Genomic DNA, 72089 nt, shown 5'->3' on the forward strand with positions numbered 1-72089 from the left:
CATGACCCTTGGGCAACAACTTCTGGGTTTTTTGAGCATATAAAGCATAATCACGTAGGTTGGCCAGCTTTCTTGCAAAGGAAAGTACCTTGGGAAACATGCTGTTAATTGCTTTCAGTAAAATCCTTGTTTTTGGAAGTGAATTTTAGGGTTATCTGAGTTACTTTAACACAGTGTTCTCTTCATTTAAAAATGACATCTTTGAGATTTAGTCACAGAAGTGACTTTTTGTGCAAAACAAAATGACATGATTCCTTTACCATGGCATTAGCAGAGAATGTCATCAGTGGGCCAGGTTCACATGTCCCTGTGTGTGAAATGCTGTATCTCACAAGGGATTGCACTGATTCCTAATCTGTTGTTTTTTTGTCAGTGTAGGATGACTTAGTCCCTTTCCCTCTGAGCCATGCAATTTTATATAATTATAAACACTGCCTAAACCTCGATTACTATGACATGAAATCTCAAGCTTGAAGACAAGATGCATTTATATCGGCATGTTCACATTATTATTGAAAGCAAAAGCAGTTCCAATGTTACTCCTCTTAGAGACAAGGAAAGAACTCCTTCTCCTTTCATTCGACTTCATGCTCTGAGCGAGCAGTTTTCAACCTCTTTCTTGCTTCCCAGAAATTCTGCACCATTCCCTAAGATGGGTCAGCCATTTTGAGAGAAATAAATGTGAAAAACATGGTGAAACCCATCTCCCCCTTTGAAGGTTTGTTTTCCACACTCTCTGCTGAGTTGATTGCTTAAAAAGGCACATCTTTTCCTGGCTCCACGTCTCTCAGGAACTAGAGTTTCTATGTAGAACTCCATGGGGAGAGACAAGAAGAGTTTCTTATGCACAAGTCACTCTTTGCTGTTACTGGTAAGTCCTGTGGCGCCAGGCTTTTGTGGGTGTGGAGAGACACTGTCCGCAGCCTCATTGGCCAGGGGGGCCTACTTCATGTCCCAAAGAGGAAGGGGCTTCTACGTGTCTGTCCTTGAGACTCTGTGACCCAAAGAATCTCCCTCCAAGGTGACACAGAGAGGCCAGGAGCCTTTGGGACTTAGAATGCGAAATCAGGACACGAAGTTGTGGGTCCTGGGCCAGGCACTTTAAAAAGCACATACTCTTCAACTCTTTTTTTTTTTTTTTTTAATTTTTTTTTAACGTGTATTTATTTTTGAGACAGAGAGAGACAGAGCATGAATGAGGGAGGGTCAGAGAGAGAGGGAGACACAGAATCAGAAACAGGCTCCAGGCTCTGAGCAGTCAGCACAGCGACCGACGTGGGGCTCGAACTAACGGACCGCGAGATCGTGAGCTGAAGTCAGTCGCCTAACCGACTGAACCACCCAGGCGCCCCATCTTCAACTCTTATACAGATGTGCTATATATGGGTGGATAAAAGTTAAAAGGTGTTTGAATCAATAGATTGTAGGTCCTGGTGCATTTAAATTGTTAGATGTCTTAGCACGACCTTCTAAAAGAAAATACCACAGACAGTGTGGCTTGAACGATACACATTTGTTTCTTGTGGTTCTGGGCAGGGAAGTCCAAGACCGAAGTGCCTGTACATTCTGTTCCTGGCAAGGACCCTCTTCCTGGCTTGCAAACAGCCTGCATTCTTGCCGTGTCCTCATAGGGTGCAGAGAGAGTTGTACTCTCTGGATTCTCTTCTTCTTCTAGGAACACTAATCCCATTATGGGGGCTCCATCCTCATGACTCATGACCTCATCTAACCCAACGACCTTCCAAAGACCCCGCCTCCAAATACCATCACATTACAGGTTAGGTGAGGGCTTCAAATTATGACTTTTGTTTTGGAGAGAGGACATAAACATTCAGTCCATGACATTAGATTTGGGTTAGTAGAGAGTGTGGGCTAAAAGTTAAGAAGTAGTGATTGGTGTTTGGGGATGACTGAAATTAAGTAACTATAAGGGATGACTACTGAATAAGTGGCAAAGGTGGGGTTAAAGGGAAGGCTTCAGAGAAGAGGAATTCAAGGAATTGAGAGTTTAGGCTATTGGAAGGATGGCCAGTGTGGGTTTTAATAGGAAAGTATTGGGAAAGAATGACAGTCGCCAGAAACTAACCTCTTCTAGAAATAAAGAGGTAGACTCCTGAGGGTGTGGAAGGTGACTGCAACAGGCAGTGGAAGTGTCTGATGAGATCACTGAATGGTGGAGTGCAATGGGGTAGGAGAGAGAATATTCTGGAAATAATCATGAGGCATGAGAGGGGCACTCAATCCAGCTCCAGACTCCACAGCACACAGGGAGTGGGAGACAGCCCCTGCTGGGGAGGGCTGGAATAAAATCAGTGTCCTTAGGGGGAACGAGCTGCAGACAAATTAAGAGTGTAGTAAGGACTTTCAGAGAAGATGCTGAACTTAAGGTAGAGGGTTTGTGATTGACCTAGAATTTCAGGGGCACAGTGAACAAAAAAGGCTTCAGGAAATGGAAGGTGGTAGATGAGGTCAGAAAAGGCAGCCTATGGAACCAGATGAGGATTTGCCTTCAAGAAATGAAGGATGACCTTGGTGTCATGGGTATTTTGTGGCAGTTAATATGAGCAGGAGTAAAGCACAAAATTAGATTAGTCCAGTTGGTCCAAGGTACAGAGTGATGCAGGTGCTGCAGGGGTTGAACAGAGGGAGGGGCTTGCAGAGGCAACTTGACAGAAGCAGGAAGAGTTCTATCTTCCCATTGGAGTCCTACATAAATGTGTGCTTTGTGCTCTTGGATTTAGCTCAATGGTGGTCTGTAGGATTGGCCTTCCTCTTAGTGCATGGAACTTCCTTGAGTTCCTTCATAGTGCCTTACACATCCTAAGTGCTTAACCAGCTTTGTTGAGTGAGTTAAAAGGACCAGGAGTGAGAATGATATGGGTAAAAGTCAAGCCAATTACAGGAATTAATGATAAAGCATATGTAGTTCAGTTCCATTGGGATCTGAATCAATAGTCTGATTTTCACAAAGGCAATGGGGAAAGGGTAGTCAAAAAATTTACATTTCAAAGCATAAAAGGAGAAAACAAAAGTAAATTTTGTGCAAAAGATGGACAAAGCAGAGACTTAAGGTTTTTTTGTAACCAAGTTATAGTTTTTAAATTTTTTTTTTCAACGTTTATTTATTTTTGGGACAGAGAGAGACAGAGCATGAACGGGGGAGGGGCAGAGAGAGAGGGAGACACAGAATCGGAAACAGGCTCCAGGCTCTGAGCCATCAGCCCAGAGCCCGACGCGGGGCTCGAACTCACGGACCGCGAGATCGTGACCGGGCTGAAGTCGGACGCTTAACCGACTGCGCCACCCAGGCGCCCCTGTAACCAAGTTATAGTTTTGTGAGATGCACTGATTTAAAAAATACATTTATTTTTGTTTTCATTTTTTTGACCAAAGCTAGATGAAGAACAACTGACCTAAGTGAAACAAACAAACAAACCAAAAACACCTCCTGTATCCAGCAGTACAAGTTCTGGAAGAAGGGAGAGACATGGAAGAAGGGCAAATTTTGGCAATGCTCAGATCTCTATACCTCTTAACACCTCATTAAAATGAATGTCTCTTGGCGTTTGGAATTTTTCCAGACAAATAAGAGTTTCTTTTGGCTTCATATGTCTTCTTAGAAGCTGGTAGTTTTCCTGTGATTTTTTTCAGGGTTTTAGCTGTCTTTGCAATGAATTTCTAACAGCAGAGCATCTGTTAACGGAAAGCGTTTCTTGATGTTCCCCTGAATCAGAGAGCAAATGGTTATATACAGACATCAGCTCTGTCCTTAGCTGAGAACAGTGGAATTTGAAGACTTTGAAGGTCTGGGGAGCAAGTAACCTGGTCTGCACTTGGCTTCCCTCCCCCAGCTCCTCTGGAACTTTGTGCAAAGTGGTCCAGAGAAGTTAGTTAGCTTCTCTTGGCCACAGTCAAATTGTACTCTACCACCCATCTCAAGAATGCACTAAGCTAGAAGGCTTGGTGATTATGTACATACATGAACTTGAGGCCCTTAAAGATGTGGTTGTGTGGGCAGGTGATAGTCACTGAGCTGCAGAGGAGAGACATGTGTCAACCTAACACTTTTACAAAGTGTGAGATTCCAGCCTTGGGTTCTTTACCTCCATCCTCAAAGCTCCCTACCTTTTAAACCTGCAGTGGGGAACCATATCCGCTCACATTTGTGTTTGCCTTCCTGTGGGCAGAAAGGCTCTTGACACACTAAGGGAAATTATCATGTATACTCGATTTATGAGTCAGATATTTTATGACTTTTTTCTATGTAAAGAAGCAAGAAAGGAGCGCCTGGGTGGCTCAGTAGGTTAAGCGTCCAGCTTCCGCTCAGGTCATTATCTTACAGTTTGTGGGTTCAAACCCATATCTGGCTCTGTGCTAACAGCTCAGAGCCTGGAGCATGCCTTGCATTCGGTCTCTCCCTCTCTCTCTGCCCCTCTCCACTCCCACTCTGTCTCTCTCTCTTTCTCAAAAGTAAGTACTAAACATTAAAAAGTGTAAAGAAACAAGAAGTATGGTTGAAAAGTGATTTTAAATCTATCGTGCCACAATCACCCATATATAAAGGGAAGTTTGTTGTAGTCATAGGTTTGCTGAGGGTAGTTTGCTGTAAACTGGACTGATTCTGAAATAAAATGAAAGCTTTCTGAAAAACAGCTAACAAACTTAAAACTCTTTTTGTGTTTTAATATGACAAAGAGTTTTGTAATTTACTTGATAATCTTTTAAAACCTTTTTGAAACACATATGAAAAATTAAATTAGTGAAGTATATTTGCTATGAAACAGCTCATGGGAATTAGAGCATTTCCTTATACACTAATGAATACCGATACTGCATGAGTTAGAGTAGCTATTATTCTCCTATATCTGATTATTATTACATTGACCATAGAAAGAGAATTGATTCCCTCCACATCATAGATAGCTATCTTTCTATCTATCTAACTATTCAAATCTTTAAGGATATTTTTAAATCTTACAATTGTTTTTCTAGTGCTAATGTTATCCAAAGTAATAGCTTCTACCTAAACTGATGAAGAGAAATTTGGCCAAGAGAGCTGACACCATTGGGGTTCTGGTCTTGACTTTTCAGTGACCTTGACAAAGGAAAGCAACATCAGTGTACTTCAGATTCTTCATTTCTTTAAAAATAGTGCTACTAATGCTCACTGTCTTTTGGAATGTGATTAATATTGCCAGCTTTTAGTAGAATAACTGAGGAATTTGATTAATAAGAACAAAAGAGATTTCTGAGGGAAGAGACTCACTCTGAGCTCCCAGAAGCCTCTTGTGTGAGGGCTGAGGTTACCCTGGGCACACGGATATGATACCGAAGACTCATCTGGGCCTGCCCTTCCACGACTGACCCTTCGCCAGGTCTTGGATACTCTTAAACACCTGATTTCTTTTGATTTTTCCTTCAAGAACTGACAGTGTTAGCCTGGCCATTTGAACACTGCAACTCTCTGAATTTCCCTTCTCCAAGTCTCCCTTATAAGAATTTCCCATATAAATGCCACTGTAACTTTTTTGAGTCACTTCTCAGAGTCCATGAAAGGGATGTAGGAGAAGGAACGTGACATATGTGAGTGATTAGGAGACTGAATTGTTCCGCCATCTTTTGTTTGGATTTGCCAATTACTGATAGTTGATTTGTGCCCATTTTACATTTAGCAGCATTCTAGGCGTCCCATGAGATCTAAAGAGTTTTAAAACATGGCTTGTTCTCCACCAACTTTCCATCTATTTGGAACAGTAAGGTTAGCCACTTAGATATTATATTAACTGTTAAGCTATATACCTATGTATATAAAGAGTGTGGCAGCCCCATACCTCAGTTAATGCTCACCAATCCTGTGAGGGAGGCATCGTTTTGCAGATGCTAAAACTGAAGCCTAGACATTGAGGGCTTTCCTGTACTCTCAGTCAGGTAGTAAATTGAAAAGTGGAGGTAGCACACCTGTCTCTATGACCAAACTTATTCTCTTTCCGTTAGTAATAACGTTACTGGTGATTTTTCAGGAGTAAAACACTATTTCCCTTTCAGTGGAGATGTAAATGAATTCCTGAAGATACCACTGACAACTCAGGAATCTCACCAAATGGCAAAGTGTTTCTTTCCGAGGTAACTTAATTTTCAGAACGGTGGAGACATTAGTATGTTCTTAGGAATCTCCAGCATCAGTAACTAGTTCCTCAGGTTTTCAAGTGACCACAGCAGAGTCGTAAATCTCCACTTGAGTTCCAAAACATTTACATGCTGTAAAATGGAAAGTTGTAGGAACCACCACAGATGGCCCAGACACTTCCACAGACTCAGAATTATACCCCCCAATGAGCAATAGCGTTTCCTTTCTAGAGAAGCTGAATGAGCAGCCAGAACTAGAAGCCTCAAGACTCTACAGGGGTAGTCTTCCTGGTGAATACATGGATGAAGAGATCAGGAGAATGTAAAGTCTGGACGGATTAAAGGAGGGAGAACACAGATTACCCTGATTTATACTTCACAGCGCCATCATAGGACACAGCTTCTGGCAAGGAGTTGCTTGATGTGGGACCTGAAGGGATTGACCAGACGTCACCTTGTGTGGCCCCTGGGGAACAGTGACCAAATGGATCTCTGTCTCTGGGACCACAGCTGCGTCTCTAGTTACAGGAAAACCCAGGGAGATTTTCTACATCTGTAAACTAAGGATAATTGTATTTTGATTGTTGTTACTACTAATCGTAATTTGTGTTTAAAGCACTTCATGGTTCACAATAAATAGTAACTCATTATGAGAAAGCATTTCCTACAAGTAATTTAAAGTTTATTGGAGATGTACCAGGTGTTAATAGCTGTAGAAATACATCTCTTATAATTTGACCTTGAGGATCTTTAACTGTGACAGATTACTCCAGGTGCAGCAATATGATGTCTTCTGAGGCCAAGAACGCCTTGTAGTTCGGCTGCATTTAGGTATTACACACTGATTTTTCCACACCATACACATTTTCAGCTATAGAATGGAACTTGATCTGTGTAATGTTTGTTGTTCTTTATAGTCTTGGATTTGAATCATTTGTACCCCTGAGGCAGTTCATGCCACTCTGATTGTTCCATAATTAGGGTTTGCCATCAAGGGTTAGACAGCACATTTTGTGCCATAACATCCTGGTACAACAACTGTACTTCCAGAGTAACTCCACCTGAAATATAATAATTAACTGCTTAATTATTGTTTGCAAAACATATCATAATTCTTTAAGAAATGAACGTTCCATTAAAATACTGCAGTTATTAAAAAAATGAAACATTTACAGAAAATTATACAGAAAGGCGAACATGCTGAAATGAACTACTAATGCCAGTTACACTGTAATGAATTGTTGTTTCATGCAGTTTACTTTTCTCTAGTTTACTCCCCGGTTTGAGAGCATCAGTTCACCTTGACTTTTCAGATTTCTTGTCAGATTCTTCTGCATGCCCAAATAATATTTCAGTGTTCTAGATCCTTCCATTCCTGGAGGAGAACATGAAAATTTCCTGATTATAGATTATTCAGAGAAAGATTTCAATTTTTTCCTTTACATTATTTCTTTACAACTCCTTCTATCCTTGCCAAGTCACACAGCAAAAAGGGAAAAATAATTTCACTGCAGAAGACCAATTTTTTCGCTGTATGCATGACCTGTGGCTGGCTTTCTTGTCTATTTCTTTCCTCTCTTTTATCACTCTCTTTCCTTATTTCTGTTCTTTTGTATTCCCTCAGATAGAAATGATTTGGCCCTGATGCACAAGAGCTTTGAGCCCATTTGACCGAAACTTAGGTCATTCAAACAGGCGCAAATACCTCTGTCCTAAACGGATCATTATTCTTTCCCCCCAAGTCATTAATTGTAAAAGCTCACTTGCATAGAGTGTAACAAAAAAAAAAAATAGTAATGATCTTTAAACCATACAAAGTTCCTTTTCTTCATAAGAAAACCCAAATTGTCAATGTAAATAATGTTAATCTCAGGTGAAGAATTCAAATGCAGCCCATCTTTCACCTGGAGAACAACATTGTATGGATGAAGGATGCATCACACTGAGAATGAAGGGTCTAAAGGCCAATGGGGAGAGAGCACGGGGAAGTGAATTATTTAGTGCTTGAAAATTTCGACAGCAGGTGTAGATAATGTGAAACTCAGCTTGTGATCTCTCTCTTTTTTTGGTGATCTCTTTTAGTAAGAATTCTGAAGCATAAAAATATTCACATGGTGGTAAGTGTCAGCTACATGGTTACATAATGATGGTAAGGATTAGTTACGGGATGGCTAGACACACTGGATAGGATACACAAAGGGAATCAAGGGGAAGAGAATAGCAACACACAAAGGCCGGGTTTAGTCTTGAATGGAGAGACTGGATCTGTGATCCAACCATCATGAGACCCTTAGTCAGAAAGCTAACTTGCAGGTCATAGTTGAGTCAGCAAATATTTCGATGGTATTGTGTGCCTTTTCTTGTTTTTCTTTTTCAGGGTAAGTCATTCTTCATACTCTCCAAGTCATACATCTAGTTGGAAAAAAAAAAAAAAAACATCTAATGTACACAAATTGATTAGAGGGGCCCTTGGTTCAGTTACTTAATTCCTCTGACCATCTCCTTTCTTGCCTGGAAAGTAGGAATGACAATACTTTACCCTAACCCTAACCCTGATTCTGACCCTAACCCCGACCCTAACCCTGACCCTGACTCATTTAGGAGGTGTTGCTCATAATGACTTTATATGCCCCTGAATTCTTCTATGTTGTACTTCATTTGATATCGACTAGTGTATGTAAGAAGATCCCTGCAAATCCAGGATTGACCATGAGTATCATACTTACTTCTGGGCCTACACAGAACAGGTACTCAGAAATGTTTGTCCACTGAAAACATAAAATTTACCAATTTGCAGGGTAAAAGTAACATCTACGAATGCTTTGATATTTTCAGCTATGCCCGGTAGTATTATCTATGTTTATGAACAACAGTGAGATCATTTAACCAATGTGCTGACTGAATATGAATGCCCATAGTCTGTCAGTAGAACTTTGTACCGTTCATTTAATACATATATGCAAATCTATTATAATTTCAACTCTTATTTTTCATGAATGTCGCAAGGCCAGTCTCAGTTTACCACGGAGAAAGCCGTTTGGACAGGCGGACAAAGGATCTGGTTTCCACAGCAACTGGAGATTCTGCCATCACAACACTCCTTCAGTGTAGCTTACACATCTACGTGCTTTTCTTCTCTTATTTTTTAAGTAGGAAGGAAGTTTTAGAATAATGGCTGCCAAAAATGGATAATAGTGCAAATGAGAAGGCCATTTATATAGGTAATTGGAAAGTTCTTACATTCTCTATTCCACGTTCTCAGATTTGAATACTTAATGGTTAAATAGCACTTATCTCTAATTAGTTTTAGTAACTTTGTGAATTAAAAAAAATAAAACCCATGTATTTCTGGAATTTGGTTAACTAGAAAGATAAGCATTACTTCTCTGATCAATTGTCACTGTTTAGAAATACACAATTGTCTGTGCGCATACAGATAGGTATAAAATCTTCATATCACATCTGAAATAGTCTTTAACATTGTTGGCATTTTAAAATGTCCTGTGTTTGGACCAAAAAAATGAGACACTACCCTAGGTGATGGTGGGATTTACTGCTAACTTAAAAAATATTTGAAATGCCTCTGTTACAGGCTGCATCAAGGCTTATATCCTCAGTTAAAAAAAAAAAAGAAACAGTCTGTACTTACTGAATAAAATATACTAAGCCTCAGTGCTTGGATTGATCCTTCACTTTGGGCCAGAAAACACTAAAGTTCTAATATAATCCTGGTGACATGTTGTATGAGGCACAAAGAAAATGATGGAGATCTTTTTTTTTTTTTGAAAAAAATTTTTTTACTATTTATTTTTGATGGAGAGAAAGAGAGAGACAGAGAGACAGAGCATGAGTGGGGGAGGGGCAGAGAGAGAGGGAGACACAGAATCCGAAGCAGGCTCCAGGCTCTGAGCTGTCAGCACAGAGCCTGATGCAGGTCTCGAACTCACAGACCGTGAGATCATGACCTGAGCCAAAGTCCGACACTCAACCGATTGAGCCACTCTGGCGCCCCTAAAATGATGGTGATCTTAAAGATGGTTTTCAGCAACTGTCATCCTTTGCCCCTGCATTGCTGCAATTGCTTCTTACACTTTGCTTATCTCACCCTGTTAGCAGGGCTAGGAGACCCACATCCAACACGCAGGGTAAGAGAAAGAACACCACGGTGTCGTGGCATCACGTATCTTGATTTGCTGAGTTCATTAAATGGAAGTAAGTTATCCTGAAGAACTCAGCTTATAAACATGCAGTACTTAAAAGTCTGTACTTTAAGCAGGCATTTTCAAATAGAAGGCTTAAGTAAGTGGCCCTCAGTCAGGAAGCTTGCATTCCACTTAGATCATATGAGATCAGGAAAACCGGATGCCCAGGCCTCAATATATATGTGTATATTTTTTTAAGAGAACCTGAGACGAATATCAGAACTGACTATATATGCTTAGTGGTTTGTGTGCTTAGATCTTTGTGAACATAGCAGTTTCAGTTCTTCTCGACCTATTTATTGTCACTTCACAGAGTCCCGATGGGAAGATCTTCCAGTTATTCCTGTCTCTAGGTTGAATGGCCACAAGAAGAGGCAAATAATTAGGAACCGCAGGCCTCAGACAAGTAATTGGTTAGGTAGCTCCTTATCGGGAATCACCAACCAGGCTTTTTTCTTTTTCTGGGTGTTTTGACACAAGTTATGTTACAAATAAATATTGTGGTTTTTGAGAGATTGAGCTAGAATGTGAAAATTAATACGCACAATTAAGGCGGGAATCGGATATAAATTACTTATCAACATGATGCCCTGTTTGTTTCTACTTCTCTGAAATCCATTTGAGTTCCATGAATAGGATTCCAAGGGCTGTATGACTGATCTTGGCCAAAGAAACAAACTGAATGGAAATAGATTAACCTAAAAATCTGAGTATGTTTTTACTTGATGATTGTATACCGTCACACAACACGGCCATGTTCAACCATCTTTACTAAAAAAATTATCTTTCTGTTTAATGAAGCAGCCAAATCTTGAGTTTTCTCTTCTAAGATGATTGAGAGCAAAAATGTCATAAACCTTCCCAAGTCTCATCTGAATGTGATGAGAGTCCCTGACAGATAAGTACAGTGTGCGCATAAAGCCACTTTCACATATGTACATGACCGCTTTAGCCTGATCCTGATTCTGACCGAATTCTTTGTTCCAGATTCCAGGAGAAGTAGAAATTCCTCGTGTCTCATTTTAAATACTGTTCCTAGACTCCAAGGTTGGGGCAAAGTTTGACAGACCCAACCTTAAAGTTAGTTTTACACATATCGTAGGCTTTCTCTTAATTGTCTTGAATATATATGACAGCTCTTAGAGGGGGCATTTGAACAACTTCTGTGCTTTATTCGCTTGTGTTTTGGTGGTTCCTTGGGGATGTTGTAGGCCTTGACTATGTCTCTGGAACATCTGTGCCTTTCCCAGATTGTCACGGTTCCTCCCTGACATAGTCTTCATAACTCTTCTCTGTCTAGTGAGTTTCTGCTCAGTTTTCAAGTCACAGCACAGCTGTCACGTGTTCTGTGTGTCTTCCTTGACTTCATCAACCTGGTTATTCAATCATTTGCATTTCTTTGGCATCGACTAGAACTCTGTGAAGGATGTTTTAGGTGCTTCTAATAGGGATCCATAGACACCGCGCGTCACACTCATTTGTAAGCTCCTTACAGACAACGAACAGAGACTACCTCCATGTACCCCTCATGTGTAGCTCCATTCTGGACACAGGAGTTCAGTGTTAGGTTATGGGCTAAATTGTGTCCTTCCAAAATTTGATATGTCGAAGCCCTAACCCTTGGTGCCTCAGAATGTGACTGTATTTGGAGATGAGGTCATCAAAGTGATAATTAAGGGTAAATAGCATCCTTGGGATGGGCCCTAATTCAGTGTGATTAGTGTTCTTGTAAGAAGAGATTAAGACACAGAGACAGCACGGGAGGTTGATCATGTGAAGACATGGTGAGAAGATAGCTATGTCCAAGGCAAGGAGAGAGACCACAAAATGAAGCCAACTCTGCTGACACCTCGATTTCGGACTTCTGAACTCCAGGACTCTGAGGTAACAGATTTCCATTGTTAATCCACCCACTCTGTGGTACTGTGTTAAAGCAGTCCTACCAAGTGAAGACAGTGCCCATTTATACCATTTCTACGGTTTTAGAATACCATCAGTTCTCTCTTGAAAACATTCAAAGGATCTGCGTTCCATAGCCACCTCCCGTTATTCAAATATTTTCTGTCACCTGTGCATCTAATACATTTCTGAATGAAACCCGCAGGCATCCTTAATCCAGCCCTGTATCTCACCTTTCTGTCCATCACGTCAGTGTTTCCCCAGCTAAAAATGGCCAGGCTGGCCGTGCTTCCCTGTAGAGACACACTGTGTTTCAATATGGCTCCTTTTCATCTCCCACTTTCCACTACAGACGATATAGACCAATGTATACACTGGTTATACAGTACTTACCTTCAGTTGGATTCTTATCATAGCTTTGAGTGTCAGTATCAGTTGAGCTAGGAAGAAAGTATGGGGATGTGTGCATATGTGTGCATGTGTGTGTGTGCGTGTGTTTGTGTGTCGATGTTTAGGAGGATGAAGACCTAACTTAGGCAGTTTTACTTCCAACTGGTTTTAGGGAAAATTTTGCTGCTAGTTGTTTGTTGTTTATTTTGGTAATTTTTTTCATGGACTTTATTATAACTTTTAATGCTTATTCAACTGCATCTTTGAGTTGTTGTTAAATTCTTCCCTGCCCTGAGCATTTTATCACTATGGTATATAGATTTTTTAAATATAGAATTATTTGTGGGACACCAGGGTGGCTCAGTCGGTTAAGCATCTGACTCTTGATTTCGGTTCAGGTCCTGATCTCACAGTTTGTGAGTTTGAGCCCTGCATTGAGTTCCGCACTGATGGTGCAGATCCTGCTTTGGATTCTCTCTCTCGACTTCTCTCTGCCCCTCCCCTGCTTGCGCTCTCTCTCTCTCAAAAATAAATTAAAAAATAAATAAAATATAGCATTATTCTTAAGTTTCTACTCATTGTAATCATTTGGTGACCATGGAGGCCATGTCCACATAAAGTGATTGTTTTAAAATTACTATTGGATCATCTGTTTTCAACTACTGTTAGCAGACTTATAAATGCAACCTTTTTTGTTTCATTATGTGAACCCTTTCCAGATTTTTCTCTCTGCTCATTTTTGAATGCTCAATGACAATGGCATTTTCAGGAACGGTGTTATAATCCTTTTCCAACTGTCTTCCTGCTATTAAATGTACAGTACACAAAATACATTCCTCCAATGTGTTCTCCAGAAAGTAGCTTTGAGCATGACACATCAAAGCAAAATGAGTTTGGCAATCTTAAAGCAACATCTGTTCAGGGATTTTTTCCCCCCTGCACCATGAGGGGAAAAGAAAGAGAGAAATAAATGTATACTACATGGCACATTTAAAAAAATCAAAGAAAGGTGTTGTGTGAAAAAGGAATAAAAGGCAACCTAATACAGAAAAAAATACATGAAGGTATATGTGAGTTTGCCCCAAAGACAAATTCACGTTCTATTTCTATTCTGCCTGTGGAGTAGTTATACTGGTGGCAACAGAAATAAGGGCCACATCACAATGCTTTTCTTGTGTTTCCCTATCCTCAGTAAGCATCAATTACCATTGGGCAAATGATTTTCTCCCAATACATCTGAACAGTCATATATTTTCATTATTCTGCACTTTGTTTCGATGGCAAACTGTAGAGGAAATGCCACGCGTGCCCGCTGTGATGTTCATCGCAGCAACTGCACCTGTTACGAGAACATTTCTGTTTGTTACTAACATTTGGCCAACTTCGAGGCCATGTCCACATAAGGTGATTGTTTTTAAATTAATATTGGATCATCTGTCTTCAAATACTGTTCTCTTTAGTTTTTCTCAAATCTCACATACACACAAAGTTAGAAAAAAGTGATAGGGGAATGTGTTTTTCAAGCAACACAACCCAGGAGGATGGATTTGAAAGTGGAATTGTTTTGCTAATGTTCTGGGGCCCCTGTATACCCCCTTCTAATACTCAGAGCTACTTCAGGTTACTCAGCGCTAACTTTTATTCTTGAATCTTCCTGAGACAATGCAGTTGGGCTTGTCCCAGTGTTTTGTAATCACCCTCTGCCATTCCTTTCCCTCTTCACCTTGCTCCCTCTCAACCCCTTCCTCTAAAGCTGAGGGAGGTGAAAACGAAAGGGAGAGTGAACCGGTGCCAACTTTTCCTTTTTAGAGCCATTGGTAGCAGAATAGAAGTAAATTGATATGAGGGCGCCTGGCTGGCTCAGTTGGTAGAGTGTGGAACTCTTGATCTTGGGGTGGTAGGTTCGAGTCCCAGGTTGGGTGTAAAGATTACTTAAAAACAAAATGTTAAAAAGAGAATAAACTGACATGGAAGAAAGAGAACAATTAGGTAGATGTGGGGTCTATCACCTCAATATCTACTTAACATACTTACAGATACCTAGTTTCTATCCCTCCATGATTACACATTTACCAATAACTAGCCAAACGCAACTTCCTCAAAGCTCAGTTCTACCTCTTGTCTGTGTTGCTCTGATTTGTCCACACTTCTGGAAAAGTATATTTCAGAAATAGAGATCTCCTCACATACCTTCTTTGAATAAAGGTGTTTGATGGCTCCCCACTGCTATGGATGAATGTGAGCTTTGAGTCAGACTTGATCCTGAATTCAAATTCTGTTGTTTACTGGTTTTAGCTAACCTAAAGAAAGCTGCTTTGCATTTCTGAGCATTGGTCTTCTCAAGTGTAAAATGGGAAAATCATCCCTTCCTCTTAATTTGTGAAATTTGAAATAATATACAGTAGCAGCAAGGGTTCAGTAACAACAACTTACGCCATCAAGGTCTTCTAATTCCTTCCGACTTTGAACTCTATTTTTTTAAGTTTATTTATTTTGAAAGAGAATGAGAGAGCACTAGGAGGGGAGGGGCAGAGAGAGAGAGAGGGGAGACAGAATCCCCAGCAGGCTCTCTGCTGTCAGCAAGAGCTGGACCCAGGGCTCAATCTCATGAACCACGAGATCATGACCCAAGCCAAAACCAAGTGTCAGAGCTTAACTGACTGAGCCACCCAGGTGCCCCTGACTTTGAACTCTAATCCTGATATGCCTTCTAGTCAAAACTTCTGAGAATTAGTCATGCTCATTCTTTAGAAATGAACAAAGTTATAACTTCCAAAAATAACGATTCTTGCTAGTATGTTATTTTTTCTATATTTCTCTTCTCTTCCCCATCCTCCCACCTGTCCCTCGCCCATGCATTCAACTCCTGGTCTCCATTTTTCACTGGGAAAATATGACCCTTGATAAGAAAAAAATATGAGGAACATACTTCATTGAGGAAATGGAGTTTTATTATAGTAGAGCTCTTTATTTTTCCTGCCAAAGATACAAATATAATTTCCCTTATGCACAGATTTTAGGAGTATAGTTAGTTAGTTCAGGTATAGTTACCCTCCTATTTTGTGAAATGACTGCCTCTGAGCCTTTGGAATACAAATTTCTCCACCTATCCTCTTTGCCTTTCCAAAGACTGGCCTCCACACTGAGCCCCAGCATCCTGGTGTTTTCTGGATCTTTCCCAATAATATGAAAATACACTCTACCACCTCCCACTAAAGAAGTTCTTTGGCCTCGTATACTTATAGAGTCCTATTTCTCTGCCTCGTGTCCGAGAAGATCTGCAGAAAGGGCTGTCTGTGCTTACCATTCTTCAGCCTTCACCTACTTATTTATTGTTTTCGCCTCAACCCACCCTTTTCTTTGTTTCATTTAAAATCTTTATTAAATGTTTATTACGTATCAGCATTTGGATACCAAGGTGAAAGGTACTACTTCTGTCTTCTAAGATATCTTAGTTTAGTGATAAAATAGATGGGACCATATTATAATAAATATTCTACCATGTATTGAATGGAAGTGTCCACTGAATGTCAATTTATAAACTCTGCCCTGCTTCTCACTTTGTTTTGGAGATATAACTGATATGTACCATAGAGTAGACATTGAGACATGTTAAGGTGTACAGTATATTGATGTGATACATTTATGTTGCACTATGATTGCCATTGTAGCATTAGCTGACACCTCTATCTCATCACATGATTATCATTTCTTCTAGTGGTGGGAACAGTGAAATCTGCTCTTAATTTGGCTTTGGCCCTCAGTGAAATGGAGCTTGCCCAGGTCATCAAAAAACTTTGTTGCGAAATCTAGTGGGCACTTCTCTATCTTTGTGTTACCTGACTTCTCACAAGCTTGAGACACAGCTCTTTGAAATATCTCTACTCTGTTTCCATGGCACCAAACTATCTTGAATTTTGAGTGTCTTGAATACCTAATTACTGGCTCTTTTTCCCTCTCCTTGTCATGCCTATTTCCTATGCAATCCTAGCTGATCATGTTGTGTGCCTTTGCTTCAAGGTTCCCTTCTCTATTCTTTTTTTTAAATTTCTTTAATTTTTTTTTTTTTTGAGAGAGAGACAGAGCATGAGTTGGGGAGGGACAGAGAGAGAGAAGGAGACACAGAATACAAAGCAGGCTCCAGGCTCTGAGCTGTCAGCACAGAGCCGAATGCAGGGCTCCAACCCACACTGTGAGATTATGACCTGAGTCAATGTTGGACACTTAACTGACTGAGCCACCCAGGTGCCCCAGTTCTTTTCTCTCTGTAACATCCTCATCTGTTCATGTGTCTTTACATATCATACTACCTATGACTTCCAAATAGATTTCTTCTTTCCCAATCTAGCTCCTGACCTATCTTATATATCCAACTTATATATCCTTGTCTTATTCCATGCTCTCTTTCTCCTTAACCTGCTCTAAATATAGGTCTCCTGGCCTCCTTTCAGTTCCTTGTACTTGTTAGTCTGATTCCTCTCCCAAAGATTTGGTTTTGTCATGTTGCTCCAATGGGGAATATACTGCTCTGAGAGACAATTGTCCCTGTGTTCCTCACGTTTCTGCACACCTCATAATAAGAAGCACTGCCTATCATCTCAAGGATGTTTGTATAGCTTGGAAAATAGAGGTACTGTCTCTCTGTGCAGCACAGAGCAAATTTGTTTGCTGTCCAGCATAATGAAGACAATATACTCCTCACTGGCCAAGGGAACTTTGCAGTACTGTATAAAAAAAATTGGGTTCTGTGACACCAGCCTGTTGTGTGTATAGTATCCTCCTGTGCCCTTCTGCATTGCCTCCATGGGATTTGTCAGGAGTAATAATATCCTTTGTTTCTGATCTAGGAGTCTCCGATCTTCTGCCAGCATCCATCAAAACCATGGTTACCTTGCAACCTGTTAGCTTGCAAGTAGGGTAATTTCAGACTCTTCACACAGCTCTTGATAGGCTTTGACAATTAAAAAAAAATTACAGAAACATTATTTGTTTCTGTAAAAATATTCACTTCAGGGTCCTTTCCAAGGGCACATTTAAGTTAGGTGTGACATTATATGATTTGCAATAGTTCCCAAATATTCTCCTTCCCCTTTTTTCCAAACACCACATGCGCTCTTTTCAGGAATACATGTCATCATATATACTCATATGTCTAGGAAAATATGTCAAGGAAGACAATAACCTACTTTGCAAAAATTGCTGCAGTCTGTAAATTAGTGTCAACAGAGCGAGAGGTTTTCCATATACTTTTCCATTGGTTCTGCACCAGTATCTGCAGAAGGCTCTGCATAGCTTATTATGCATTTAGTATGATACCAAAATAATTCACTCTATATTTAATGGAATCAAGTAGGTCATTTTCACATACACATGAAAATATATACATTTATATATTTTTGCTCTCGAAATTAATTATTTTGAAAGTATAATTGGCTCTTATGTATATTTTTATGGTGTGCTTTTAAAATTACAATGGTAATTTTATCTTTCACAGGCAAATAAATTATGGCTTTCATTTGTGGGGTTCAAAGAAAACTTTTAAATATATCCATTTGCTAAATAGGAAGCCTGGAACAACTGAACCTCAATAAATATAGCTCTTATTACTAAGTATTCCTTTGGAATTGGTCTGACACAAAATTTTGACAAACATCTCTATTTTTTTTTTTTCAGGCTAATGGTAAAAGTTGAGTTCAGAATTTAAGAAATACAAATTTTTCTCATCCTTTCAGGTCTAACTCAAAAGATACCTCTTCCCTAAAACTCCCAGTCCTCCTACATGAACAAATGACTGCTTTTCACTGCTCTGGTATCCACTAGATTTTGTCTGCCTTTATTTAATAGAGTATGCAAACAAATATAAACAAGTTGAAGTGGCATAAGCAAGACAGACACTTCTTTGCATGAGTAGTGTGGTTGTTCTGTAATCACCAGGGTGATTCACCAGTCACTGTTTTCAGCATGTGGATTTCTTCCTTTATGTTACTTCAGGTGCAAGATGGCTTCTGTAACTCTGGCCATTATATTCCCATTCTGAGGATTCAGCAGAGGGGAAAGAGCTATTTTCAAGAGACTTTTTTGGAATTCTTGTAGAAGAGTTGCTTATACTCCATCCACCAGACATTGGTCACATGGTAGCTTAGGCTGCTAAAACAAAAGTAGCATAGCCTGAAATGGCTAAGCAACAGACACTTATGGCTGGGAAGTCTAAGATTAAGGCACTGGTAGATTTGACGTCTAGTAGGACTCTCTACCTGTTTTATAGACGGCTATCTTCCCATTGTGTCCTCACATGTTAAGAGGGCTGAGGGAGCTCTCTGGGTTCTCTTTTATAAGGGTACTACTAATCTCATTTATAGATAGGGGCTCAACTCTTATGACGTCATCACCTCCCAAAGTCTCCACTTCCAATACCATCACCTGGGAGGTTAGGATTTCAAAAATAATTTTTTTTGAGGGGGGTGTCACAAACATTTGCACTACAACACATGGCTGCTGTAGCTACAAAGGAGACTGGGCAACAATTATTCCGGGGTGCTATATATTCAGCTAAAAATTGGACTCTGTTAGTCAGGGAGGAAAAACTGATAGCTGAGTAGAGAATTACCAATCTCAACTATATACTCCCTATTTCTTATGTTATCTTGCCTGATCATAATTAGCTTTAACATGAATGCCACCATCACTGGAAAACTTTAAGTTCCTTGGAGGAATTAATTGTACATTATTTATCCTACTTCCCACCATCTAGCACCGTCTTGTCCTGTAATTCATCCCCAACCACTATATACTGACTCTGATAGCATTTATTGAGCAACACAGGCTACCATATACCCATTTTTAGAAAAATCATTTTAAATTGCCTTTAATAAACTATATAATTCCCATAGTAAAAGCCTATGAGGATACTTTTTACATTTGAAACTTCATTTAAGTCAACCCCAGAAGAATCATTTACTAGACACTTGAACAAATTTTGAGTGTAAGCACAGAATTGATATTCCTCAATTCCTTAATGAATCAGCTACCTCACAAAATATTTATCCAGCATTTTTCTTTGCTGGGTATTGTGGCAGGCCATTTGGTATACAAAGATTGGTGGCATAATCCCTGCTCTCAAAGAACTCACAACCAAGTGGACTACTGTTGCATGAAGGAATATCATTGCCCGTTATACTCTACATATGGCGCAGGTTTTCAATACCTTTACATTCTGATGTGAGTAATTTTCTTTTGTAATATATTCCTTTGATTGCCTCCATAGAAAAATTAATGACCCTTTGAGCAGAGAGAGAAAGAGAGGATTAACCCACACTTTTTGAAAAAATCCATTCCAGGAAAAAACTGAGATAAATGGATATAGTTTAATTATAAAATAAAGATTTTTTAAAAGACTCCTTTACTCTATAATTTATTCTGTGGGATTGTTGAATTTCTTTTTATCACCATGTAAGATTTCTCCCAACAGGATATTTTTTAAAGTATAAAAGAGTCTGCTTCAACATCTTGTAAGACTTCATTGAACCTTGTTACCTATTTTTTTCAGGTTAGTATTAACATTGCCATTGTTCCAAACTACTTATATGACATTTTTTTTCCCTATTGAAAACGTATTTATTTATTCTGTTGCAGTGCTAAATTTGTTTAGTCTCATTGTGGATTTCAGCCCATGTATATTTACTAATAACCTTGTATAGTGGATATCATGACATGGCATCCAGATTCCAAGACACTCATTTTCTCAGTTTCTAAAGTGTGGCTGCTTGCCAATGGTTCACAACTGAGTCCCTATACAGTATTGCCTGAAGCTGAAGGGAATGGCCTCATGGAAGTTGTGTGCACTCCCAAAGGGAGGTTCACATGAAATGGCTTAATGATAGAAGGTCTTCAAAGGCCTTGCCCTCTGTATTTGAATTAGGACATTTTTAAGGGCATATAAACTCCAGAGATTTCTGTGGGTTGGGCTAAGGTTTCTATTTTAACTGTTATACTGTAATGGTGCAATGGTAAAACTTTCACCAGTATTGAATTGAGATGGAATGCAGTTGAAAGGAGTTCGGTGGTTTTAGAAATAGGGATTTGAGATGCTTAGGATGATTAATAATAATAGGACCATAGAAAAAATGGCCCATGCTGGGTGCTACTGATGTATTAGAGAAATAAACAATTAAGCACTTAGGGTGGTTAATTACCCATTTGGGTTCAAGTGTGAAATTCCCACAGCCTTCCTGAGAACATAAACAGTCTCACATTCTGGAATACAAGGACAGAAAAAACTAACGATCAGTCTCAGAACTTAATTATAAGGGCTCCGGTGCTCTAGAGAAGGTTAAATTCCAAACTCAGAAAGTCTGCTATGCCATTGATAGCAATTTGATAAGGAGAGGACTCTGAGACTTGCAATGGAGACATCTGTGCTGATGTGCCTGATAATCTTGAATTCCTCGTTTTTCTTGACTGTTGTAGAACTGAAGAAATGATCTATTCCTCTGTGTTAAAGCCTGCATTACTGAAGATGATGCAAGAGCATATTCCTTGCAAAAGAACATGTGTCCTTTCCATCCTCTACTAGGGTCTACCTCCACCTCCCTTCTAGCCAACAGACCAAAAGCTGAGGCTAAGTCACAGTATAACTCAACAAGGCACTGCTGCACCTGCTAAATGAGAAAATAGACTCTACCCTGAATCAGGCTGTAGGAAATAGACAATATAGCAGCCAGAAGAAAATGTACTGAGCTGGATGCTAAAAGGCTGGATCAAAGTAGAAGGAAGAACAGAACATAAAGTTAGATAAGAGAGGATATATTGAGGACCTTCCCATGTACAGGACTTAAATACCTGGAAAGGATACCAGGAGATGGTGCCAACATGCTTTCTATGTCAGCTGTTGAAAGCTAAGTAGGAACGCCAGAATTCTGTGAGAATAGTGGAAGAAGGGAATAAAAATCTCAGATAAGTGGGGCTTGTAGAGAGGATATGCTATAAATAACTGGAAAATCTATTAGCTATCCATGCTAATGGATGGCATGAAGACACTTAGACTCATCAAGCTATGAAGTATGTGCTGGTGGGAGGAGAACCAACATTGTGGAGAAGCCCATTGGTGACTGTAGTCAGAACACCAGAGATGATAAGAGAGATGTTCTTACAGAACTGGACTCCCTAATAGCAATGGGGATGATATGATGATAGAAAATAAGAGAAGACAGATGGCAGAACTTAACTGCCAAAACCAACACGGGGACAATGATAATCAAAAAGGCAAAGTTGATGTGGTGCTCAGGGGTCCCTGACCAACAAAGAACAATGAAGATGGTTATTAGAACAAAGCAACTCTAAGAGTAAAATAAGTGACCATTGTGTTCAAGGTCTTGGTAAGACACATTTACTCCAGAGGTATGAAGATAAGCCATATGACAAATAAGGGAGCCATCACATTATTGAAGTTTTAAGGATTTCAGTTGTCTGGGATATACTGAAACATATGAAATAAAAGACAAATATCTGCATCTCATGCCTCCAACTCTAAGAGACAGACAAAAACAAACAAACAAACAAACAAACAAACACAATGACAACTAAGGATTTAAGATCTGGAGATAGTATTTCCTACAACTTAGAAATATTGCTATGACCCACTGCCAGTGACAAGTGAGACTACTGTCTCTGAGTGGGGTCAGAACAAAAAAAGTGTTCTGCAGCCAGTCCAAGTTACAGTATCAGCAGACCTGCCATTACAGCCATATAATCTGGCCAATCCTATGGTATTAGATGTGTCTGTGATGGAAAAAAATGTGTTGAATTTAAATATGTAGAATCCTCCAGTAGGATTACCTTAGACCCAGTAGATTTCCTGAGGAAAGAGCTTGCATTTTTCAATGGAGAGTTATACACTCTTCAAAGCTCCTGATTTGGTAGAAATAAGAAACTAACCATGTGCATCCAAAGGCTCCCACAAAAATTGGGATCCAGGAGACACCCTAAGTCACAAGATCATGCTGGTCTAGGAGAATATCTTGGTAAGGTGAAAGCAATACAACTCATATAATGTACAGGGTATGACAGAAGGCACCAATAAAGTCATTGAGCAAGGATCCCAGTCCCCTATATCATCTATGACTATTGCACAGGTACTTTTCCTTTAGCTCACACCTGTGGCCACGGTCGGGCGGGGGGGGGGGGTGGTTTCTTGTGACCATCTAACTGAATAAGAAAAAAGTCAAAATTCATGGATAGATAAGTATTGTAATTTGGTGCAAACCCAAAATGGACTGTTGCTGCACTACAGCTCCTGTCTGATATGGTCCTAAAAATGGCAATCAAGGAAAATATTCTTAATGATGAGAACTTTGTGAGGCATTATGATAATCTGCTTTGTCTGGAAAAAGAAAGATCGCAAAGGCAGAGTCTGTATAGACCCAAGAGCAGTGGTGAACAGCTTCACTGGCTGTTCATGGGCTTTGAGGGATCAAAACTGGTGTGTCAAGGACAAAGACATCCTGTGAATTCATGCGGATCTACCTATGGGAGTGGGTATAAAATGTGAAGGTCTTAGGATCACATGTTTATCTTCCATTGGAAAGCATTAATCTAGAAGAGGCACTTAATGACAAGGATGGAAGAATTTGGCCAGATATGCCAGGCAGCTCTAATATTGCCCACTCCAGTGGTAGCACAATTGGCACATGAACAGAGTAGCCATTGTGGCAGAGAAAGAGGCAATGCATAGGCCCAACAACATAAGCTTTCACTCACCAAGTCTGATCTAGTTAATTCTCTACTGAGTGTCCGATTGGCTAGAAACAGAGATCAGTGTTGAGCCCCTGAGAGGGCTCTGTTCTTTGAGAAGACCAATTAGCCATTTGTGGCAAGTTGATTGCAATGTATTTGTTCCATCCTGGAAGGGACAGCAATTGGTATTGAATGGAGCCAATATATATATTTCAGGTATGTGTTTCTCTTTCCCACCCATACCACCTGAGCCAACACCACTCCCTGAGGGCTCACAGAGGATTTGATCCACTAATGCAGGACCCTGTTTAATATTACATTGGACCAAGAGATAAAATCTGCAGTAAAGGAAATGTGACAGAAAGCGTATCCACTGGTTCTGTTGCATGTTACACCATTCAGAAGCTGGGGTCTGGAACAGATTTTGAAGATGCAGATACCCTGTGATAATGGGGTGCTATGCTCCCTCTAGAATATAGTACCAAACGGTCAACTAAATTAGTGACACATTGTATGGTACTGTGTCCCCAATAGACAGAATACATAGTCTCAGAATCAAATGAGGAGATAGAATTGGCTAGCTTATCATAGCTCCCAGTGATCCTCTTGGGGAATTTGTATGTTTCAGCCATATACCTGTAGGCTTTGTAGGGTAAAACCTCTTCTTCCTGTGGGGGAAATCTAGTTGGCAAAACGAGGTGCCATTAAATTTTAAGCAATGCCTACTACTCATCCCTTTGAGTTTCTTGTGCCAAAGGACCAGTAGGCAAGGAAAAGTATGATCATTCTTTAAGAGTTATTGACTCTGAATATCAAAAGTACATAGGACTGCTATTATATAGTAAGGGAAGACAGACTATATGGTAGTCCTCCCTTATCTGCAGTTTCACTTATTGTGATTTTAGCTGCCCATGGTAAACCGTGGTATGAAAGCAGATGATCCTCTGAAGGTCAATAGTAGCCTAAAGCCACATCACAATGCCTATGTCATTCACCTTGCTTGATATCATCATGTAGGCATTTTGTCATCTCACATCATCATCATCAGAAGTAAGATGAGGACAGTACAAGGTATTTTAAGAGAGAAACAGAGAGACTATATTCATCTAACTTTTATTACAGTATATTATCATAATCATTCTATTTTACTATTCTTACTACTAATCTCTTACTGTGCCTAATTTATAAATTCAACTTTATCATAGGTATGTATGTACAGGGAAAAAGAGTTATATAGGGTTGGTACTATGAATGATTTCAGGCATCCACCGGGGGCCTGGGAATAAGGGGGAAATCACTGTATTTGGCATCCACACGGCTCACCAAAATTTTGCATTGAAATCCCCTCCCAATGGAGAAACCTTCCTGATCTCATAAGGGCACAGAGTCTAGTAGTTCCCAACTTCTCAGGAATAAGAGTAGAGGTCAATTCATTTGGCAAGCTATGTAGGCTAGGAACACTGCTCACGAAGGATAAAACGAAGTCTAGAATGGATAATAGAGGAGGAAGGTGATGAATACTGGTTGCAGGTCTGTGACCAGCAGCAGCATAGGCTATAGCTTATCCCAGTATCTTTTCTATTACAATTTTTTTCCCAGGAAAAGAGACAAGTTTGAACCTTGAAGGACGTATTCCCTGATAAGGTTAACATATTTATGAAGCAAGTAGCAATTAACCGTGCAAGGAGTGGACTGTAGTGGGTGATGTGACATACTGTTCATATTGCTTTCTCAGAACAAAGGTGCTCATTCATCAGCTGCTGAGAGTGATGGCTGCCAAGGTTCCAAACTGAGTCCATCTTGGAGATTTGCCCTTTGCCAAAGGAGATGCTTCTTCTAAGGCTATGCTCCTCCCCAGGGGTAGCCTATATCCAATGACTGGTCTATAAGATCAAACTTCTGATTCCTTCTGTAGGCTTTGAGAATGTCAATGGGAAGCAATCCTGAAGGATCATTCTAGTCCCATAGCTCTCCATGCAATCAGTCGAGGCCTTTATTGTGCCTAAATATGAATTCAGTTTCTCTCACTGCCCATCCATGTTTACTTCATTCCCTCACAGCTGTTGCTGCAAAGAACACTCCTTAATAAAATTCCTCCATTCAAGTCTTCATTTCAGTCTGTTCCTGGGGAATTCCAATGATAGCACTTTATTCTTTCGTGTGTGTGTGTGTGTGTGTGTGTGTGTGTGTGTGTGTGTGTACTTTTCTATTATACCTCATTTCTATAATACCTCATTATTATTTCTATTTAGTCTAATAGCTAATAATAGTTCACTATTCTATTTTACAGTATATATTCTTGTTGCAAATTAAGCATGGAGAATGTATGTTCTATAATTTAGATCTTTTTCCTCATTGTACATTCTTGATTCAGTACTCCCCCTTAGTTAACAGACTAATCCTATGGGAAACATTTTATCTGATTTGTGCTTTTCTGAAAAACCCTAATTTATGATAGTTGCATTATATTATCTATTAGGATTATCTATCATTTTCTAATAAATGTAGGGGTCAAATTCCTTCAATTTTAGCTTATAAAACAAATTTTTTAAACTCATGTAGTTATTACTCTTCTGCTTCAGTGCAGGTTTCATTAAATGCATAAATCAAACATGTCTTTTTGTAGGATAGAGCAAATCAGGATTCAAGTAAGTAAAATATTGCTTTTGGTAGGAGTGACAAGTTTCCTATCCATTGTCTTGATCAATTTTCACATACCAGAATGGCCTCATCCAATTCCCAGTTCTACCCAGTACCTTTTTTATCTATCCAATTAAAATGTATCCACGCTCCCAAAATATATGATGGTGGTGACAACAAAGTTCATTAGTTATGGTAATTTATAAGAGAGAAGTATGGGATTTTTTATAATTCTTCCCCAGGAGCATGTTTGTGCCAAAACCCTGAACACACAACAGAGAACACCCAATGAGAGAACTGTCAATCTCAGGCAGAGCTCCCTGTTTGCGTGTCGGTCTGGAAGGGGTGTATTAGTTTGTTGGGGCTGCCATAACAACCAACTCTCACAGACTGTGTGACTTAATCAGGTGACTTAAACAACAGAAATTTATTTTCTTACAATTCTGGAGGCTAGAAGTCTGAGATCAAGATGTTAGTAGGGTTGATTTCTTCTGAGGTCTCCCTCCTTGACTTCTAGATGGCTGCCTTCTTCTGATGTCCTCACATGGTCTTCCCATTATGCATATCTGTGTCCTAATCTCTTCTTAAAATGGCACCAGTTGTATTGGATTAAGACTCACCCTAATAATCTCATTGTAACTTAATGACCTTTAAAATTTTTTTGAATGTTTGTTTATTTTTGAGACAGAGAGAGACATAGTAGAGCTGGGGAGGGGCAGAGAGAGAGGGAGACTCAGAATCTGAAGCAGGCTCCAGGCTCTGAGCTGTCAGCACAGAGAGCGACATGGGGCTTGAACCCACATTGTGAGATCATGACCTGAGCCAAAATTGGACACTTAACTGACTGAGCCACCCAGCTGCCCCCTTAATGATCTTTTTAAAAAGTCTATCTCCAAATACAATAATATTCTGAGGTACTAGCAGTTATGAATTTTGGAAGGGACACAATTCAGCTCCTAACAAGAAGATAAAAAGCACCTAGTTTCCTTAAGTAACAAAACTCAGAAAAAGAATCTCCAGACCCCGAAACAGTGCTGGGGAGTATGCATACTAAGGACTAAGGTCTGCATATTGAGAGTCTTAGGAAAAGTGTTAATATAACTCAAAAGCCCTGCTATCTCTGTAAGCCATCTTGGTCTAGGTGAGCTGGTTTATTGCCTGGCATCAGATGGGAAGGAGAAAAGCCCCATAGACAGCTAAAAGTGTACATGGATTTGTTCCCCTTCACACCTGTTATATAACAGGCTCTGTTTTAGTTGCTGTAGATTTAGCAGTGAACAGGCAGAGAAGGTCCTTGTTCTTGTGAAACATATTTTAGTAGGGAAACTAAATCTGTATGGAAACAAGAAAACAAGATAATTTTATATAATGATCAGTACTTTATGGTAATATAAAAGATGATATTTGAGTTGGTTCTAATTTAGTGACAGAGAGACAGGGCAAGAGTTTTCTGAGACCGGCGTGACAAGAAGAGCCATTCGTGGAAGGAGTATGTACTTTCCTATGTTTAATTTAATTTATTTTTCCCACCTTATTAAAAATTATTTGAGATAGCTTTAAAAATACCTTGCATGGTACACACACACACACACACACACACACACACACATCCCTTCACATTTCTTACTCCTCTTGGCATCTATACCTTTTGCAGTGTGATTTTATAGCTCTTCCCATTAAGAAGTAGTCTATTTCCCCTTTGAATCTGGGCTGGCTTTGTGGCTTGTTTTGCCAACAGAACACTACAAAAGTGATGTAGTAGTTCTAAGCCTAAATCTCAAGACGTTGCAGAATTCTGCATTCTGTCTTGGTACTCATCATGAGAATATACACTTGGCCTGGTACCTCAGCATCCAGCCAGTGTCAGATATGTTCTAAGGTATCCTAGACAAGCCAGCTCCCATATAACACTCTAGGTGACCTCAGATACATGTGTAAATTAATTGAGATCAACCAATCTGGCCTAGACCTGAAGAACCAGCAAATGACCTATGGACAATTACTTATATATTAATTGCTTGTTATTTTAAGCCACTGCGTTTTGGTAGTTTGTTATGCAGCAACAGCTAACGGATACATATGATAAAATCACCTTTGAAAATGAAAGTAGATATTCAATGCAATCCCCATCAAAATTCCAGCAATTTATTTTGTAGATATTAACAAACTGATTCTAAATTTTGTATGGAGATTGAAAGATCCAGCATAGTCAACACAATATTGATGGAAAAGAACAAAGTTGGAGGACTGATGCTACCTGATGTAACAACTTACTGTAAAATTACAGTAGTCAAGACAGTGTGGTATTGGTGAAAGAACAGACAAATAGATCAATAGAACAGAACAGAAGGCCCAGAAATATACCCACATAAATATAGTCTACTGATCTCTGACAAAGGAGCAAAGGCAGTTCAATGGAGCAAAAATATTTTTTTCAATGAATGGTGCCGGGACAGCTGGGAAATCCACATGCAAAAAGATGAATATAGACACAGACCTTATACCCTTCACAAAAATGAACTTAAAATGGACGATAAACTTAAATATAAAGCAAAATCACAGGGACGCCTAGGCGGTTCTGTCAGTTAAGTGGTTAAGCGTCTGACTCTTGATTTCAGCTCAGGTCATGATCTCACTGTCATATCGAGTCCTGTGTTTGACTTCACACTGGGTGTGGAGCCTGCATGAGATTCTTTCTCTCTCCCTCAGGCCCTCCACTGCTCACATGTATGCACGTATTCTCTCTCTCTCTCTCTCTCTAAAAAAAAAAAACCTCATAAAATTCTTGAAAGGTAATATAGGAGAAAACCTGCATTACTTTGGATATGGTGATGAATTTTTAGATACATCACCAAAGGCACAACTATGAAAGAAATAATTGATAAGCTGGACTTCATTAAAATGAAAAACTTTTGTTCTGCAAAAGACAAAATCAAAAGCATTAGAAGACAAGCCACAGATGGAAAGAAAATATTTGCAAAAGACACATCTGATGTAGGACTGGTATTAAAAAACTGTAAGGAACTTTTAAAACTTGGCAACAAATACCAAAGAGTTCAACTTAAAAATGGGCCAAAAAAACCTTAACAGACACCTCGCCAGAGAAGGTGTATAGATGGCAAATAAGCATATGAAAAGATACTGCACATGATATGTCATCAGGGAAATGCAAATTAAAGCAACAATGAGATACCACTACAAACCTATTAGAATGGCCAGAGCCCAGAACCCTGACAGCACCAAATACTGACAGGATGTGGAACAATAAGAACTCCCATCCATCGCTAGTGGGAATGGAAAATGGTATAGTCACTTCTGGAAGACAGTTTTTGAGTTTTGCATAAAACTAAACATCCTCTTACTGCACAATCCAGAAATCATGTTCCTTGGTATGTATCCAAAGGAGTTAAAAACTTATGCCCGCACAAAAACCTGTACACAGGTGTTTATACTAGTTTTATTCATATTTGTCAAAACTTGGAAGCAACAAAGATATCTTTCAGTAGGTGAATGAACAAATAAACTGTGGTACATGCAGATAGCAGAACATTATTCAGTGATTTAAAAAAAAAATCAAGCCATAAAGAGACAGGGAAGAAAGTTAAATGCATATTACTAAATGATCAAAGCCGAAAAGGCTATATACTATATGATTTCAACTCTGTAACCTTCTGGAAAATATAAAACTATGGAGACAGTAAAACTACCAATGGTCACCAGGGCTTGGTGAAAGGAAGGGATGAACAGGCAGAGCACAGAGAAAATAGGGCAGTGTCTATACCATAATTATGCATACATGTCATTATACATTTGTCCAGTCCCATAGATGTACAGTAGAAAGAATGAACTATTTACTTTTGATAATCACAGTGTGTCAATATAGGTTTATTAATTGTAGCAAAAGTACCATTCTGGTGAGGGATATTTACAAAGGCGAAGGTTCTGTGTGGGGGCAAGGAATGTACGGAAAATCTCTGTAATTTCCTCTCAGTTTTGCTGTGAATCTAAAATTGCTCCAAAAACAAACAAACAAAAAATAAAGTCATTGAATACAAATCCCCCCAAAGCTAAAAATAAAGATAGAAAAAAATAAATTAAATCCAGGGAAAAGTGAGAGTAAAAAGCATACCATACAAAATCCATGCATTTGTTAGAGGTGAGTCAAATATTTATTTATTTAATTTTTTAAAGTTTATTTACTTTTATTTTAGAGATAGACAAAGTGCACATGCAGGGGAGGGACAGAGAGAGAGGGAGAGGGAGAGGGAGAGGCAGAGGGAGAGAGAGAGAGAGAGAGAGAGAGAGAGAGAGAGAGAGAGAGAGAATCTCAAGCAGGCTCCATGCTGTCAGCACAGAGTCTGACTCAGGGCTCGAACCCACGAACTATGAGATATGACCTGAGCTGAAACCGAGTTAGCTGCTCAACTGACTGAACAATCCAGGTGCCGCAAGTCAAATATTTAGTTCTGAGCTGCACAACAACGGATAGGAAGAGGACCAGGCCATCTGTTATCTGATACATAATATGCACAGGGTAGCAGTAAGCCAATTACAACTATGCTTTTAATATTTCTAATAAATATCTGAGTGCAATTATTCTGCATTGGAAATTGAGGAAGAAATGAAGTAAATAACGTAACTCTGCTGGTTTTTTCCTTCATTTATTAAAAAAATTCTTTTTAAGTTTTTATTTAAAATCTAGTGAACATACAATGTAACATTAGTGTCAGGTGTACAATTTAGTGATCCCACACTTCTACACAACACCTGGTGCTCATCACCAACTTAACCCATGCCCACCCCGCCCCTCTGGTGACCATCAGTTTGTTCCCTATAGTTTGGTCTGCCTCCCGCTCATTTGTCCCCCTAAGATCATCTGTTTTGTTTCTTAAATTCCACATACAGTCAAACCTTGGTTTGGGAGCACAATTTGTCCTGGAAACAAACTTGTCATCCAAAGCATTCTTATATCAAAGCGAATTTCCAGAACCAATGTCTCAGTTGGGATCAAGTGACATTTGGTAACACGTGCTACTCATATTGCAAGACATTGCTTGTTTATCAAGTTAAAATGTGTTAGAAATGTTTGCTTGTCTTGTGGAACACTTGCAGAACAAATTACTCACAAGTCAAGGTTTTACTGTATAAGTGAAATCATATTGTCTTTCTCTGACTTATTTCACTCAGCATGATACACTCTAGTTCCATCCATGTTGTTGCAAATGGCAAGATTTTATTCTTTTTTGACTGCTAAGTAGTATTCCATTGTATGTATGTATGTGTGTATATATATATATATATATGTATGTATATATATATACGTATGTATATATATGTATGTGTGTATATATATGTGGAATATATATACATATATATATACCACATCTCTTTTATCCATTCATTAGTTGATGGATATTTGGACTCTTTCCGTAATTTCGCTATTGTTGATAGTGCTGCAATAAACATTGGGTACATGTGCCCCTTTGAATCAGCATTTTTGTATCCTTTGGATAAATACCTAGAAGTGCGATTGCTGGGTTTTAGGGTAGTTCTATTTTTAATTTTTTGAGGAACTTCCATACTGTTCTCCAGAATGGCTGCATCAGTTTGCATTCCCAGCAAAGGATTCTCCACATCCTCGTCAACATTCTTGTTTCTTGTGTTGTTGAATTTAGCTATTCTGACAAGTGTGAGGTGATATCTTTTTAGATTTTAATCATGGTTCTCTTTTCAATTTTTCCAGAGAGGTTTTGATTACTCCACAGCATTTTTCTACTGCTATTTTACATTCTAACCTTGTCTTCCTCCTTCTTCATTTTTGTTCCATATTATTTTTCTTGCCTTTCTTTATTTCCCTCTGTTTCTCTTCATTAGTAAAGAGCCAAAAAGTTTAGAAAGGCAACTTTAGCACTGGAAGGTATTTGGTCAGGATTAATAGGTGACAATAATTCTAATTATAATTTAAGTCTTCTCTAAAATGTATTTAGATACATGACATTTCATGCCACTCATTATGTAAAATGCTCCAGTAGTTAATGAACTTCCCTATTTCATGGATTTATCATATATAATACTAATTAGAATTAATATATCACTTAATAATCAGTAAATACACCGAGAGAAATGTTTGTATCATAACCCTAGCAATTATTTACTAACAAGCTTAGAAATATATCACCAGCATATTTCAAAAAATTTGGAATATGTGCTAACAAACATCACTCTGCTTCATGTTTCTTATGGGATAATCACCACATTTTACCTCAGAAAACTTCCTGAATTTTTAGCTTCAGCAGTCAGCTCTTCATTGAAAATCATTTTTTAAAAAATGTATGCTTGTCAAATGCCAATACTGGCTACAACCAGACAGGATTGGGTGGCCAGAGTGGTAGTTGCTCGAACACGAAGACAAATTAGCTGTTATGTGCCAATAACATAAATTGCTATTGGCTACGTTCATGTCTCTATTCCAGTCTATCAGTCTTGGGGAAATAAGGTGTTAAGGACACCCCGAGGAACCGAGAGGAGGCAGCTGGTCGGAAAATTGGACATGCACAAATCTAATATAAATTTTAGTGACATGGGGGACTCTCAGAGATCCACTGTGGAGTGAGGACTTGAATAGGAACTTAGATATTAAAGCACACAAATTAAACAGTATAAAAATGTCCCTTCTCTTTCTGAGTCGTATATTAAAGCAGGTAATTATTTTTAATAGTCTATAAAAACAGTGAAAAAAAGTCTCTGGCTGAGCAGTTGAAAGGAGTTGCATCTCAGTAACCCTTTCCGGCTCTGTTGATGTCCTTCTCTTTGTTTATTTTAATTAGGGTGGGAGTTTTAGGGTAGACACTCAGAGGCAATGTTGTGTTACAAATAGTTGATAAAGAGCCTCAGGAAGGTTCTACTTTGTGATCTTATGTCATGAAGGAAAAAGTTGAGATGTTACAGTAGAGAGCCCAGGAGGGTTGGAGTGAGGGGACCTACAAGAATGGATCCTAGCCACATTTCCACACATCCTCACTCAGCTTTAGGTGTGGGTCAGTGGGCTGACTTCTGAATTCCTGATGGAGAGGGAAGGAAGAGAAGTGGAGATAAAAGAGGAAAGGAGAGAAAAGCAAAAGCGGAATGTGGTAGGTAGGCTCCGAGATGGCCCCCGGTGACCCCTGACACCTGGCACTTGCAACCCTACACAAGCCCCTTGACAGTGGTCTGCATTGATGGACATGTTTCTAAGGGAGAGACTACGGCAGAAGGAATGACAAGTCATTTCCATGATTAGATTATAAAATGTGGCTTCTGTCTTGGGCACCCTCTCTCCTTCTCTCTCTCAGAGCCCTCACTCTGGGAGAAGCAATTTTCCACGTGGCAAAGAGTCAGATGGAGAGTCTCATATGGCAAGAAATTGGTATCTTTGGCCACTGGCCAATGAGGACCTGAGCCCTGCCAACAGTCATGTGAGTGTTCTTGGACGAGGATCCTCCCACATTCAAGCCTGAAGGTGAGATGACTCCAGTCGCTGCTGATACCTTAACTGCAGCCTTGTGGGAGACCCTGAGCCACAGGCTTAAATCTATCAATATCTATATCATCTATATCTATCTATATCTATATCTATATCTATATCTATATCTATATCTATATCTATATCTATATCTATATCTATATCATCTATCTATATATATCTATCTGTATCTATATATCTATCTATATCTATATCCATATGTATATGTATATGTATATGTATATGTATATCTATATCTATCTATATCTATATCTATATCTATATCTATATCTATATCTATATCTATATCATCTATATCTATATCATCTCTATGTATCTATCATCTATCTCTGTATCTCTATCATCTATCTATTATCTATCATCTATCTATCTATCTATCTATCTATCTATCTATCTATCATGTATTGATTTATTGTAGGAATTGGCTCAGATAGTTGTGGAGGCTGACAAGTCCCACAATCTGCACTTTGCAGGGTGGAATTCCAGGAAAGCTGGTAGTGTAATTCAGTCTAAGTCCGCAGGCTTGGGGGCCGATGGTGTTAAGTTCTGATTTGGAGGGCGCCTGGGCGGCTCAGTCAGTTAAGCGTCTGACTTTGGCTCAGGTCATGGTCTCCCAGTTCACAAGTTCTAGCTTCTCGTTGGCTTTGTGCTGACAGCTAGAAGCCTGGAGCCTGCTTCAGATTCTGTCTGTCTCTCTCTCTCTCTGCCCCTCCCCCACTCATGTGCTTGCTCTCTCTCTCTCTCTCTCTCTCAAAAATAATTTTAAAAAATATTTAAAAAATAAAAAAAAAATCCTGATTTGGGTCTGAAAGTCTGAGAAACAGGAGCACCAAAGGAGCACCAATATCTAGAAGCAGCAGATATCTCCGTTCAAGCAGAGAGTGAATTCACCCTTCTTTACCTTTTTGTCTTTTTATTCTATTGTTTTATCGACACAACTATGTGTTATAGTTTGAGGTTTTAGGAAACTAATCTTTGTAGCCTTGTGGGTATGCTGCTCCTTTGAAACCTGAGCCTTTCAGCAATACCAAACGTTCCCTACCTCTTAGTTATACATCACTCATCAATCTCTATTATCAGTCAATCTTTTGAGGGAATTATGATATTTGTAATAGATTTCATTGTTACAGTCCATTAAGCTTATCTGCATATGAGTTTAATATGCTCTCACATATCAGCAAATTGGCTCAATTCATTGGCTCATCATCATTGTCTCACTTTTCTTTTGTATTTTTCTGCTACATGTTATATATATGAAATGAGTAATGCCCTAGTCAATGTATACAAGGCACTATCTGTGTTAGTTGTGTTGTTAGTCCCTCCCTCACAACTGGCATTACTTTTATGAGATAACACCAACCCCCTTATTAAGTCGCATCTTCCTTTGTTTGTGCCTTGTTCCATTAAGAAATCTGCAGTGTTTTACTTTCCTTGCCAATTCAGAACCTAGCAACCATACATGGTAGGAAGGTTCTTGGTTTTAGAAAAGAAATAAGGACTTGGTGCATTTCTGACATTTATTTGGACAGCATGTTTCATCACTGTGCCTCAAAAGCATGGCACAAGCTTTGTCCAATGTGTTGGATCATGAAAAGAGGAAATAAGAATAGATTTTCACATATTTTTAAGTGAAGTAATAGCCAAATAACTACACGGTTCACTGCTTTTGGTTATGTTCACAGATGAAAGAAAGTAGGATTTTTATGGCAAACCAGTTTGTCTATTCTGCCCTTCATGCTGAGCTCATTGTTTCTGTGGGAGGAAGGATTTCTTAAAAGTTGTGGGATGCTCTGGATCTAGATTCTTCTCAACTTTTTCTCTGCACTTGCAATGCATCTAATTCTGAAATGTGTCAAGAACAGATCTGCCAAATAATTAAGTGAAAAATAATTTAAATCTGGCCCTCAAAGTACCTGGCCATTAGAAATGGCATTTTATTGGAAGCTATAAATTATAGTAATAACTCTGAGTTTAATCTAACAACTGGCTACAAAAAGATTAATTTAAAACAGAATTTAAATATTTCAATATTGGAATTTTCTCTTAGGTTTTCCCCCCATACCCGCTCTGGAAATTGCATTTTCTCTCATGCAGTTTTACAGTTTGCATAACAGTGGTTTCATAAGACAAGGTATGTCAGTTAAAGGGAAGCTAGTTTGTTGTTTTTTTCTGAAACCAAGTTTTTTTGTTTTTTTGTTTTTTTGTTTTTTTTTTTTTGTTTTTACAGAATTAAATGCAACATCTTCCAACATCTTCAAGGAAGCATCTGGACTATGGTTATAGATGAACATTTCTCATTTCATTGTCTGAATACAAAGCCATTTATAGGGCAACTTATCACATAAACACCCCTTGGCATCTTATAATAGAAATCAATAACACAGCAAAAAAGAAGACAGATGTGATTTAACCATATGCTATACCAAAAGAAAAGAAAAGATATCCTGTGAACTTCCTAAAACTTTCTGTATACTATTAGTTACCTTGCATTGATGCCTGATGTATACATTTAATTTTCATTAGTCTTTGGCAAAAGGAGAGTAAAATATTTGTTTTCTTTTTTTAAACACAAAAAACATGAAATATTTAATAGAAAGATTAGAAAGAAAATAATCATTTTTAGATACCTAAAACATTTTCAAATTTCTTACTGTTTTTAAATGTACTGTCACTCATTGAGATAGGAAGAAATGCTTTTGAGACATGAAAAGAAGTGGGGTAGGGGCCCATTTATCAAGAAGTAGAAGTCTAGAGGCACCTGGGTGTCTCAGTCGATTGAGGATCCAACTCTCGATACCGGCTCAGGTCATGATCCCAGGGTTGTGGGATCGAGACCAGTATTGGGCTTTGCACTAGGTGGAACCTGCTTGGGATTCTCTCTCCCTCTCTCTCTCTCTCTCTGATTCTCAAATGAAAAAAAGACGCAAAAGTCTAGGAAGAAACAGAAAATTATTGTCTATTCTGAAGTGTGGCCCACGTAAGGAGATACACGGACAGGTGCGGCAAGCTGATGGTTCTAGAAAGAGAAGGTGTGAGGTGGGAGAGCAGTGTCCAGGACCTGAGAGTATCAATACAGCTGACACTTTGGACCAGGGTAAGACCCCAGCACTGAAGGGAGAGTGGTGCTATCCCCGTCCCAGTCAGGGTAGCGCTGCCTCCTCAGGGTAGCTCAGCCAGATGGTGGCTGAGGCAAAGATGGCAGTGGAGACCCTTGAACACCAACAATGACCTGAAGAGGGTCTAAATGGCATCATTTAGGAAAGAAGGGTCTAAGTGGTAAGGAAGCTAACATGCTTGGGCAGTCAAATTTGGAGAAGACACACTAAGACCTAATATAACCTTCTGACCTTGGGCAGCTGGGGCAGAAGAAAGGAGCTGGGATCCCCAGGACTGAGTTACAGTAGTGGCCGCACCACGAGACTGGCAGTTTTCTCCTAATTGTCCCTTTTTTCTCCTAATTGTCCCTCAAGGACTCCACAGGTCATTATTCTGTCTAGCTACCTTGAGGACAAGGTGATGCTGTCTAATAGTTATGCCAGCCCTCAAAATAATTCCAGTCACTGGTATTGTGGAAGTCCCCAGTTAGAGATGGCAAATACCTGATTTGTGTTCTCATGGTAAGAGAAAACCTGGTCAAGCACCCCATCAGCTCTTACAATAATGACTGGCTGATATTCTCCTTTCCATTTCACAACTCTTTCTTTTGCCCCAGATATCCATCCCCACACTTCCTTCAATTTCTTTTATTATTCAGTATCACGTTCACAGGAGGTCAACTTGGGTTTTTTGTTTTCTTTTAGTACATTTAGCATTTGTTCTTATAATTCACATTTACTTTTGTGAGTTTGTTGAAACAAAAAGAAGAAAACTTTTAAAATATTATTTTAAATTTATAAAATAAAAAGCCACAATCTCACTAGTCACTTGTAATTTTGCATTTACTTCCAAATATTAGAGGGGACAACTTTTCCCTTTGCTTCAGCTCTTTTGAAATATGATTCTTTTTCTAGATGAAGAATTAAGAATCTGGGACTTGTCTCCTTTTCTTCTGTTTTATATTATACATCTTTATTGAGATACAATTCATATACCATAAATTTTTCCCCTTTAAAGTGTACTGCCTTTGCAGTGGTTTTTAAATGTATCACAAAGTTGTATAACTATCCCCACTATCTACTTCCAGAAAATTTTAATCACCCTCAAAATTAACCTCACACCCATTAGCCAATTCCTTTCTTCCCCAACCCCTGGCAACCACTAATCTACTTTATGTTTCTCTGGATCTTCCTCTTCTGAGATTTCATATAAATGGGATCATATACTGTGTGATCTTTGGGTTTGGGTCTTGCTTCTTTCATTTAATGCAATTTTTTCAAGGTTCATCCATGTTTTAACAAGTATCAGTACTTCATTTCTCTAGCTGGATAATATTCCAATGGATGGATATAACATTGTGTTTATTCATTCATCAGTTCGTGGACATTTGGGTCATTTTTGCCTTTTGGCTATCATCAATAATGCTAACATGGACATTCATGAACATATTTTGTTGGTGGATTTGTTTTCATTTATCTTGGATATAGCCTTTGTTAGTTTCCTAGGGCTGCCATTAACTACCATGGATCAGGTGACCTAAATACCAGAAGTTTATGTTGTCATAGTTGTGGAGGCTGGGTGTTCAAGATCAAGGTGTCTGCAGATCAAGGTGTCTGAGGCTTCTCTCCCTGGACTTTCTGCCACAGTCTTCTTGCTGTGTCCTCATATGTTCTTCCCTTAGTCACTGTGTTGTCTGTGTCCTGATCTCTTCTTATAAGGACACCAGTCATACTAGGTTAGAGCCTGCCCTAAAGAACTCATTTTAACTTAATTACCCCTTTGAAGACCTTATCTCCAGATAGGGTCATACTTTTAGGTACTAGGAGTTAGGACTCCAACATAAAAATTTTGAGGGGACACAATTAAGCCCATAGCATATACTTAGAAGGGAAATTATTGGGTCATATGGTAGCTCTAGTTAGCCTTTAGAGGAACAGTCAGTTTTCAAAGCAGCTGCGCCATTATACATTCCCACCCGCAATGCAGAAGGGATTCCAGTTCCTCCACATCCTCACCAACACTTGTTGTTTTCTGTATTTTAGATTATTGCCATTCACAGGAGGTAATTTCTGAAGCATATCTTTTTGTGAGTTTTCCACTTACCCATGTTTTTGTTTCTTCTCTCACACTGTCGCTCTTGACTGTGATGCTGACATCATATCTGTGTATATCCTTTGTATGTTCTAAGGGCTTAAATATTTGGTCATTAGGCTGGTAATATTAGTAACCAAAATAGGTGACAAAGGAAAATCTGATGAATTGTATGGCTTATTCTCAATTAAAAAACCTGCAAAGATATCATTAAAAATGTATCATTACTCAGAAAACAGACGGTCTGGATGAGTGATTTTAGTTTATTTACATACTACTCATCCTAAATTTGAAAACATCCTACATTGTTGATATATATAAAGCCAATAAAGTACTGACCACTTTGTCCTTTCAATAATACACCTTCTCCTACTGAGATACTTTACAGCCAGCATAAAGATACTGACCTGGCTGAAATGTATTTTGGGAAGTGTATATACCACAGCAATCTTTCTTCTTCCAGCATGGAGCATAGTGGGGAACAAGTGGGTTACACAAATTAGAAGTCCATTACGTACACCTACTTGCATTCCAATGAAGATTTTCTGAATTTAGTTTTTCAGATAATTTATTGTTTTTCTGGGAGACCATAATACTTTCATATAATTGCATTCAAGAATATTCATTTTTTTTTCAAGTCAACAAAGAAACCATTAAAACTCAAACAAAAATATTCTACAAAGAGCTATAAGTGGAAATGATCTTTCTTTTTGCCAGGTGTCTGGGAAAGGAGTTTACATTTTGCCTGAGGCCAATCCTTTTCTAATGTCTTCTTAATATCTTTGAAACTTACGTCAATGCAGAAACGAATAAACTGATAAAGTTATTCTAAACACCGAGGTCTCATTTCCACCGAAACTTGTTTTTCTTTTTTATGAGAAATTTATTCAGTCTGAGCTTCTTTCTTGGGTGAATCCTATTGGGCTGGTCACACCCAGAAATTCAGCCCGAATGTCATCTCTGCAAAACTTTTGGGGATGCTCTCAGCAGAATCCCATGTCTCTCTCCTCTGTTCCCTGCTTGTCCTCTGTCATAGCATCATCACCAGCGGCTACCAGGTTCCACATGTATCCATGTTTTCATTCGGGTCAGTGGTTCTCAAGGGTGAAAACATGTCAGTACCACCTGGAGAGCTTTTCAAATACCTGCTCCATCTGGGAGCCAAACACAGGACGAGCTAAGTCGTGTTCCAAACCGAGCAGACTCCTCTGGGTTCCTCAGTGTTGGACCCTGGGGTATTTGGTCAGAATCTGGGGAGGGCAGGATGCCATTCTCTGCCAAGATTTTCAGATGGGTCCTTTCTTCTCTCTTCCCCTATCCTTTGCCTATCTTGTGGTCCAGCTCTGCTAGAGGAGACAGTGGATGTTTGTCTGAACACGAAAAATTTACCAATTATGCATTTCACAGACACATCTGAGGGGGTGGGTATAAGATAAGAAGTCTTGGTTGAAAAGATATTTTAGTAGAAAAAATAAATTTAAAAATGCAGATAGTTTTTATTGAACACATGTGAAATGTGCTAGATAGTTTGTTCATTTAATTTAATTCCCCCCATAACTCCAAGAAGCATGTATTATTATCCTGACTTGAAGGATGAATAAATGTCCTCAGAGAAATTGAGCAGATTGCTTGAGATCATACACTAGTAAGTAACAGAATGGGGATGAGGCAAGTCTTTTGGCTCATACACAGCCTTCCTTTTAATGTTTATTTTTAATGCCCAAGTTTTTATGTTGTTATTTTTGTTATATATTATTTTTTCATATTATTTATTATTATATTATTTATGTTAATATGAATTATTTAAATCACAGAAATGATGTAAAGACATAAATATGAATATAAATAGTAGCAAAGTGTGTTAATATTAACATATTAATACTATTTTTAATGTTTGAACCAAGTTAGGCAAAAAAAATTAATACCCATTTCAATCCAGAATGACAATGTCTAAATGGAAGTGTGAACTTCATTATGCTTATGAAGTACCCAGGCCAAATCTGAGTCTGCTGGTATCATGTGGTGATTTTTAAAAAGACAATTGGTTTAGTATGAACCTGCAGCTGGTGTGTGTCTCCTTATACATGTGCATGTGTGTGCATGGGTGTGTGTGCACGTGTACTGATCGTGTGGGGTGAGGGTGTCTGGTTCTTCTTTGTGGTCCTTGCTGAGGATCTGATGTGAGCTGCAGACACCTGTGTCCTTCTGAGATTAGGTTCACTCATGCGCTCAAATTTATCCCTTTAGTTTAAGGTGTTGGTATTGTAACTGTGGTGTGTTTACCACTTCGGGGTGCCAGTCATATGCCTGGGATGGAGAAGGTTGTATCTAGACTGGGCACATCTATCAGAGATTTGTTGAAACCAGCATGCTAAATTCTGGATCGTCAGGTGAAGTAGGTGGTGGGCACAACAGAGTTACATTCATAGGTGTGTGCACGTGTACGTAGTGTTGGATAAGGACTAGATTGGAGTCAGAGGATCCTTGTACATAATTAAGCATCAAGTAAGACATCACATCAAGAATGTCTACATCTTTATAATGACTGCTCATAACATGGATCTCATTTGTCGGTGTTAGTCCCTCTGAAGAATATGGAGATTCAGTGGGGAAATAAAATGGAAGATCCCTGAAAAGGAAATGGGAGAGTGCTGCGGATGAGTGTTTCAAGCTATCTGAAGAACCAGTTATTTTTCCCCTAATTGTTGCAGACCGATGCTTGTGTCGGTTCATATCAGATGCGACAGTAACAAACTGGCTTGCACCCTGTTCAGTAAGATTGTGTACAATGATGATGCACTTGAATATCAGGCATTGTCAAATTGCTATACAAGTGTCTAAATGCCCACTTCCAATTTCTGTGCTTATCTCATCAAGAGATAGGTAAAGTCAGCAGACCGGTGCCAGTCTATGGACCACACTTTTAAGTCACGATGCTGCAGACGAGCCTTATCTACTGCACAGCCCCACCCACGGCCCACACTGCCAGTAGATGGTATGAGGATGTAGACACGCTTGATAACAATGCCATAGGTAATGTTTATATATGCACATGGCTATTCTAACTCCATGATAGTCCTTTTACTGCACTGTATTGTTCGAGTGGTAATGACCTCTTGACTACTTTATTTCTTAGTGCATAGATACAGTAAGGAAAATATCTTTTCTGGCTTGAAGTATGACTCCCTTGTGTAGAAATACACAAATATCATAGCTGCAACAGCCGTTGGGATCATCACCTATATCTGTATATATCACAGTCAGTAGTCTGGGCAACTTGCAAAAATGAGAAGAATGGCAGTTACTTCTGGGGACAAAAACCATGGCTGGTGACAGAGAATGAGAAGATGGTGCTGCTGAGGCAGAAAATTTGGGAGAAAGAATAGAAATGTTTAAAAAAGGGCTATAAAATTGTGTTCTTTTTCCCATTTTCCTACAAAAGCATCTTCTTCCTATTTAAGAGTTTTTTGGAGTTTGATTTATTTTTAGAGTTTTTCAAGTGCTCACTCTTGGAGACACTTACTTCAATTTGAGGGATGAAAGGTGTTGGCAGAGAACAGAGGTGACTCAAAGAGAAAGAGAGAGAGAGAGAGAGAGAAGGAGGGAGGGAGGGAGGGAGAATCTTAAGCCAGCTACATGCTTAGTGTGGAGCTTGATGTGGGGCTCGATCCCATGACTCTGGGATCGTGACCTGAGCTGAAGTCAAGAGTCTGATGCTCAACTGAGCCTCTAGGCACCCCTACCCTCTGTTATTTTTCTGTTTATGGAAAGTATATTGAGGAGGTTGTTGGACCTCTTGGTTTTAGCATTTTATGTCAGAAGTAAATGCCTATGGTATGATTACATTGAGTGGATTGATTGGGGATTAAGTTTTGGTGCAGAAAATATTCAAGTTGAGGCAGCAGGGTTAGCTATTAAGGTAAACATTTGCTCTACAGTGTGATACCATGATAGCTTCAAAGCTTGTTCTACAGCCAAGCCTCTGACTGCTAAGCAAATTCTCTCCTTGATCTGGAGGCAGGGTATACATATAGTCTGTAGGCTGTTCTACCTCTTACTTCTCCCAGTCCAGTAATTTTAACATCTGTGTGTACTTTGTAAGACAAGCCTGGAAACAAGATAAGGAAAAATTAGAAATGGCAACACTGCTTCTTTCAGGAAATAATTCTTGGCAATAAGTGGTCACGAACTGCAACTTTTTTTGGTTGATGTTGTGAAACTACATGAAAGATGAAAAATCCCAGTGCTCCAAGTAATTATCATTTGGTTAAGCGTGGATTCTAAGGAGAGAGGACATGAAAGATGAAACAGAAGATTCTCTAAAATGTGGTGAGTTTTCAAAATTTAGACCATCATTTGAAAATTGATCTCCTTTTTTTTTTTTTTGATGAGCGTATCACTTAAAAATATTTATTCCATTTTTATTTGAGGCACCTGGAGAATCAAGAGCCTTGAACAGAGGTGAAAGTCTTACATTTGGTAGCCTTGAGCACAACTGGGTGCAGTCTGTGCCCTGGAAAGTGTAGTGTGCAAATACTAAATGCACGTAACAGAGACTCACGGTGGATGCCCCAAGGACCAGCAAGAAATGAGATGTTGGTGAGATGGAAAAGTAGGGAGAGGACACATTTGTGGAGAATTCACTATTCTGAATTTGAGGCATTGTGGCAAATCCATTAAGCTGCATGTTGCCCTGGAACACTCCTCATCCCTTGAGAGTAATAGAAAAAGGCCGTTAGTCTCAAAATATTTCCTTGGCTTCTTTTGTTGGCAGTTACTGTATTTCATTCAATCTGAGCTGCCATCAATTATAAGGGAGAGCTTATTTTATTTCCACTGAGAAAGAAAAAAAAAACACTTCCGATTAAACTGTGACACAATCATGACTTCTCATTGAGATTTTCTATTTTATGCTTTTTGCAAGAGGTTTTTTAATACTTTAATTAATTGGTCACACCAGCCTCTCATTACCTTGAAATATCTTTTTATCCATTCTAGGGGCGAGGCCATTTGTCCCGCTCTCAGTGGTGGTGTTTGGTATGTGTTGGGCAGTCCCAACATCAGTAATTTGTGCCTATCTCAGTAATGAGATTTTTTTTTTTTTAATTTTTTTTTTCTTTTTCTTTTTTTTCAACGTTTTATTTATTTTTGGGACAGAGAGAGAGAGAGAGAGACAGAGCATGAACGGGGGAGGGGCAGAGAGAGAGGGAGACACAGAATCAGAAACAGGCTCCAGGCTCTGAGCGTCAGCCCAGAGCCTGACGCGGGGCTCGAACTCACGGACCGCGAGATCGTGACCTGGCTGAAGTCGGACGCTTAACCGACTGCGCCACCCAGGCGCCCCAGTAATGAGATTTTAACAAAGCTTTATCTTCCCGTGGATTCTACCCTCCCTTAGTTTCCATAAAACTTTTTTTCCAAGGAAATATATCTCAGTATAAATCCAAAGGAAATAAAATCACTCTCCTGAAGAGATATTTGCACCTCCATATTCACTGAAGCAATATTTACATTAGCCAAGATATGGAAACAACCTCAGTGTCCATCAGTGGGTGAATGGATAAAGAAAATGTGATGTATATGTAATATCTATCTGTTATCTATATGTCTGTCTGTCTATCATCTTTATGTGTGTGTGATACGTATATGATGCATACCCACACACAGTGGAATACTATTCAGCAATTAAAAATAAGGAAATCTTACTATTTGCAACAACATGGATGATTCTTGAGGGTAGTATGCTAAGTGAAATAAGTCAGACAGAGGAAGACAAATGCTACATGAACTCACATATACGTGGGATCTAAAAAAACCAAACTCCTAGAAACGGAGATCAGATTTGTGGCTGTCAGAGGTAGGAGGTGTGGGGTGGTGAAAAAAAATGGGTGGAGGTGGTCAAAAGGTACAAACTTCCACAATATAAATACATTCTGGAGGTCTAATATACAACATGATCATTATGGTTAACAATACCATTTTGTACATCTGAAAGTTGCTAGGAGAGTATATCTTAAAAGTCCTCATCACAAGGAAAATAATTGGTAAATATGTGAGTTGATGGATATTAACTAAATATATTTGGTAATCATCTAACAATATATAAATAGATTAAATCATTATTTTAAACTTATACAATGTTATACACCAATTATGTCTTAATGAAACTGGAAAATATAATAAGAAAAAGAAAGTATGAAATTGTAGTCATTCCTCCATCAATTTCACTACCACCAATTGTATGCCTTACTGTTCTATTTCTATGCCTTTCGCTTAAATAGTAAATTTGTGATTCAATGCTGAATCACAGTGCAATATTTTAGAATATTTTTTCAATGCATACAAAACACACAGTATTAGTAAAATGAAGAGACTCAATTAAGTTGACAATTGAACCACTCTGATCCATGGTAAAGCATTCACAGACAATACCAACTGTTGCATTGCCAACAGCAACAGGAAAGAACCCAACTGTGAGACATGTCCGGCTATCAAAGAGGTTCAAATATTAAAGAAGCATATTTTAGAATTGAGGAACATGATTGAGTGAAGTCAGTGGGACCCTAATATAGCTACTGTGTGTACCAAATATATGTATAATCAGCTGTGACTATATTTTAAGAACCAATTCAGTAATACATTACACAACTAAAGGACATGAGTATCAAATCAAGTGAATTCAGGCAAGAACTGAACCAGAAGGATGGCTGATATGGTTTGCTGTGCTGTATATTTTCAGATTTCTTAATTCCTTATGTGAGATAAGCTTTACTCAAAAGGACATTTTTGCTTTGCTTCTCCTTATTTGTATGTGGTAATCTTTATGCATATTAAGATGAGTGGCAAAACAAAACCATTTTGAATCGTTCCATTTGTGTAATAAAAATAATATATTTCTACAAAGATTGGAAATGCAACAAAGCCCAAAAAAGTTAAAAACAAAATTATTTTCAATGTTACCATCCAGTAATAAGCAGCCTCTACCACCTAATGATAAAGGACATTGAACACATATTTTGCATAAGACACTTGTTCTATGTCTTGCGGATTTTCTAATGAATGAAACCTTATTCTTGGTTCCAGTGGAAGTTGTTGGGTAGGGAATAGAAGAATGTCCCAAATACTACACCAGATAACTTGTGCTGAATGTCATGAGAAAGGTAATGGAGTTTACATAAGATTGGAGGCAGTTCAGTGAGAAAGCATTCTGTGGAGGAGGTGATTTTGGTATAAATCTTCATGGGTAGGGTGTTCAGGTAAATATGAAGGAAGCAGGCATTTCAGAAGGAGGGAGATATTAATCAACAATCAAGCAAGAAATTCAGTTAGATTATGATCATAAAGGCTCCAGTTTTTCCTGGGCGTGTGGTAGGATTCTGCATACCCTAGAAGTTGGGTGTGGTCATGTGATGGATTTATGCAAGTGAAATTTTAAGGGAACAGCCTGATTCCCCACATTCTTCCCTAATGATGTTTGCAATGGTGATTGTTCTGTTGGCCTATGTTCCTGGTTGTTTATGATCAGTAGAGACTCTTGACCAATCCACAGTGGACATGATAAGAGAAAGAGAAATAAAGCTTATCTGATTTAATCCACTGAGATTTTGGGGGGTTGTTTATTACTGCAACCTAACCTAACATATCCTGACCATTACATCCGGATATAGAACATGTGAAGACAAAGAATAAGAGATAAGGTAAAAAATTTACGGTGGAATCATTCAATGCTTGAATAGCATAAAAATATGTGGACATCTGGATTTTACATTATGAATAGTATACAGCCATTAGTATTTTCGTTGTTTGTTTGTTTTTAATAGGAAGATGGGATTGTCTGGTCTACATATTAGGAGGATTTGTTTTGCAGTGTTCTGTAGAGTGAGTTGGAGGAAGTACAATAACCAAGTGAGGACATTAAACAGGAGACCACTGTTGTAGCCAAAGTGAGGGCATGAGTTTTAACTAGGGTTGCAACAATGGGAAGAGAGGGTAAGAGATCTTGTAGAAACAATACAGAGGTCAAGATGAAGAGATTTGTACACAAGGGATCATCACATGACCCTGTTGTCATTCATTGAATTGTATCCCCTCAAAATAGATCTGTGCGAATCCTAACTCCTCATACCTTTGAATGTAACTTTATTTGGAATAAGGTCTCTACAGAGGGAATCAATTTAAAATGATGTCATTCGGGTGTGTCCTCATCCAATATGACTGGTGTCCTTATAAAAAGAGGAGATTTGACCTCGAGTCAGACATACGCAGAGGGAAGATGATGTGCAGAGCCAGAGAGAAGATGGTTTTCTGCAAGCCAAAGAGAGATGTTTCCCTCCAGTCTTCAGAAGGGACCAATCATGGGACACCTGAATTTTAGTCTTCTGGCTTCCAGAAATATCAGATCATAAATTTTTGTTCAAGCCACCCAGTTTGTGGTATTTTGTTACGGCAGCCCTAGCAAACTAATATAACTATTAAAGTGTTTTTAAATGTTAACCTCTTTCATCTTTAAAGATTTCAGACTTCCCCTTTCCCCTTATACATACTTCCATTATTGTCTAAATTAAATCAGAAGCATGGGAGTAACTTTCTGCTCCTCAGTGTATAGGCAGAGTTCATCATTCCAACCAATTGACTTTTGTGGAAATTTGCATTTCATCCTTTACTGATTGTCTCCTTTCTCATTTTAGAAAGGTCGTAAAGCTTAACATATTTGTTTTTGCAAACAAAAGCTCTACCTTGAAAGATGGAATAAGAAGGTTACATTTTTAAAACTCCAGACAGCCCAGAATTCTGCTTAATTGAAAAAAGCCCTTCGTTGTGATGAATACAGTCTTTACTTTAATATCTAGCTTCATTGAAATCTCTTACAATCAGTGATTGAGTTAAAGGCATCAAGGTAAAAAAGCCTGACAGGCCTTCACATATTTCCTACCTAATAGTAATGGCCTCTGCATTAGAGATTTTTACTTGCTATTTTCTAAATTCTAGAATGCAGAAGGTGATGGAGAAAATCTTTATAGGAATACAGGGCTCTAGGTCACTGATACTCATAAACTCGCATACACTAAATTTTAATGCCCAACAGTTGATAGACTATTGCCTTGTGAAATATTTATTATTTAACCACACTTTGAAGGTCCTACACTGGGAACCTATAAATCATTTTCTTTGTAATCTTAATTTGGCCCTGGAAAATTCTATCTCTTTTATTTTATAATATGGCTATTGAATCAAACTGGAATATAGAAGTTGGTTCTGTAAATTCTCCAATTAAGATTTTATCCAAGCCTTGCTTCACTAACTCATGCATTTAACTCATTCATAGTATGGATACAAAACCTTAGTTTTAAAATGCTTGTCTGGATTCACATTATAAGATTTTTGGATATGTACTAGTTTTATTCAAAGAACGAATTGAAAGATAGCCTTGAGAGAACTGAAATTTACATAGTAAGCTATGTTTTAATTTCTCGGCCAATGCTATTGGCAATGATTAAAAGTGAGTCCCAAATTATGATACCCCTGAAAATTAGGTATAGTAAAATCTGGCCTAACAATTCTTGACATATAAGATTTAGTAAGTATAACATGTTTACCAAAATCACACTCACAAGATATTTTAAATTTATGTATTTATTTACCCAGAATCTTGTTATGAGGGTGTTTGACATAGAAGATGGACTGAAGGATAACATCATTCACGAATCAAACATTTAATGGGGCCCTATGAATAAAGCAATATTTTAAATACTATGGATTCAGAGACAAAAAAGACAATGCCACTGGCACATTGTCCTAGGAGGTATATGTGTGAATGAATAATAAAGATATATCGTAATACACATAAGCACACACGTTTAGTAAATGCTTGAGTCTGGTGTGTCTGAATAGTTTTAAGTTTACATTTGATTTACCTTCTACGAACTATTAGATCAATTCGGTCAGAACATCTGGAAGGATATTCTAGGCAAAGAAACAGCTTAAGACAAAAGTCTAAAGTATAGAAGCGTGGGGACAATCTGGGGCCCAGCGCACATCAGACATGGTTAGAGAAAGAACTGGTTGTGCGAGGGACACACGGTAGAGCTAAAAGTTGGTTTGCATGGTTTTTGCACGGGCACTTCATCCAAACAACAGGGAATGGAGGATTATAAAGCTGATGAAAAATGGAAATTGAATTCAACAGACTGACTCCGCCAGCACGTGATTCTAGAGAAAAGCAAACATGGAGGTCATGTCGAGCATGCATAATTACATCATTCCAGTTCTGCCTCTGCAACTGATTATTTGGGTCATCTTTGCCAATTCATTCACTCTCCAGGCACATATCAAATGAAATGGCTCACTCAGAGGCTCTCTAAGCCTATTTACAGCTTAAAATACAAGCTGGAGGTCTGACATGACCACTTTGGTTGTCACTTGATGCTAGAATCCATTTGCACTTTATCAAATGCACGCATATGTCATTGTCAGTGACACCAACTAGAAAGCAATGATGAGTACAGATATTTGATACACATTCTGATATTTTTTTCTTGGCATCTAAAAGGCCTTGAGGTATTTATTTAAACCCCTCTTACAGTAATGGACATTTAGCATACATTTTTAGATATACTTAGCACCACGTGAATGTTTTGCTTTGTGAGACTTTTCCACCTTAGGAGTTCTATGGCCTCAGGGTAGGAACTAGGAACCCATTTCCTCACTTCCTTTGCATCTGGAGTTTAACACATGACCTTGACTCCATCATTCAGATGCATCTGCCCAAATTTCATTTTAGAAGAGAGCGAGCTGAAGGAGGAATCCATGTGGTGGCGACATCTATCTTTACAAAGCAGCAATTAGATGGATCCTGGCAGAGGAATTCCTCAGCCAGCATCACTGGTACAAGCTCAAGAGCTGGCATCTTTTTTTTTTTTTTTTTTTTTTTTAGAGAGAAAGAAAGAAAGCATGAGTGGGGGAAGGGCAGAGAGAGAGGGAGACGCAGAATCTGAAGCAGGCTCCAGGCTCTGAGCCATCAGCACAAAGCCCGATGTGGGGATCGAACTCACAGACTGTGAGATCATGACCTGAGCCGAAGTCAGACACTTAATCGACCCAGCCACCCAGGCGCCCCTCAAGAACTGGCATCTTTGGTGGGAGCAACTGGGCTCTACTGTAGCCCCTGACGGTGTGACTTGGGCCTTAAGCTAGCTGTACAGTTTCCAAGTACAGTTCTTGACCCTCCTGGAAAGTCTGTGAGCTATCTCTATTGCTTAGTAAGTATATTTCTGCTTCAACTAACAAGAGGGAATTCTCGTATTTACATCCAAGAATTCTTTCTGATTCAGCAATCTGACTCCTTTATCTTTTGACAAACTTTTTCTGCTAGAGGAGTGGAGCTTTCTATCATGATCCATGACAGAATGCCATTTCTCTTGGAATAAATAAGAAAAAATTTCCCCAGTGATCTCTTGATGATGCCCAAGGTGGCCAATGTCCAAATAAACTACCTCAGGACTAAGCAGTGAGTCAGTCTGGTGCTGTTGGGTCTTCTCTCTGCCATCTCCAAAATCTGATGTAAAAAATGGGTCTAAGAAAACAGCTGCTGACACTTATAATCTCTTGATAGAGAGATTGAGTGATAGAAGAGATAAGGAAGAGAAGGATCAGAAAGAATAGAAAGAAAGTGGATCTGTAATGAGAACAAAAGTCAAAACTGGTTGGAGGAGAGGAAGGCAAAAGAAAATATAATTGTCTGCCTGAGACTTTGGAACAGGATGGATTCTATATGCTTAAATACATCCCAAGTGCCACCATGCCTTAAATTGTACCATTCAGTTATAATTTATTTTGATGAATTATGGCTCTCTTCAGTTGTCTCCTTTACAATGGATATGTCAAGCCCAGATAACCTACCAAGTCATTAACAACTCCAGGAGACAATGAGCCAGAGAGTCTTGAGATTCCCATTGCCTGGCACGCATCTTTCCTTTGCTGCCCTCACCTTTTGTCAATTGCACCCTGCATTCTGTCCCAGCTGTCACTCCCCTTTTCCCGAAAAATCACTCTACCTATAATCCCCCACTCTATTTTCACAAGCTTTCACAAAGATTATTTCTAAAGATTCACAGAGTCGCATTCTCCATGTGACTGTAATGGGGATTTGCTTCTCCAAGGGTATGAAATCTCTAGATGGGGAGACCATTGATCTTTTCTTTTCCTATTGCCTGTATCCATCCCACCTCTGCAAGTTCTGCAGAGAGGCATGTTCAGTTTTGCTTTAACCTTCTTAGAGTATCATGGGGCCTTCACAGGGTATCATGGGGCCCTGATCCAGCCTTACACTAACAGGCTCACAGACCTTTTTGTTCATTCCTTTCAAGCCATCAAGCCTGACTGGAACACCTTCAGGTCTTCTGCATTTTACTCTTCCCACACTTCTGTCTCCTTAGACACCTTCACCCTGTCTCCACACAGCCCCTTCTCCACCCCAGATGCAACACTGACATGCAAAATACATTTGGGCGGATTATTTGGACATTCATATATTATCTGGATGCAGCATATGTGTGTGCAGAAGCTGCGATGGCTAGTTAATGTATGTAGAGTTCTACGTGACTTCAACTGTGTAAGGTTATGTGACAGAAAATGTAAGTAGTTCCTGGGAGCCTCAGTCAGGGCGTATGTCCTCCAAAATAGTACTTCTCAATGTCTTTCTCTGTGGAGTGAACATGAGAGATGCATTTCCAAGGAAGAAGCCCCTATTGGCCATTCTCAGTAGATCTGTTTTTTCTTCTCTTTAAGAGAATGTAACCAAGTGCACTTTCTATCAAAGAGATTATAGGGAGTCATTGAAGACTGCTTTAAATGTAACCATGTCAGTTTTTCACAACCATCACTCATGTTGGTAACACATGCTTATTACAGACCTCACTGCTGATTAGAACACACGGGTAGGGGCGCCTGGATGGCTCTGTTGGTTAAGTGTCCGACTTTGGCTCAGATCATGATCTTGCAGTTTGTGAGTTCCAGCCCCACGTCGGGTTCTCTGCTGTCAGCATAGAGTCTGCTTCGAATCCTCTTCCCACCCCCACCCTTGCCCTTCTCTTGCTTGTACTCTCTCTCTCTCAAAAATAAACATTAGAAAAAAAAAAAAACATACATGTAGGAAGCAGCACCTCAGCCTAGGGTTGCATGACCGGATTTCTTGTCTACCTCTCAAATGCCCTCACACTTCCTGTTCTCACAATGCCTTTTTTATCCCCTTTGTCATCTTACCTCACCCTTCTGTAATTGCTTCCTCTTCCAGCATTTCCCAAGAATCTAAAAGCGACTTGCTCTTAGTGACTGTGCCTTTTCAAAATTATATATTACAGTCAGCTCTTCTCTTCTAAGAAGGAATAAGGTAGCTGAACTTCATCCATTCATCCTCACCTACACTCACTCACCTAGTATTTACCTGACAAACATTTTTGGAAACAGATGGACAAGACATTGGCCTAAATCTTTACTGACTCTGCTTTCAGCAAAGCTGGCTGAGGGTTTTGAGCAAACACTTATATTTAGCAGGTGGCAACATCTTCACTTTGTAAGGGTCAAAAAAGGAATCCAAGAAGCATATTAACTATAGCAGCACAGTTGAGCTAGAATGTTCACCCCAACAAATCAGTGTAACTATTTTCCATGTCTGTTCTGTGACTTCTCTCAGCCATACACCTTGAAGGCTCTGATAATAAACACACATTTATTTTGGGTTTTCTATTGTCTCTTCACCAAATCAGTGAAAATCAGACATATTCATGAGGAAGATGCATAAGCCTTGTATCTTCAAAAGGATAGAGACTCACCGGGTTTCGGTTTTTATGTAAAATTTAAATTTAACGAGATCTACACATTTATACACTGAGGAGTGGGGAAATAGAACGAAGAGTGTGAATGTGATCTGATATTTTGTTACAATAATTTTTTGTAACTTACAGAAAGCATATTATTTTTTTTTTCTTTTTTATTTATTTATTTTTTTTTTAAATTTTTTTTCAACGTTTATTTATTTTTGGGACAGAGAGAGACAGAGCATGAACGGGGGAGGGGCAGAGAGAGAGGGAGACACAGAATCGGAAACAGGCTCCAGGCTCTGAGCCATCAGCCCAGAGCCCGACGCGGGGCTCGAACTCACGGACCGCGAGATCGTGACCTGGCTGAAGTCGGACGCTTAACCGACTGCGCCACCCAGGCGCCCCAGAAAGCATATTATTTTAACTAAAGATATAGTTTAACTCAAATGAAGTCTTCTAGAATCCTCTCAACATGTCACAGTCTTACATAGAGCTATGTGTATATTTCAGTTTGCTACATGTGTAGATGTCTATATAAAATTACCTCCCTAAGGGTGGGTGATGGGCATTGAGGAGGGCACCTGTTGGGATGAGCACTGGGTGTTGTATGGAAACCAATTTGACAATAAACTTCATATATTGAAAAAAAATAAGTAAATAAAATAAAATTACCTCCCTAGAATTTTAACTTATCGGTAAAACTTAATTTATTAAAAACTAAAATAAGTATACTTGTTTTAACTGGTTGATACATTATATTTTTTGAAAATGTTTTTAAAATATTGATTTTCTCCTTCATTTTGAAAATATTTCCAATGATTTTAGCTTCAAATGGGATTTATTCACTTGTTTGTATAACTTTAATATTGTGCAGTTTTTCTTTCTGAGATTGTCATAAATAAGAATGAGATTTGGTTTTAGCTGGTGTCATTTATATGACCTAAAGAGATTAGTTATTGCAGAGTCTAAGTGGAAAGACGTTGGTGAATTTACACTCATCAAAAAGGCCCATTTATTATTTCTGTGTCTAATTAAATGTAATAAATCTACTTTAAGAGGCTTTGCTCATGTGATGTGCAATGCCATTCCCACTCCATAATTGAATGACATACCCTTTATCACCTTTATTTATATATAATGGAACAAAAAAGCTGCATAGTTAGTTCTGATGACATTGGCCAGGTTCTCCTTTCTGGGGATAAACATGGACATCTCATGATACACGGTCTGCCTTGATGATGCAGGAGTCATGATTTGGGACCCTTTTCACAGAATAACAGTCTTGGTTTTATGACTTTGTGTGGAGTATAGTTTGAGTGTCATGGGCCATTAGCAACTAGTTTCCACGCAAGGCTCTGGCTTCTCAACACAGTACTCAGTGAAGAGCTTGCGGAGGCTGTGGTTGCTGCCAGTCTGTCACTCAAGGGTAGGCGCCTCTGCATGTGCTGTGCTGGGGCCAGCTCCCAGGCACACTCTCGTGTTGAGGAAAACCCAGTTTCTACAGCCTCACGATGCTCCCAGGGAAACATCACTACCATCCCCAAAGGGATACTGGTCCAGAAGCTACTGTTAATCATTTTTTGTATGATAATATGTGCCAATAGCATACACATGCACACATGTGTGTCTGTATACACAACACATTGCGTAATGCATCACCCGAATGATGCTATTTTCTATAATTACTAAAATTTCAAATGTCAACATGTAAAAAAGAACTGTAAACAAGAAACCAATGTTTTCATATAATAATATCCCAAAGGCAGTGTCTCTAAGGGTGGCAGAAAAAACAAACTCAACAAGCAATGAACCAAAAAATAAAAACATTTAAAAAAAAAAAAAGTGTGTGTGTGTGTGTGTGTGTGTGTGTGTGTGTGTGTGTGTGTATGTTGGAGGATGTCATTGAGAAGACATTACCTCTGGTTGACCCATACGCTGGACCCAGGCAATCAGAGGCTTTTCACCCTCTCCCCTGTCCTTGCAATGTACACCCTGCACCATTCCCACATTGGGAACTGTTTCCCAGGACGCAGGAGATTGAGAGAGCAGGATTGAGAGCAGGACGCAGGATTGAGAGAGCAATTTGTTCCTGAGACCATCTGGATGGCACGGGTGACTGAACTCAGTGAAAGCCTCTGTATAAAGATTCTGACCTGCAGGTGATGAGATCCACTCCTCTTGTGACCTCCTGAGATAAGGATTGTAAGTATGTTCCCTTGCTTGTCAGAACTCCCACTGAGCACTCTGGAGTGGCCTGCCTCTTTCCTTCGTCTCTCCTTGTCCTCCATGTATGTGGCCAGTTGGCGACCCAACAGTGTCTGAGATGGAAGAGATTGAAATGTGACACAGAGGAGTGCCTGGGTGGCTCAGATCATGATCTCGCGGTTCATGGGTTGCAGCCTCGCGTCGGGCTCTGTGCTGATAGCTCAGAGCCTGGAGCCGGCTTCAAATTCTGTGTCTTCGCTCTCTGTCCCTTCCTCACTCGCACTCTGTGTGTATGTGTCTGTCTCTCTCAAAAATAAATAAAAACACTAAAAAAGGAAAAAGAAAAAGAAATGTGACAACAGAGAGAAATTGCTCCTTAAAGTAGCAGATCTCTGCCTTCATAAAAAGATGATTCCCCTTTGAAGACAAAGGAAACCAAAACCCTTTATTCTTAGGGTCCTACCCCCCCTTATGTTTAACAAATGATCCTGCCCTCATGAAACACAGAGCCATAAGGGAGGGAGTGTGGCACCTGCCAGGGTAAATAACCTGAATTCTGGCATTCATTAGCTGGCTTCTGTGGACAAGTTTCTTAGGCACTAGGTCTCGATGCTCCTACCCACGCACTGGGGTTGCCTTGTGTAGGGGTTATTTACTATATTTTGGCAGGGCCCATTTCCCACCACGGAAGCAAAAAATATTTGTTTTCCAGCCTCAATATTTGTTTTCCAGCACTGGCAGCCAGTGCATCAGCACATCCAATGAATTTTACGGTTTTCTCTTTTGTTTGTTTTTGTTTCTGTTTTTAACATACAGAGAAAGAGAAAGATACAAAATATCACTGTCAGTGGGGTCTCATATTGGTGGCGAGGGCCAGAGCCACATCTGGTGTCCAATCACAGTGTGTTCTCAGTACAACAGACTTCCAGTTTTCAAACCAGGACTTCAGAGTTTCTACCGATTGTATGAGTTTCCATTATGCTTTTATTTAACCTTAAAAAAAACCAAAGCATTTGTTTTATATTATATGCCCTAAAGAGTATCTATAAACATATAATTTAATGAATAATGAACATTCACACACACACCCCTATATTACCACTATTAAGGGGCACCTGAGTGTCTCCGTTGGTTAAGTGTCCAACTCTTGATTTGGGCTCAGGCCATGATCTCACAGTTTGTGGGTTCCAGCCCTGCGTCGGTTTCTACGAGCTGAGAGTGTGGAGCCTGCTTGGGATTTTCTCTCTCCCTCTCTTTCTGCCCTTCTCCCTTCTCAAAATAAATAATTATTTTTTTTAAAAAGTAGGGATTAAGAATACATGTAAATCCTCTTATATCCTTTGCCACTGCATTATCTTCCTCCCCCTCAGATGTAAGTACTGTTTGAAATTTATATTATCGTTCTGCCCTTGTAGTTTTACTACATATGAACAAATCCCTAAACAATGTATCGTGTGGTTTTTCTGTCTTCTTTTGAACTTTACATAAATGAAGTCTTTCTACATATTCTTTAGTGATTTTCATTTTTCAATTATGTTTTTTGAACTTGTTCATGACCTTGCGTGTAGTTTCATTTCATTTCCAATGTTGTACCGCAGGTGGTTAATACACAATTTGAGGCAGTGAGGAGCTTTTCAAAGCCATCAGTGCCTGGATTCTACCAAAAGCAATGAGAGCCTTATCTCCAGGGTAGGCTTAGTTGTTGGTATTTTTAAAAACCTCTCTCCCGTTTCCAATGTGTAGCTAAAGTTGATACCCACTGCTTGTTAGCATTTCATCGTTAACTAAGCCACATTTAGTTTTCTCTTCACTTGCTTGTAGTTTTTACTATTATAGGCAATGTCGGTGTAGATAGTCTTATAAAACACAACTCCTGAGGATCTATGCAATATTTCCTGTATACAATACATGTAAGAATAAAGTGTTCTGGTTCATACAAGATATTCATGTTCAAATTTACTAAATTATGACAAACTATTTTATGAAAGTTCCTATTTCTCTACATCTTGCCAACATTTGTTATTTTCAGACTTTTAAGATTTTTGCCAGCACAGTAGATGTGCAATACCATATTGTGATGATTTCAAATTTCCCTTCTGTTAATATTACTGGAAATGTGCATCTTCTTATATGTCTTTTAGTCATTTGTTGTTGTTGGTGGTGGTGGTGTTGTTTTCTGGTGAATTTCCTGTTCATATTTTCACCCACTTTTCTTTTGGGAAGTTTGTCTTTGATAGATTTGGACAAGTTCTTAATATATTCTGGAAATCAGTCTTCTGCCTTTGTCTTTGAAAATGTTCCCATTTGTAGGTTATCTATTGCTCCATTTATGGTGTCTTAGGATGAACAGAAATCTTAATTTTAATGTAGTCATAAGTATCAAGATTTTCCTTTATGAGTTAACTGTTAAAAATGTATTTTTTAAAATAAATCTTTCCTTACTCAGAATCATGAAGTTATTTATCTATATTTTCCTTTATTAAAGGTTTTTCTTACACATTTAGAAGTCCATGATCCATCTGTAGTGTGTGTGTGTGTGTGTGTGTGTGTGTGTGTATAGCATCAGCTAGAGATATCATTTAATTTTTATGCTTTATAGATAACCAGGCATTCCAGTTCCGAGCTTTTCATTCTGTTCCACTGATATGCTTGTATTTTCCCGTGCCAATCCTACATTGTTTTAGTAACAATAGATTGTTTTATCAATTCTTAATATCAGTGAAAGTTATTTGTCATTATTCTTCTTTTTCAGGAGTGTGTTGACTACTGTTGGAGACTTGCTCTTCCAAATAGATTTAGAATTAGCTTACCAAGTTCTATGAAAAGCACTTGTGTGATTATGATTGGAATTGCATTAAGTCTATAAATAATTTGGGGAGAATTAGTATTATATAATAAGTGGGTTTCCCCATCTATGGATATATATATTATTTTTTGTTAATGGCTTTCAATATCTTATAATTGCCTACAAAATGTTCATGCATACAGTTTGTTAATTTAATTACAAATATGTTATTTTCTGGTTGCTAGTAAAATGGTGTTTTAATTTAATTTTCTAATAGTTCTTTGTTGGTGTAGAATGTCACTTTTTATTTTTGTAAACTATATATAACATGGTATTTACCATTCTAGCCACTTGTAAATGTACAATGCAGTAACATTATGTACATTCACAACGTTAAATAATTATCACCCCCATCTAAACCCAAAACTTTTTCACTATCCCTGACATAAATTGTGCACCCATTAAACAATAACCTCCTAACCCCGCCCCCTCTGGCGCCACGGCCCCTGGTAATTTTATCCTACTTTATGTCTCTACAAATTTGACTATTCTTGGTACCTAGTATGAGTATATAAATGGAAACATAGGATATTTGTCATTTTGTGTCTAATTTCACTTACTGTAATGTTTTCAAAGTACATCCATTTTGTAGTATATATCAAAATTTCATTCCTTGTTACTGCTGAATAAAATTCATATGTTATCCACATAATATATAATTTATCCACATTTTGTTTATCCATTCATCTATTGATGGACACTTTGGTTGCTGCACCTTTTGACTGCAATGGATAATGTTGCTATTAACATTGGTATACAAATATCTGTTCTAGTCTCTGCTTTCAATTCTTTTGGATATATACCTAGGAGTGGACAATTCTGGATCACATGGTAATTTTATATTCAACTTGTTGATGAGCCATCGAACTGTTTTCCACAGAAAATACACCATTTTATATTTCCACCAGGAAGGCACATGACTCCAATCTCTCTCTCTGTACCCTCACTATCTATCTATCTATCTATCTATATATATATATATGGCAAAATATATCCTAGTAGATGTGAAGTCATGTCTCATTATAGTTTTGATTTGCATTTCCCTAATGATTAATGACTTTAAATATATTTGCTAAAATGTTTACTGACCATTTGTGTATCCTTTTAAGAATGTCTGTTTAAGTCTTTTGCTCATTTTTATCAGGTTGCTTTTCATTGTTGAATTGTAGGAGTTGTTTATATATTCTGGATTTTAACCCCTTATCAGATACATGATTTGCAAATATTTTCTCTAATTCTGTAGGTTGTTTTTTCATTCTGTTGTTTGTGTCCTTTGATGTACAGAAGCCTTAAATTTTGATATAGTCCACTTTATCTATGTTTTCTTTTTTGCCTGTGTTTTTGGTGTCATACCTTGAAATTGTTGCAAATTTAAAATTATGAAGACTTTTCCCCCAATGTTTTCTTTTAAGAGTTTTATAGTTTTAGATCTCAAGTCTAGGTCTTTTTATCCATTTTGAGTTAATTTTTGAATATGGCATGAAGTAAAGATCCAACTTTATTCTTTTCCATGTGGATACCCATTTTCACAGCACCATTTGTTGTGATGGTGAAATGTCGCTTTATAGATCTTCATTAAAACCTTATTTTTTCTAATAATTTGTCTGTAGACAAATTAATTTTATAGTAATTTCGATTTTCTATGTACACACGTATATCAAGTGTTATGCTTCTTCTCTAATCCTTATACCTTTTTCCTCCTTCCCTCCTTCCTTCCTTTCTCCTTACTTCTCTCCTGTTCTTTCCTTGTGTCCCTTCAGAAGCAATCTGTGTAGTAAAGATCACCATAAATCTCATCATCAACATTGACTCTTGATAATCAATTACCTTTGATGTTATCATTGCTTCCAACTAGCTCATTAATACTTTAAAAATATGTTTTTTTTTAAAAACTGTGCCCAGTACTTTAGTTATGTTTTTTTTAGAATGTTTCTGTGAACGTTGGTTTCCTAGTTAAACTAGTCAGACTGATTTCTGTTGTTTGTGACCAAGAGCCTGAATGAAACTTCTTATAGGGAAAATGAGAAAAACATGCTTATGTTTTGTTTGTTAACACAATTCCAGTTATATGATAAGCACTCAGTAAATTTTAAATTTTTGTAATGTTTATTTATTTATTTTTGAGAGAGAAAGGGAGAGAGAGAGAGGGAGAGAGAGAAAACGTGAGCAGGAGACCGGCAGAAAGAGAGGGAAACACAGAATCTGAAGCAGGTTCCAAGCTCTAAGCTGTCAGCACAGAGCCTGATGACCCAATGAGGGACTTGAATTCATGAACCACGATATCAAGACCTGAGCTGAATTCAGAAGCTTAACTGACTGAGCCACCCAGGTACACCACTACTCAGTAAATTTTAATTATTATTGCTATCATTATCATCGTTATCATTTGTCTTATGACTGTATCATGCCATCTCAACAATATCTCCCTTAAAAAAGGATACTCCCTGGAGTATAATACTTAGCTCAGATGTGTATTTCTTTTGGGCAAATATGAAGCATGAATGAAGTAGGTGTTGAGGAGGAAGTGAGAAGGCTCCTATCGCTTCATATATCATATATTATGGCTTGGAAAATAGCACTTTTTTCTAGATATACACCTATCCTTCTGTAGGTTTTACTTTAACATGGAAAATATTCCAATAGATAACAGTGTTTGTGGCAAATTATATCTATAGATCATATAGAATTATATGATCATAATGAGAACAAGACTACTAATTTTACTTTTGGAATATTGACAAGTGTCAAACTACTGAGCACAAATTCATTAGCCAGCTGTACTCCTTCAGGCTGGAAGTTGGTGAATAAGCAAGTGTTTGTTTAATTTCGAATCTTTTCAATTCCTCTTCAAACCATGAAGCTTCAGGGACAACTCCTTATGCATATGCACAAAGAGTGATTATTAATATCACATTTGAATTTCATGTGCTTCTGGTTTGATTTAGACTTCTGATTCTTAGTATTTTAATATAATTTGCAATTTTTTTATTGTTAAGATTAAAGTTTCCTAGTAAGTATAGATTTTAATATGTTGTATACCTTACTCTTCTTTTTAGAAAGCTCAGTCTGCCGATAGGTTTTATACATAATATGTGCCAATTTAAAAGATTTGTATGTTGGGAGACTCTCACTCAAACTCTATCTTATAGACTGTCTTTCTGAAAACATTCAGTGAAGTGTTTTAAAATATTTTCTTGAAAGAAAGATAGAAATACGTTTTGATAAGCTATTGCACTCAAGCAACTCACATGAAAACTTATTGTTAATTCCTTAAGGAAAATAAATTTCACATTATCTCAATTAATAGAACTTTGTAATTATTAAAATGTTGCAAAGTTCCTTTGAGAAAACATTTTGAAAAATTTATGATAAGTAGATACTTCAAATTGCTATAGAGAACAGCTTGTTGAATGGAATTGAATTATGAGTTGACTTCATGTCTACAGATCATTTCTATTCAAAGGCAATTACAAAAAGAGCCATACCTCCCTGAACTGTTTTTTTTGCAACAGTTCATGTAGATAAGACTCTTTGCACCTATTTCTCCCTAGAACTAGGGTGTCAGAACTACTTAAATTTTAAAATAGTTATGCACATAAAGGGATATGGTAGGCAGAATAATGGCCTCCCAAAGATGTTATGTCCTAATCCCTAGAATCTATGAATATGTTAGGTTACCAGGCAATGGGGAATTAAGGTTGCTAATCAACTGACCTTAAAATAGGGAGATTATCCTGGATTATTTGGGTGAATCTGAATGTAACACAAAGTTTCTTAAATGGGGACGAGAGAGACAGAAAAGAACCAGAGTCCCAGAGGCTTGGGAGGGACTGAACTCAATCTTACTGGCTTTGAAAACTGAGGAAGAGGTCAAGCCAAGGAAAGTGGGCAGCCCTTAGGAGATACAACAGCAAGGAAACAGATTCCCTCTAGAACTTCCAGTAAGGGTGCACCCTGCCAGAAACTTGATTTTAGCCAAATAAGACCCATTTCAGACTTATGATCTCCTGAGCTATAGGAAAATAAATATGTGTTATTTTGAATCACAAAGTTCGTGGCAATTTGTTTACAGCAGCAATGGAAAACTAATACAAGGGGAAAATCAGCGTGATGGTATATGAACTTGCACAGAATGTTTTGAGCAGAAAATAAAGGAACTCAGGATACTTTTCCAACTGGCCTCTAGGTATCTTTATCTAAAGTTCCCGCTTTTTGGTTAATGCACCTTAATTGGAGCCATTGACAAGTGTTCTCTAATACAACTCAGTATGAATGAGTGGGTACCTTCCAGAGGTCCAGGTGACTATATATTGAAGGGAAACAAGAAGTGTCATTTACTGTAATTCGAGCAAGAATTCAGACAATTTTAGGTAGCTGAGTTCAGGTTGGGTCAGATTGAAAGCACAGGTATAGATTATCAGTGTTTTAGTTTTGTCATAGTAGGGCAAGACAGCTCGCCCATCATTGCTCAATTCTTTGAAGGTACTAAATGGAAAATGCCACCTCATAGAGTTTTAGAGCAAAAATTTTATTTGGAGGAAAACAGGCATGACCAAGAGATCTACATACACAGGCATGGAATAATTGATGTGTGACTGGCCACAGAAAAGGTAAGGAGTGAAATCCTTGCCCTGGCAATCAATGGATAATCTTGAAACCAAGTTTCTGCAGCTCGGGAGACAGGGAGACTCTGAAAGAGATGGAATACCATAGAACAAAGGTTATATAAGTAATGTTCTAATATTTCCTGGGTTCAAGGTTATCTTTTTTCCTGTCTAAATGCAACAAGAAAGACATGGTAGATAATTTTTCTAGGCGTTTTTATAGTGGATTCTGTTGACAAGCAATCCACAGCATGAACGTATGTTGGTGGAGAATGACAGCCATCTTTCCTATGAAAGAAAAAGTAGAGAACTAGCTGTAGTCTTAGAAGTGAATCTGATGAAGCGTGTGCAATATAAGCCTAGGGGACCCTGGATACTGTGCAGCTAGTGTGCAATTTCTCATTTGTGAAGTGACTCATTCTGCATTAAGTAGGGTGACCTCCATGGATATTTTAGTGTTGGATGCAGTAACAAATAAGAGAATGACACAGTAGCCAACATCAGAAGGACAGAGAGTTTATCCTCTCCTCTCATGAACAAGGACCTTCTAATAAAGTGATTTCCAGGAACTGTTAATTGTGGAACCACTCTGCACTATCATGTGCTCATTAGCTGTAGTTCCTGCGACCATGCATTGTGTGTACAGGTGTCTGTCTACGTCTCTCTATGCTCAAGTTAATTGCATTAGATGGGTAGATCATTATATATATTGAGGTCCATAGAATGAGTTTATTTTCTACTAATACTTTCCATTTTTATAAGTCCTGCGATAATTGTTTTTGAGGAGATATGAACTGGGTGAAATCAGTGTCTTTCAAACCAGTAAGCTGAAACCAATGGTAAACAAAATCTCTTATAAAAATGGTACCTAAAGAGGACCTACTTCTGAGTGCCATCCCTCATATAAATATTATTAAGAGGAAGTATAATGAAAGCAATGCGAAAAAGTACTTAATATTATTGCACACATTATATTTATAAAGACTGAAGTGGGTTATTTAATTCTCAAAAAAAATTACTATGAAACATGGACTATTATCATCCCTATTTTCTATATGAGGGAATCGGGACTGAGTGATACTGGTGACTGGTTCAAAACCAGTCAATAACAGTGTGACAGAGTCTGAATTTAAACACAGGCCTGCCTGGTCCCAAAGGGCATGGGTTTAGTAAGTATGCTATGATAGAAAATCAAGGTATTGGGTTACAGCCAGAGAGTAAATGCATTTTCCATTTTGACACCATCCCATTCTTTGAATGCTGAAGTCTTCCAACATTTGACTGGATGAGACCTCGATCCAACATCTTTATATCTCCAATTTTGGAGACATGGAGTTCAAGGCACAGAAGAACAAAGATATGTGTATGTTGTCATTGAACATACCTTTATTCTTGTCTCAGTTTTTCACTGCGTCCTACCATTTCTTGGGATCCAGCTTCCTTACCTTCCCTATGCGCTTCACTGCTGTTGAGACACTTAAATGGAGGAGTTTTCTTCAAGTCTGACATGTGTCCTCTCGTATCAATAAGTACACCGACTCAGGTGGCAAAGAATCTGATTGAGGTGGATACGAGTTGTAGATTTCCAGTTATCAAGAAATTTGATGAGATATCTCAAACCTAGCAAATGACTGGGCCCCGCACGATGATTTATTCAATGGAATTCATAATCGAATATTTGTATGATCAGTGTTTCAAAGTAATGGCAAGTCTAAAGCACAGTGCAAGCAGGTTGAAAGCTTTGATAATTTTTTAGTAAGCCAGCAGATGGCAAATGTAGCTCAGTAGAGAAATGCAAAATAAACTGATCTCAAATGTTATGTGCTAATCATACCACACATAATCGGAGAACAGATTTTTTTTAAGGCTATTATGTGAAAAATTATGAAAACCATTACTTTAATACATAAGTATATGCTCCATTTTTAACATTCACTGTAATATATGCATGCAGATATTTAAATGAGCAAGGCATTATTCAGTATATTTGACGTGGTCTGAGAAGTCTTATGTTAGACCATATTCAGCAGGGGGTTGTTGTATGGCTCTAAACATGAGATTGAACATTTCCACTGGGAGAGTTTTGCCATTCAGCCATATTCAAGTCGAAATATGAGAGACTTCAACATTCTAGAGGAAGCTTCTCGGCAAGGATCATTAAGACAGTACTAATAGAATAGAAAGTTGTCCTTTATTTTTTCAGGTAAAAAAATCCCCCCCAAAAGACTAATACCCTCTTAAATTCAATCTGTATTCTGGTCTAAATAGTTTGCTAGGGCTGCTGTAACAGAGAATCATGGCCCAGGTGGCTTAAACAGGCAGCTTAACATAAATTTATTTCTTCACACTTCTGGAGGTGAATAGTCTGAGATCAAGGTGGTCAGCTGAGTTGACTTCTTCTGAGGTCCTTCTCTTTGGCATGTAGTTGGCGGTCTTCCCCCTGTGTCATTCATGGTCTTCCTTCTGTGTGCACTTGTGTCTTAATCTCTTCTTTTAAGGACACCAGTTAGATTGGATTAGGATTTAGGCTAATGACCTCATTTTATCTAATGACCACTTTAAAAAAACCTTGTCTCCAAATACAATCACATTCTGAGGTCCTTGGGAATTAGGACTGCAACATATATTTGGGTAAATTTAGCCCATAACACTGTCTAATAAATATAATCTTGGAAATAAAATTTTCCCATTGTAATCAACCCTCTTACTATTGAATAAACATTAATGAACATTAATTTGGATATATTATATGATAGATATAGTTATGCTGAAATTTGTAATTATAATTGCTGAGAGTATGGAGTCTAACTACATCAACAAATAATATTCTCATTTCACATAATCAAAGGGTAGATTTTAGATGCTTTATCCCCTTTCCTTCCCAGAGGTAGAACATATTGCCTCTTGTAGGCTCGAACCACTTCCCAGTTCCCAGATGCACTAATTAATTTGTTCATCAAATATTTATTGGAATTTTGTGCTTTGTAGAGTTTATCATTGCTTCATTGTCTGTTAGTCTGGTTCAACACTAATGGTTGTCTTGGATTACAAACTACTAATGGTGCGATCAAGAATGCTAAAAACAGTTGGGTGTTTACTATGGGCTTGGCACTGTAATAAAATTATGTGCATTATGTTATTAATCCTTAGGACAATCTTGTGAGGCAGAGAGAGTTTGAATCCCCATTGTACACATGATGAAAATGGGTACAAAGAGATCATGTCAGAGTATTGACTTTCTATTGTTGTATATCAAATTGCTATACACTTAGTGGTTTGGAACAATTGTCCATTATCAGCTAACTGTTTTGTAGGTAAGCAGTTTGGAAGGGTGTGGTTGGAGTCTCTGCTCAGAATTATCGTAAGGCTGAAATCAAGGAGTAATCTTGACTGAGTTCTGGTCCTAAGGCTCCGGTGAAAAATTTGCTTCTAAGCTCATTCAGGTTGTTGGCAGAATCCAGTGCCTTGTGGTTCTAAGATTAAGGTCTCCATTTTCTTGTTGGCCATCGGCCAGGAGATCACTTTCAGAGTATGGAGACTGCTTGCATTCCTTGCCACCTGGCTCCCTCCACCTTCCAACCAGCAAGAAAACATCAAATCTTTCCTGTGCCCCAGATGTCTGACTTTTGCCATTCTCTGATGTTGAGATCCAGATGTTAGGTTAGTCCTACTCATATAATCTCCCTTTTAAAAAGTGAACTGTACCATATAATATAACCTAACTGTGGAAGTAATATTCATCATATTTACATTCTGGAATTATGCAGATCATGAACAGCTGGGTGTGAGAGATCTTGGCAGCCATCTTAAATTTTGCCTAGTATAGTCAGTTGACTGTGGCCCCACTGATGCTGTATAACAAACCACCATAAAAGCTCAGTGGCATGCAGCCCTATCTAAATATTTGACTCACACATATGTGTAATGAAATTACGGGGGGAAGTCAGGCTTAGCTTGGGTACCTTAGCTGGGGCAGTTTTGCTATATGTGTCTCTTATCCTCTGCCTGAGACCAGCAGGCTAGCTGGGCATACTAATGGTTGAGCAAAAGAGCAAGCAGAAAGACACAGGGTTTTATGGTCTAGAATCAGAACTGGCACTTCTGGTACCGGTCACTTGGTCTTCATTGTACTGGCAAAAGCAAGTCACATAGCCAAAGTCAAGGGGCAGAGAAATATTTTCTCTACCTTTAGTGGGAAAAGCTGCAAAGTCAGAAAGCAAAGAAGGTAGATACAGGGAGGAGTGAAGAACTATGGTCAAAGGTAAATCTATCAGAGCTCTGCTTTGCCTTGGTTAAGCTTCTCTTGCACTCCTACTGCTGTTTCCCTTCCAACACCTGTGCTATCTGAATAGACGAGCTCAGTTTTAATCGCTCCGTGTGTGAATGATCCTTTTATATTTGGTTACACTTGAGCAATGTTTCCAGCAAAGAGCTAGACAGTAAATATTTTAAGTTTTGTGGATTGTACTGTGTCTGTCACAATCACCGTGCCCTGCCGTTGAGGCCCTAAAGCAAGCACAGACAATACATAAATAAAACTTTTATTCATAAAAACTGGCTGCAGGATGGATTTGGCTTCTGGGCCATAATTGGTGGCCCTTTGGTTTCCATCCAATTAACTATGCTTTGACTATACCTGGTATTTTGGTCAAATGCTGCCACAACAACGTTAAATCACAAATTATTCAAACATTCAGTGGCTTCCTCAGACATTTATTTTTATGCAGACAGCTCTGTAGAGGAACTGATGTTTAGCTTATCCAGGATGGGCGGCTCTGCTTCGAGATGTGGGTTGGCTGGGCATGGATCCAGGCAGCAGCTTGAGTCAGCCCTGCTACATAGGTGTTTGTCCTGGGGTCCAGGTGTCAGGGGCAATAATTACTTGCTGCAAACTCATCTTATAGTGCTTCACCAGAATGGAAGAGGCAACCCGAAATCTGCAAGCTCTCTGTCCGTGCCATGTCTAGTGACATTCCATTGGCCAAAATAGTCACAGGGTTGGACTGAACATCTGTAATGTGATAAAGTATTCTCTGTCCTTGGTGAGAAAAGGAGGGAAGTGAATATTTAGAGAAAAAAATATCCAATGATCACACCTGGTCGAATGACAAGCTATGACAGTTTTTCCTAATTATTGTCAATGTTCCCTTTTTTTGGACCTAGAAACATTCTGCACAAAGAAGGTCATTTACTATGATAGCCATTTGACTTATAAATGGTGGAATTACTTTAATTAAATAGGAAGCACTCCATTCTAAATATGTACATAGGAGAGAATGTTTATGTTATTACTTATGAATTTTCCCCTCATTAATTCACTTGGGATATCCATCAGTTACAAAACAATGGGATGAAACTTGACAAGAAGAGGCCAGTAACTGCCCACAGAAATGATGCCAAGTACCAATCAAATTCTCAGCAGGTAAATTTGCAGAAGCACTGCAAGGAAGTGTGTAGAATCTTCTCTACTGCTGAGCAGTTCAATTTCACTCCCTTCATGGAGCATCTGAGTCAGATTGGGCCATATAAACCAACAGGAAAGCCCAGATATAAGGCTGCCTCCAAAAATTGAGAGTTATATATTGGAACCAGTGTATGAAGCCAGTTATGTAATCTGGCTGGACATGAGTGTCATTTTAGCAACTTCTTAAAAATTTCCTGCTGGGGATTCTTGGAAGATGGTCATAATGGCATCACAGTGTTACAACCTTTCCAAATCTCCACATAAATCCAGATAGAGCAAATCAATAGCAAATCTCGAAGCCCATGGCCAATATTTACACCAAATCTAGGTGACAAGGTGTTTCAGTTATTTACTGCCGTGAAACAAATTGCCCCAGAGCTTAGAGGCTTAAGAAAACAACAATACCTTATTATGTCTTCTGATATTTGTAGACCATTAATTTGGAACCAGCTCAGCTAGGCAGTTCCAGTTCTAGGTCTCTCAAGAGCTTGCAGTCACATGGTGGCTGGAACAATGGGGTGCTGGCGAAGCTGAAGATTGGCCAGGCGATTCGCTCTCTTCGTGCGGTGCCAGGAACTTCTCATAGACTCTCTTCAAATCAGCTCTTCCTCAGAACATATCCTTTGGGGAGTCAATTTGCTTACATTATAGCTAAAGTCTCCAAGAGTACTCCATTAAGCAAGATGGAGACTATCCCGTCTTTCATGATCCGGCTTCGGAAGACACTAGTGACATTTCTGTCGTATTCTGTATAAAAATTCATTTTCAAAAAGCTAGTCCACTTTCAAGAAGAGAGGACACAGACCTCACCTCTCAGCGGGAATGGTCTTGTCTTGTCTCAAGGCTGTATTGTAATGTAAGCGTATAGGTATTGTTGCAGCCCCCTTTGCAAAGTATTATCTTCTATATAAAGTATTCCTATGAACCCCAAAGATACAAGTGAGTAGGGACAAATTATCCTCAGTTTCAAGACCTGCATGGCGTTGCCATGTTTGTGGGAGGAAGATAAAATCATAGGCAGCATACCACGGACCTGGAAACAGAAAAATCCCAAAATAGCCGACAGGCGTTCATTGGAAGTACAGCAGGTGGATTTCTGCACAGCAGCTGCAATGCAGAGGGGATTTGCCTGTTCTAATATCAGGGGAATGCAAGGGCTCAGTGGTAAGAAGAATCAAGGTGCTAAAAATGGCTGGCCTTTCTGTACTTTTGAAAGTGACCTGGCAGTGCTTTGTTATAAATCAGGATCCACAATGGGAGAAACTTCTGGGTATTGCATCAACGTTGAAAAGGCTGGAACAGTAAAGATAAAGGAAGAGATGCTCAGTTAAAAGTCAGGAAGAGAGCAGAGTCAGGAGATCTCAGAAAGGAAGTAGTTGCCATATTTTGGGGCCATGTACATGCAATGGGACGTTGATTATCCAGGTTACAAACTAAGGCCAAACATGCTGGATCAAGAACTTAGCAGCTTTAGCCAGTACACTGGCTGACGAAGCCTACAAGAGAATCTAAAAATAGGCAAATGCCAACAGGCAGAGGCTGAAAAATGGGATATTTTGACACAAGGAAACTCACGAGGAGGAATAATTCCAAAGGCAGCAACTGATAACTTGGTGTTGTTACTTTTATTTCTTCCAAGTTGGTGTTTATAAGACACGACCAGGTGAATACATACTGGTTGGCAATAACCATCACTCTTTCAGCCAGTTGAAGTTCCACTCATTTGCATTCATTCCTTCATTCACCCATCAAATAGTTATTGAGTCCTTATCAGGTACCAGGGACTGTGATAGGAGCTGGGAACAAACAGAACTGCTTTGTTTCTTAGCTCACCTGTACCCTCCTCATTTTATCCTCAGTCTGGTGCTGTTTGCAGGCTAATTCAGCTCCGCTCCGATTTCTTTGGTCTACACGTGGTCTCAAAGCTTGTGTTTATTTTCTTGAGTTTAGCTTTTTCTTCTTTTCGTTGTGCTGTGGATGGGCTAACGCCTTTGTCTTCTTGGTTTGCGTTGTAGAAAGATCTGTCTCCCACAGACTTGGGTACTAGGGCTCTGGAAATGTTAGTGTTGTTCTTATGTTGGTGTATTAAGAAGTTTCCGGTGGACCCCACAGGGAGGGGATTTTGACATGACAAACAGTCATTGAAGGTTTATTTTGTGATTGCACAAAAGAGCAATATTAGACCCACAGAAGAAATATGATCTATTTCTTATATTTTAGAACAGCAATAAAACTTAGAGAATATAGAGGGATGAATAGTTATTATGTCCTTTACTGTATTTCTTTATACATGTCTCAAGAAAAGTTAAGTCCCAGAGCGAAGATAATAGTTTGAGTTTTTACAAGCACGTGAGTTGTTAAAGTGGGATATCACCACAGGCTTTGGTTGTCAGATTTGTAAATGACAGAATTCTGGATATGAGGAGCCTGAACAATGTTCTTGCCTGAAAGTAACACCATTTTACTTTTATAAGGAAGTAGATCCAAAGATTACCAGCAAATAAGATCTATATTTCTATGAATAAAAAAATAAGTTTTAATCTCTTTTAAAACACGTGATGGATACATGTTTCTGGGTCATACTGCACTTGAAACATTGATTTTTGGCATTAAAAATTCAAAAGCAAACGTTAGCAAGCAAGAGCCTTCATGAAAATAAATCTTAGAATGTTCTTAAAGATTGCTCATTTTCAGCAGAACTTAGTACAATTTTCCTGACATTACCATGAATTAATCACAATAAATCCAGTCATTGCAGAATGATATAACATTGCCCTTTTAAACCCTGAAGGATGAAAATATAGCTGAAGTAATTGATACCAAGTTGTTCTTTCCGACAACATTTAACTAAAAGGTTTAATTGCTTCTTAAGGAGCACCTTTTTTTTTTTTTTCAGTATTTAACCAGTACCCTTAGTATAGAGGTACTTATCCACTTACAAGTAATGGCAATGAATCACCCATCAGCTCACTGAGTGTTCCATCATTATTTAAAAAAAAATGTTTTAATGTTTATTTATTTTTGACAGAGAGAGAGAGACGGAGCGTGAGCGGGGGAGAGGCAGAGAGAGAGAGGGAGACACAGAATTGGAAGCAGGCTCCAGGGTCTGAGCTGTCAGCACAGAGCCTGATGCAGGGCTCGAACTCACAGACGGAGAGATCATGACCTGAGCAGAAGTCGGATGCTCAACCAACTGAGCCACCCAGGCGCCCCCTTTTTTTTTTTTTAATTTTTTAATGTTTATTTATTTTTGACAGAGAGAGAGAGAGACTCTGTCACTATTTAAATGCATATGTGGAAGAAGAGGCATCAGGCTATAATCCAGCTCTCTTTTCTAAAAAGTCTTTCAAATGGGGACTCTTATTTGTCACAACATTGATCTTACTCAGCCTGAAATAACAATGTCACTGTATAGAATCCGAGGGAGCCTGAATAGCTTTGATTCTGTATTGAAATTATGAAACTTGTCAAAAGCACAATTGTTGATCCATACAGAACGTTAATCTCTTCTTTGCCGAGATGAACCGGAGTAGAACTTCACGTAACACTCTGGATGGCACTTCAGACACCTTGGGCACACGCCGTCCACCCGACCGTCACAGCAACATTGCAAGCAATTTGTTTTTCTTTTGGTTTAGAAAAGAAAACCGGGACTTGCCAACCTGTGGGAGGAAATACGGAACCAATACATGTCTATACCACAACTCCTAATCCTCCCCACCAAAATCATATTGATAAGACAAGAGGTCCTACAAAATGTTAGCTCATTAATACAACAAATTTATAACGTAAAGGCCACTCTTTCCATTGCACAGAGGAACCTGAGTTAGTGAAATGACGTGACACAGCCAGGATCACACAGCTACTGCGAGGCAAATTTGGGACTTCCTTCAGATCATTTAGATTTGAAATTCACTCTTTTTTTTTCTTTCTGTCCATGTTGCATGTTGCATGTTGCATTTCTCTAAGGCCTATTCTAATGTAGACGGATTGATAGCTTCTTTATGAATGCAATCTGAGTTGTGAGTCTGTATGATGTCATTAGAAATCAGTCACTACTGGGGCGCCCGGGTGGCTCAGTGGGTTGAGCATCCGACTTTGGCTCAGGTCGTGATCTCATGGTTCATGAGTTCTAGCCCCACGTCAGGCTCTGTGCTGACAGCTCAGAGCCGAGAGCCTGCTTTGGATTCTGTGTCTCCGTCTCTCTCTGCCCCTCCCCTGCTTGCACTCTCTCTGTTTCTCTCAAAAATAAGTAAACGTTAAAAAATTCTTAAAAAAAAAAAAAAAAAGAAATCCGTTACTACTTTTTCCATACATTTTATCCATACTTTTGATGACTTCTTTTTTTAAGTATTTATTTAAATTTCATTTAGTGGTACCATTTCATTCATACGGTATAATGTTAGTTTCAGGTGTACAATTTTGTGATTCAACGTCTTCATACAACACCCGGTGCT

Source organism: Leopardus geoffroyi, chromosome A1 (genome assembly GCF_018350155.1).
Source record: "Leopardus geoffroyi isolate Oge1 chromosome A1, O.geoffroyi_Oge1_pat1.0, whole genome shotgun sequence".
NCBI classification, from domain to species: Eukaryota; Metazoa; Chordata; class Mammalia; order Carnivora; family Felidae; genus Leopardus; species Leopardus geoffroyi.